The 56384-nt window shown below is 36.0% G+C and overlaps 4 protein-coding genes and 1 long non-coding RNA gene across 12 annotated transcripts; 3 read left to right on the top strand and 2 right to left on the bottom strand.

Annotated features, from left to right (window-relative positions):
• Positions 1–1036: 1036 nt before the first annotated feature.
• LOC147402172 (uncharacterized) lies at positions 1037–11719 on the top strand. Of its 2 annotated transcripts, none has more exons than XM_086443706.1 (7): positions 1037–1226; positions 4025–4547; positions 5060–5248; positions 5326–7576; positions 9103–9218; positions 9446–9558; positions 11390–11719. In XM_086443706.1, exons 2-7 carry the CDS (start codon positions 4322–4324, stop codon positions 11495–11497), a joined length of 3003 nt encoding a protein of 1000 aa, XP_086299832.1. In that variant the 5' UTR covers positions 1037–1226; positions 4025–4321; the 3' UTR covers positions 11498–11719. The 2 variants fall into 2 exon arrangements, with proteins under 2 accessions (XP_086299832.1, XP_086299831.1); XM_086443705.1 differs by having other exon boundaries at positions 5057–5248.
• On the bottom strand, positions 5058–12583 carry LOC147402171 (uncharacterized). 2 transcript variants are annotated; one of them, XR_015178847.1, is made up of 3 exons: positions 12228–12583; positions 11372–12110; positions 5058–10053 (listed from the first exon to the last, which is right to left on the bottom strand). It is a non-coding gene; the product is annotated as an uncharacterized LOC147402171 (long non-coding RNA). The 2 variants fall into 2 exon arrangements; XR_015178846.1 differs by having other exon boundaries at positions 5058–12110.
• Positions 12584–15208: 2625 nt separating this feature from the next.
• On the top strand, positions 15209–22215 carry LOC147402170 (P-loop containing nucleoside triphosphate hydrolases superfamily protein). Of its 2 annotated transcripts, none has more exons than XM_086443716.1 (8): positions 15209–15606; positions 15728–15951; positions 16194–16255; positions 17614–17835; positions 18711–18837; positions 20516–20844; positions 20948–21092; positions 21804–22215. In XM_086443716.1, exons 1-8 carry the CDS (start codon positions 15291–15293, stop codon positions 22053–22055), a joined length of 1677 nt encoding a protein of 558 aa, XP_086299842.1. In that variant the 5' UTR covers positions 15209–15290; the 3' UTR covers positions 22056–22215. The 2 variants fall into 2 exon arrangements, with proteins under 2 accessions (XP_086299842.1, XP_086299843.1); XM_086443717.1 differs by having other exon boundaries at positions 15464–15602.
• Positions 22216–23319: 1104 nt separating this feature from the next.
• Positions 23320–49743, top strand: LOC147402169 (Polynucleotide adenylyltransferase family protein). Of its 5 annotated transcripts, XM_086443714.1 has the most exons (16): positions 23320–23574; positions 24291–24447; positions 26184–26314; positions 27879–27996; positions 35143–35195; positions 35763–35812; positions 35911–36009; positions 36173–36282; positions 36436–36563; positions 37467–37533; positions 37809–37892; positions 40036–40098; positions 40270–40411; positions 48255–48422; positions 48868–48965; positions 49036–49743. In XM_086443714.1, the coding sequence occupies exons 2-16, from the start codon at positions 24295–24297 to the stop codon at positions 49138–49140; spliced, it is 1569 nt and encodes a 522-aa protein (XP_086299840.1). In that variant the 5' UTR covers positions 23320–23574; positions 24291–24294; the 3' UTR covers positions 49141–49743. The 5 variants fall into 5 exon arrangements, 4 of the variants coding, with proteins under 4 accessions (XP_086299840.1, XP_086299839.1, XP_086299838.1 ...); XM_086443713.1 differs by lacking the exon at positions 23320–23574 and having other exon boundaries at positions 23840–24447; positions 36173–36231; XM_086443712.1 differs by lacking the exon at positions 23320–23574 and having other exon boundaries at positions 23850–24447.
• A 616-nt stretch (positions 49744–50359) lies between these two features.
• Positions 50360–52641, bottom strand: LOC147402168 (uncharacterized). Its single transcript, XM_086443711.1, has one exon. The coding sequence runs from the start codon at positions 52607–52609 to the stop codon at positions 50786–50788; it is 1824 nt and encodes a 607-aa protein (XP_086299837.1). The 5' UTR covers positions 52610–52641; the 3' UTR covers positions 50360–50785.
• Between the last annotated feature and the right edge of the window lie 3743 nt (positions 52642–56384).

The raw sequence follows: 56384 nt of genomic DNA, 5'->3' as shown, positions 1-56384 counted from the left end.
CTTAAATTTTAAAATCAAATCCAAATGGAGAAAAAAAGATGTAAAAGTTCTTAAAACATTGTAATTTACATCTTGTGGCATTAGAAGAAATTATCTGATTTTGGGAAGAAGTAAAAAAAAATTCTTTTTAACATTTCCTTTTTGGGTCTGACCGATTTGACCCACTGATCGAAGGGCCCACCCGAGAAATTGTACTGATTTTTAAAACATGATTCAGAACTGTGCATCCGCCCCCCTTTGAAGCAAGTGAATAAGAGTCAAAGCTGGAATCTTACGCTCCAAACAAACAATATTTTTTTGGGATCTGTAGACCCAATTTTGATTTTAAGTGAAGCAGTTAAATAACAAGAATGTGGGATAAAAATTAAAGAAAAAACCAACCACTTGTTTAAATGCCACGAGAGCTAAAGAAAAATTCCGACTAGTCTTTCTTAGTTAGTAAGGATTTCACCCTCAGTAAGTGTTCTTAGACTGAACTCGTGGCATACAAAAACATGATCCCAAAATAAAATTTTATGAACTTAAAAAAAAAAAAAATACATAATAAAATTATTTTTCACTTATAAGTTTAGGAGATGTGTAAAAGTTCTGGAGTCCTAATTTATAAAATATTTTTCGATTTTTTACATTTTATTTTTTATCAGAATTTTTCTAAGCAACTTAGAAGGCTGTTGTGTTGGATTGCTTTTAGTAACTTACAAATCTTTACTAAATTAGTTAGGAAAGTTTTTCTTTAAACAATGGGGAAGTTGAATACCGATGTATAAAAAAAGAAATCTCAAGTTGGAATCTTTGATAGAAATCACCAATCATGGTTTGATGTGTACAGGTCCACTCAGAGGTGGGCCAAATATGCCAGGGATAATGATTTAAGCAAGTGTGACACGTGGTAATATAAGATGTATTGTATTCGTTATGTAGATAAGTCGGAATATATGAATCTGAACCGATATATTTGTGGGAATAAATTATCCACGTGGCATATTCTGAGCCTCTAAATGTAACGCTAGAAATGTTGGAAAATTGTTACTGTACAGCTTGCAATTGGCACTCACCCAACTCAGTTCTGACATCTCTCTCTCATGAGAGCACTTTCTCTACAGGATTGGATGTGTGGATCATTTTTTTTTTTCAGTTTATAATGTTCTCTGTTGAAAAGAGGGAGCTGACCCTGTTAAAGCTTGAACTTCAAACACGATATTTTCGTGGATTTGAGGACTTAAGAGGTATTTAAGAATTCAAAAATAAAGTTTTTCTTCAATGGGTGTCTTTTATTTTTAATGGGTTTTGCTTTGAAACTCCATTTTCTTTATCAATTTTTAGGTTTGCCTATTTGTTTAGTTGGATTCCAGTTTTTTTTCAATGGGTGTCTTTTATTTTTAATGGGTTTTGCTTTGAAACTCCATTTTCTTTATAAATTTCCTGGTTTGCCTATTTGTTTGGAAAAACACACACACAGAAACACCTTCACAGTTTAGCTGGTAAACCTTGCTATTGGACTGAAATGATGTTCTTCCTGCAATTATTATTATTTTTTTTTTTGGGTTTTTAGTTTTTTATTATAATTTTTGTTGGTGCAATTTATTTGGCTTGCTAAGTGATAAGTATGTTTCCTTGACCAGTTTTGATGGGAAAACTTTAGGAAACAACAAAATTTTGGATTCGTTGTAGAATTTTAGAACCTATTATGTATGTGGTTCCATTATTTAGATATTTTTGAATTGTGGTATCTGGTAAAATATGCTAATTGGAATCCTGATTAGGATTTCTGAATTAGGTTAAGGTAGATTTAGTTCTATTGGATTCTTGTGCCTATTTTTAGACCTGTTGTTAGTGGAGCGGTCTCAAAAGAATTGTGCACACTTTTTTATATATGTTAGAGAATAGGAAGCATTGTATTAAGGTGCATGAGATGCACTGTATCATTGCTAGTGTATCTCATCACAAATGGAAGGTTGTGATGGGGGATGATATAGTTAGAATATATCAATCAGGATATTCTAAAATATTTATATTAGGCTAGTTTTCATATATCTTGGTTGATGTAATATTTATATATACTCTGTAGGGGTTTATAAAATATTCATCCAAGAATTATCAATAAATTCAGATTTCTTCATGGTATCAGAGCTCTAGCTCCATTGAGCACCTCAATGGTGCCATCGCTGAACCTAAATCTTTTTTTTTCTTTCTTCTATTCTATTACTACTTTAGTTTTATTCAATAAAAATCACACCTTCCTTTATATTTTTATGGATCTCCCTAGTCCATTCACTTACATCTCATGATCTCTATTTTCTTTTTATCTTAAACCTCTCCCATGAGAGTTCTTTTGTAAGCCACATGATCCTACTTCGTATGCTTCAGAGAAGAATCACGACATATCTTATCTAGTGGGCCACTAGCTCCGACAGATTCAAAAAATGAGCGGGATTTGACACTAATGGACTTCATAGAAAGACGGTGATCACCAACAAGAACGATTGGATTTTTGGCCATGAATGAACATTTTACTTTCTGAGATCAATAACAACCATAACCAGTTGCATATTCCTTCTTCAAAGGGCCATGCAATTGAGGGAGGGTGTTAGAGAATAAGAAATATTATATTAAAGTGCATGAGATACAATGTATCATTGCTAGTGTTTCTCATTACAAATGGAAGGTTGTGATGGGGGATGACATATTTAGAATATATCAATCAAGATATTCAAGAATATTTATTTATATTTAGAATATATCAATTAAGATATTCTAGAATATTTATATTAGGCTAGTTTCCACATATCTTGGTTGATGTAATGTTTATACATGCCCTGTAGGGGTTTATAAAATATTCATCCAAGAATTATCAATAAATTCAGATTCCTTCATTATATATATAAATACAATATTTTATAAGAAACACAAATCAAACATACGAAGAACGTCGACCCCACTTGGGGTCGGAAACTACATACAGTAAACTAAAATTATCCTAGAACCATCTAAAAATAAAATCCTCGAAGAAAATTCCTTGAATGCAATATAGATAATGATAGGATTTAACTGCCAGAATAATTCCATGCTCATTCAATTCCTTCCCATAAGAAAACTTCATGTTCCTCTAACTTTAAACGAAGAGAAGTCGACGATGGTTATTTTGAAAAGTAAGGTGATTCACCATTTAAAAATTATGTCCAAAGCAACATACCAAGCAAAAAAGGCCACTTTTGATGGGCATTTCGATCCCCAAATGATGGCGTTTGGAAAGGGAGGAGCAATGAAAACTATAAAATGGGGTGTCCACCTCAACTCTTCCTCTAAACTCTTGACTCTTCTGCCCTAGAGGATAAAGGGGTATTGTAATTGAGATAACGTAGACTAGCAAAGAGTTCCGCTACCAAATCCACTTCACAATCACTATGGCTTCTGTTGATCCCTAGGTTCCCTGAAAGATCTTCTTCAGACCCAACCATGAAACTTGGATTGGGCTAGTCTTTTTATTCGATAGTAGGAACAAATTTGGGAATCGAGACTTTAACAGGCCTTCCCCACGCCAAAGATCCTCCCAAAAATGAAACCTACTGTTCCTCCAAACATTAAAGCCTATGCCTTTGATAAAAGCTTCGGACTTGTCCTAGATACCAAACCAAATTTCACACCCATAGCCAAGTCTATCAGACCCAAACTTCTCACTAATAACATTTTACCAAAATATGGATTCTTCCTCTACAAACCTACATAATCTTATCCCGGAAGGGTTGTATACATTTGCTTTGACTCTTATGTAACCAAGTCTCCTGTTCTTTCTATAACCACCACATTACCTTTTCTATCATCCTACAAAAATTTTTTATATACAAACCTTGGGGAGCTTTGACAATGCTCAGATGCTTGTAAAATCAGTTGTGGTGTCAGAGATATTTCAGTTCTTAATTTAGCTTCAAATTTATACTATTTTCTTATGCTTTTTGCAATTACACCCCAAATAATTCTGACCACATTTAGTTGAAGAAAAGTTTGTTGGCTATGTTGTTTGCAGGAAAAGCGTGCATACTGAGAGGCATGGAGTGAACTACTCCGGACTTTGTTGGATTTCAGTAGTCCCAAGTGAACAAAGAGGAGACAGTGATAGAATTTGGACTTTCTCTGGATTCTGCCTATCAATGCAATCAAAAGAGAGTCAATAATGATTATGGTGCAGGTGCAAATGCAGGTTCCAGGGGAGAAGTGATATGTGTGATCACCAACACAATATCCAAACTACTTTGGTCTTCACATAAAAGTTTGATTTTTAAATGTTCTGACGGATCCTAGCTGAGAAAAAGTTCACCCTTTTATGTGGTATATGGGATCAAGCTGTATGGAGCTTTCACCACCACAAAGCACGACAGCCCGGGGAACTAATGATGGTGGACTTGTGGTTGAAGAAAATTTGAATTCAATGCAAATGGAACCCCATTTAGATTGTAAAGCTTCTACAAGTGGTAACTTGGTCAGGTCTCCCAGTAGAGATATTGACATCATGCCAATGTGCCACACAATGAGTCATAAACACAATGAAGGTATCATTCTTTTTGTGGATGTCAACTTTTCAACAGCATGAAATTGCACCCTCAATACATTGAACTATCAGTTCCATCTTTTAGGTTCGTGGGCGTATCTTGTTTTGGTGTTTTTTTTCTCTTCAATTCCTTTTCTCTTTAGGGAAATATGTTGAGTGTATATTTTCATCCACTCTTGGGTGTGTCGTATTCCAGATATGCCCCGTGACCCTCTTATATTCATAGTTCTCCCCCTCTCCAAAAGATCGGTCTTTGGAGTAGTTGGTTGGTTAACATGGTATCATACTACTATGTTCGTATAGGTCATGTGTTCGATTTTTTCCACCCTTACGGGTGAGAGGGAGTGTTGAGTGTACATTTTCCTCCACTCTCGGGTGTGTCATACCCCATTTAAGCCTCGTGACCTTCCTATATTCATAGTTCTACCCCTCTCCAACAGTTTGGTCTTTTGGAGTAGTTGGTTGGTTAACAAAATATATGAAATGTTGATCCTACAACTCTTGGTTTAGCAGGACCAAGTGGAGACATGGAAGAGTTGACCAATAAAATAGAAGTATCAGTTGTAGTTATTAATCAGGATGCTGATCGTAAAGACGATAAAGAAAAGGTCGTGTATGGTCCTACTGACACTCAGAAAACCAATATTTCCGGGACTAGAAGAGACATTATTCCATTTTCCCCCGAGAAAGCTTCTACTCCAGGTATCTATGTGACTGCAATTTTTTCATGTTTTACTTGTTATTGGATATCTCATATAAAGTGCATTGATTCCCTACAGGTCCTGACAATGGGAGAACTGCCGAGTCTTCATCTATAAAAATGAAGGAACCCAAACTTGGTTCGGCACTTGAACAACCAGGATATGCAGCAGACTTAATTAATGAAGGCACGGCAGGTGTGTTGGCTACCAAAGTTTCTATAATCAAACAATGTAAACTTCCTGCTACTCCAACTTGTGTTTTAACACACCATGTTAGCAAGTATGAGGGATTAGCTTCGGTTATTGAAAAACAATGCAAAAGTAAAATGATGACAACAGGTTTTACCGACTCCCCTCAGATGGAAAAACCGGAGTCTACTTCCGAAAATGATCTACAGCCTCTGAAGGGTATATTTGCTTGTGTTGAGGTGGTGGCATCACAACCCCATCAGACTGAAGGGTTACTCCCCAAGGATGATGTTGCTTCAGCTGAAGCTTCACCAAATTACAGCGGAATCCCTTTGCGTCAAAGAAAAGGTAAAGGAAAGGCTTTGTTCGATGCTGACATTGACGGGAAAAATTTGAAAGATGAAGATGACAGCCATGAGAGCGTTGAAAGTTGTAATAGTGCGGGATTGTTTTTACCAGGAAAGAGACCATGGAGCTTTGAACAGGAACTTTTTGTTGGGAATAAAGAGATGAAGAAACAAATTGAAGAAAGTCCGCGTTCCGCATCTTCTCGTAAACAGGATAGTTCCTTTATGAATTGGATATCAAACATGGTGAAGGGATTGGGTAAAACCAATATGGATGAGACAACACCTTCTTTAGCTCTTACTACGAGACCTTCTAATGAACATGGAAGTCATGATCAGCATTTCACGTTTCATGGAAGAAAACAAGAGTCTGGATGCACAAATACGGGTTTCGAGACTATTTTTAAGACCTTGTACTGTCCAAGTAGTAGTGTGCAAGAGAAGAAAATTATTGGTCTTGACAACGAACTTGGAGAAGCCTCAGAAGATCTTGAGCTGGTTAATAAGACATGTAAAGAAGTTGTTATTCCAAATGCGAAGACCAGCACTACCGAGAATAACAACTCATGCAACATAGCATATGGTCTTGAAAAAGGTGGACTAGTCTCGTCCAATTCATCTTTTCGGAATGATTCTGCCTCTCCATCTGAAGGGAAAGAAGCTTGTCAACTTGGTTCCATTGATCCTAATAAGTCGTTGAATTCTATTACCAACAGAAGTGGTCTTCTTGGGAACTTATGGATAAATAGGTTCTCTCCAATAGTTTCTGGCCACGTGAAAAGTTCATCTCAATGCAACAAGAATGCTGATGCAGCTGTTGAGGGTTACGCTGATTGCAGTAAACCTCATTCTCACTCTCAGAATTGTGTAGTTTCTGTTAAGGACCAGAATACTTTTGAGTATGGTCGGGAGCCGGAGCCTTGTGCCGAACACCAAATCGTTGTTGCAAGTAAAAAGATGCAGACGTGTGTAGCTGACACTACTCAATCCTTTGGTTCTAAAAGAGCCGCGGGATATACTGACCAGAAGTTCAAGACTAAGTTAAATCCCATCCAACCTGCCCGAAGATTCAAAAGTTCCGAAGCCATGGTTTCTGTTTTTGCAAAGAGATTGGATGCCCTCAGACACATCATACCCACAGAAGTAGCTGGTAATTCAAGTCATGTCACCACAATCTGTTTATTTTGTGGCGTCAGAGGTCACAAGTTACGAGATTGCCCTGAGATTACTGAGTCTGAGATTGAGGATCTTGTGAAAAATGTCTATTTATATGATGGAGCGATGGAATTGTCTTGCTTGTGTATTCGATGTTTCAAGCTCAATCATTGGGCCATTGCATGTCCCAATGTGCACTTTAGAAAACGAAGTCACTTAAACGATAGTTCTTCAATGGTTAATTTCAGGAATTTTCGTAAAATCCTGCCTGTTCAAGATAATGATGAAAGAAATCCGACAGAAAATAAGGATTGTGGATACCAAGTTGCACTTATTGGTACAAACGTTGATGAAAAATCGAGTGGCACGATGATTCTTGATGCAAGGGTTTCAGATTTGAAGCCAGCCAAGAAGAATCTTTTAGGCAATCACTTTTGTGAAGGAACCTCAGTGAAGAATACTTCAAGAGAATTTACGCTAAACATGAAGCGGACTGACTCAAGTTCCACAGAAATTGAGTCAAAAGAAAATCAGCTCACATCATTTTGTAACTTCGTAAATAAGCAGATTCCAGCTGTACCAAGAGGAACCTTTGAAGCAATAAGGAGGCTTCGTCTGTCTCGCACAGATATTCTCAAGTAAGAAAAGCTTATTTTTTGCCTCCATTGCAGAGTAATTATATGTTCTGAATGGTTCCTTTGATATTACTTGTGGCCTAGACATACGTATACTTTCCACACCTTGTTTTTGTTAGATTGTATACATATACTAGAATACCAGTACAAGGTTGAAATCATAATGAGTTAGCACTAAGTAAGGGTTTTGCTTGACAATAGAACCTCTCTATTTTGCATGTTTTACTTGACCATTAGATGGCATGATTGCAAACTTAAGTGTTTGAGATCTTATATGAAATTGTGGCTTCAAATGCCTTCAGTTATAGAACTCCTTTGGAGTTACCTTCTATGATATTTATACATTCCACATACACCTGCACTAAATACAACACCATCCATTGACATTTTTTTGTAAAAAAAATCTTTGTTAAGTAAGCTTTAAGGAAATCTATTCTATCTTTAGCATGACTTAGACTGATAAATGCCGTGGACACTCTCTAGGACTAAGTTATGCAAGTTTGTTGTTTGTCTTAGTCAATATGTCATTTTTGAAGATCACTTGTGGAGGTTTCATTCAGGAATGGTGTAGAAAGGACACATCTGATAGTTTTCATCGTGATATTAAATTAGCCGAACTTTTGGCAAATTTTGTTGATTTATGACCTAGCAAAATGAAGTTTACCTATAATATTATGGTGAACTTCACTATTCATGAAATAAATTTACAGCAAGGTTAGCAAAATAAAATAATAAATAATAAATTGGGGGAAGCCCAAATTTCATTTACAGATCTATAGATTGAAGTTTCATTTACACAAGATTTATTTGTTATCTTTCGGTATTTTTAGGTAATATAAACAAAAAATTTGGAGAAGCCCCGACAGTCTTCTGTCTTTTCACCATAGTTCACTGGTAATTTGGCCATGAATAATCAAAATATAACTTAATTTTATTTGTCTAAATGATATTATCTGTATCATTTAACAATGAATTGTAAATTTTACCACTTAAATTATCAATTTTTCAAATACTTGCGCCAATTTGTGTACAGCTCTATTCATCTTACACATGATATTCCAAATGGTTTGTTTTGTCATACAAGAAGTTATGAAAGTTGTTATCGTGTTTGTTCTGTTATTTCCTACAACGACATTGTTGTTTTCCCAACATTTGGCAATTCTCTTTAGTTGGTGAATTAGATGTATTATATATTAATAATAATGGAAGCGATGGTCAATACAACGATCAATGAATTAGCCTTCTGGCTTACATAACGATTCCCATATGAATACTAGACCTTTGAAGAAAACACCCCTGAATTCTTCAAACAACTTACGACAAGAAGGTAGAAGACCGCAAATTCTAAGAATAAGTTCTTTAAGTTGTTTAGGACCTCAAAATACTGATATAGTGCTTCTACTGAAATGGTGTAAAAGAAAATATCCTTGGAGGAAAAGAATCTTTATGCATCCGTTCAAACACTATAATCCCATTCTTCCTATTGCATGTTATCTGTAGTAATCAATATTTGTGTTTTATGGACTCAGATGGAAGCAATCCTCGTTTTCACTCTTTTGCCTCGAGGGTTTTTTTCTACGTCTGCGGATTTGTAAGCAAGAAGAAAGATTAGGGGGAACAGGTTACTATGTGGCCTGCATTAATGGTAAGGCTGGCATTATTAAGTCTATATTAGATTATCTTTTTAATTAACTTGTTTTATAATTAGCAATCCCGAGTTGTAACCTCAAATTCTACCTTTTTTTTTAGCTTTAGAAATTTATTGTAAAACAGCCAAATATGAAGGGAATTACTGGGAGGCAGATCATCGATGTCCAAATCTTGGTTTGATTGACCTTATATTTCTAATATTTGCATTCATTTGATTTATAGGGGCTTCGAGAGAAAGATCATCTGGAAGTTCCATAATTCCTCTGTGTGTGGATGTTGGGGGTTTCAAATGCTCAGTTGAAAGTCGTTTTGTCTCTAACCGTGATTTCATTGAGGTAAAATTCCTGATCTCAATCTATGACTTGTGAAAAATTGAAGCAAGAAAGAGAACATAAAATCATACACAAAACACAAGGATTTATGCGGTTTGGCAGTGTGCCTACATCCACGGATCAAATAAAAATTCCAATCACTATTTTATTTCGAGTTTTACAGCCCTAGAGATCTCTAGCAAAAACTAGAGCTGAGAAAACATCTCTCTTTTACACAATATTTAGATGTTTCATGAATACTTTTGGGAAGTTAAACCAGGATAAGGGACAGGCAATGGATCATCAGAAGAAAAGAAAAGTGTATGCATGGTAAAATAAACGCCAATATCATCATGTCATATCCATGCATTCTTCAATTTCATCAACCCATAAAAAGCCTATAATCTTGGAATTACCATATTAATGTAACTTCATCATCATCATCATCATTATCATTTATGCCTTGAAATATTGAGGTCGGCCTGTGTGAGAAGTAGGCTTGCATTGCCGGCCTAAACCCTGGATAGAGAAGGATTGTATCAGGTTAACAGCAGGTGCAAAATAGTACCAAACCTTAACATTTGTATTATTCTTCTAGTAGACTCTTTGTTTATGTAACATTTTGCCATCTCATTGACTTGGGAGAATCTGTGCATTGGTCCCACCAGCCATCCACCCATCTAGAACCACTAGCCATCCTTACGACCACATTTAGACCCAAAATGCCTTTTGAATTTTACAAAGACCTTCTTAGTGTACTTTTGGTACACCAAAGACACCCCTAATAGGATATAATTTCCTTCGGAATTTCCACGATTTTCTAAAATTTCTCGAAGAACATCGATGAGGCACTGTCTCTCTCTCTCTCTCTCCCCCCCCCCTTTTTAACTTTCTTTAAATTCCTGTTCATTTTGTGAAATTTCAACAATTTATTTCCATCAAATTCACTATTCATTTCTTACCAGAAAGTGTTGTCTGCACATTTGTCAAACTACCTTACACTTTCCTGTGTTACCAATTTTCCACTCCTTATGCTTAAAAAACACCCAAGAATGCCTTATCCCAAATATTTGGGGTAGGCTGAACGAATCTTCTTCCTCCATTCCACTTTGTCCAAAGCCAAGTCTTGTATTATGAAACACCCAACCCATGTCCTTTTAAAACAAACTCTTAGTTACCTAGCTTATACAATAGTGTGACCAAGTCATATATAATGTAGGTTTAAAGCAAGAAGGGAAATTAAAAAAAAATAAAAGGGGGGGGGGGGGGAGAAACTATGGGAAAAAATGGACATATATATATATATATATATATATATAGAGAGAGAGAGAGAGAGAGAGAGAGATTTATATTAACTAGATGGTGAAAGTGAGTTTTGAAGTTAGGTCATGATATCAACACTTAATCTTTAACCAAGAAATAGGGAGGAAATGCCTTTTTTGTGTGCACCTTTTAAGCCTTTTAATCAGCCTACCAAAACTTTGAACCTTTTTCTTTGGTCGGCTCACTCTATTTTCCCACCACTATTCGAAAAACTAGTTTGAAACAGCTAGTGAACGCTCAGCTTGGTTACTACCACTTTCAACTTTGATACTCCGAACGCTCATACCATTCGATCTTATACACTCCTTCACTCACCTAACAAACCTATCATTTGATGGGTTCAGTGTTTATCATCACAGATAATGGCAAATTATATTCTACTGCATGAGGCATCAATGAGAGAGATTGGATTTTAAACAAAATGTACCTGAGGTCACATCGTACAATGAAATTATATTATTTGGGATATGCAGTTTGTAATACTAATTTATACACAATTCTTCGTACTTAATACCTGCTTGGTGCTTTACAGGATGAGCTTATGGCATGGTGGTGTGCAACCTTAATAGGTGGTGGCAAACTTCCATCCGAAGAACACCTGAAAATGAAACTTGGAGAGAGGAGGAGTTTCGGATTTTAGCATATAAGAGGTTTATCATCACCTTTATTTGTTCACTATAGTTGTGTATGACCCATAGTTTGAATCTTTTGCAAAGTGTAATATAGAGAGTTGTGAGGAAAAAAAATCTATTTTTGTTGATTGTACATAAATGGTGGTTTTATACCATCTTATAAGTGGTGATTATATAAAACTCACACTTAATTCTGTAAATGAGTGAAAGAACAGTTGCAGATGTTCCAATGATGTGACGGGTGTGAATCAGTTTTGCACCATCATCGCATCTGAGTTTCTTGTTCAAACTTCGAACTAGAGCTCTTAAATCACTTTAGTTTTAATGGCCACGTTTTGTTGGCCTTGGCTGCCTACTTGAATTCCTTGTATCTTCAATCCTACATCAATTTCTACATATTTATTATTGTTCATCATTATCTATGTTTATCCCAAATATTGTGGTCAGTAACTTTTTTCCTAATTTTTTCCATTCACCTCCATATCTTGAGCCACATTTTGGGTTCAAGGCGTGTGTCTTGATTTCGGATTTCTTGCCCTTCATTTGTGCTTAGGTTTTAAAACTTGTTTTCATGTGTCGTCTTGTCCATGGCCGATACTGAGTTGTCTTGAATGAGTCATCCTGTTCAGCAATGAGACAATGATTTTTAAACCACTAAAAAAATCTGGAAAAATCTGATTTTCTAGAAACATGAGTTGTAATAAGAACTTAAATGGATGAGAGAAAGAGAGACATTACCTTATTTGGAGGAGGAAGATACCTTCTACAATTTCATCTTGATTTAGAGGAGGAAGAAGAAGTTTTTTACCAAATTCATTTGTACTTTTGGTTGATTTAGTTGACAAGAGAAAAAAAAAAAATCAATTTGGGAATGAAAGGATAGAATTAAGACATGAAAATAGAAGAGCATTTGAGCCGGGACTTGCCCTTGGGAATGAGAGATCCGCGAAGGAAAATCCCTAGTGACTTGGTTAGATGAAATTGAAGGAGAAGGCTTGTTTTCTTGCTCATCTCAGAAGTCTTGGACGAGATTTTTGATGTCTCATCTGTTCGGCTTGCAAGATGCTGCCAAATCCTAATACTTTTATCCCTCCGTTCCGTTGTTGGAATAAAAATTAAGGATCTTTCACTAAGGTTAAGGATGGGGATGTTTACATTATTTTTACTAATCTATAAGAAAAGACTAAGGTCAAAGGACATATCGTCAGTTTGAAATATATTGGTATCTCAAATATTCACCAAAACCTGAAGGGGTATGATGCAAGGACCAGTCTCCATGTCTCTAAGATTGTTAAAGTCTAAGATGGATATTTAAGGTTAATTTAGATCTAATCTACCCTACATGTTCTGTGAATATTTTAGATATCCCTATGTTTTTAAATTATTGACTTCCACTGAGTCTTTGTTTTATATATAAAAACGACTTCATCTTCAACCTATGATAAAAATAATAATAAAATCTTTGATTTTTCATCTAAAAAATCAGTTAATTTCAAACTCCTTGGTGGTAAATTTATTTTAATCTATTAAATCTCATTTTCAAAATCATGTATTTCTTACTTGAAACCCTTGATTTTTCATCCAAACTTCCACTATTTAATCGCAAGGTTCAAAGATTTAAGTAATTATGATCTTAAGGTTGAAGATGAGTGTAATTTTTTTTTCTTTGTTTCTTTTTTATTGAAATTTGAAGTAGATAGAATCTACCAATCCTTGTGAAATTAATCATTACTAGTACAGATTGGTGTGTTATAAGTAAAAGTTAGTACATTAATAGAAATTTATTTTATTTTACATTTTAAGAAATTATATTACTTGTTGAAGATGAGGGTATTTAGGTCATGCTCCATCATATAGAAGTGAAGAGTAAATTCAAGTATGGATCTAGGATTTTGGATTCTGATAAGGATCCAATCCATTAGGGTTTGGATCGAATATCTTATCGTATGATCAACCAATCATATACAATATCCAATCTAGACCGCAGATACATAGGCTGTCAGTGGATAGGATCAGATGCAAAATCCGATCGGGTAAATTCAAGTATGGATCTAGGATTTTGGATTCTAATAAGGATCCAATCCAATAGGGTTTGGATCCAATATCTTATTGTATGATCAACCAATCATGTACACTATCCAATCTAGACCGTAGATACAGTCAACTATGGTTGCTGTGATTGTTTCTTAATGCATGTATAATCTAGAGCCGTTGGTCCACTCTTATCAGTTATGGCGACGACCATTTTGATATTCTATACTTTTTTGTCATCACGCTTGCAACTTGCACGCACTTGATCCAATATCCAACCTTATTATTTTTTATTTGGATTTTTTTAGTGTACACTGACATTAAACTCAGTGTCCAACGATTATGTAAGATCATAAAAATAGTATAGTTCTCAATTAATTTTTTTTAAATTGAGAGAATGAGATAATGAAAATTGATTTTCAAAAGCTCAAAATCTCCTTTTGTTGGTTTTGTTTCTAGGTTTGCAACGTAAAATATTATAAATTTATATTTGCAAAAATATCACATTGACACATGAAACATCGCAATTGAAAATCATGTCGAAATTGACATACAAATTAGGGTGGAAATTAGCTTTCCTTTCAAAAAAAATCAAATGGGGTGTTTAGTTTTTTTTTATAAATATAAATTTCATTAAAGAAGAAGATGATGTGAGGTGATTGAGGAAGCCCCCATACATCCAAACAAGAAAAATAATAAGAACAGAAAACAAAACCGTATAAAACAATTAAAAAACACAGATATTGTTTTCAAGAGAGAAAAAGCTCGATCGGCATGATATTAAGGATCTCCGATGTTGTCCCAATTAAAAATAAAATCTTGAAAGTGCACTTCCTCAAATTTCTTGCTCATCTTACACCAAAGAAAAAGTAACCCCAAAATCTCTAAGATCACTTTGTGATATACAATTATTATTTGGATTTAAATTATGAAAGCTAAGTCCAAATCTAAGAGTAAAAATATTACATTAGTCTAATAAATAATATTTCTATTTTTCTAAACTGTTTTTTAATTCTAATTCAGTAGGGGCGGAGTCAGGATTTTACCCCACATGAGGGTAACTAAGAGTGAAATTTTTTTTGTGAAGACAAATGAAAATGAAAAAAAATAATTGTGAGGGCCATAGCCTACATTATAAATCCCCCCAAAATACACATGGCACAATTAATAGGTCCCTTGACATTTTCATATCCAAAGAAATTGAAAACTATAGATTATTATTCATAGAATAAAACAAAGTGCCACAATTTCTTTAGTAACATGGTAAGATTTTAAGTTTTATTAAGGGTCATTGCGTTCAAATGGATTACAAAATTAGTAATCCAGCATTACACATCGCTAAATTTCATAAAAAAATTATGATAAAAAAATTTAAAAAATAATTTCTTTTAAACTTGATCCAAGATTTTGAACGTGAACAGCTACAAAACTTCCACCAAACTCCCTAGCATAAAATTAAATTCAACGTTGAGAAATAAGTTTTTTTGGAGATTTTTTTTCAAAGTTGATAGAATTTTTTCCTCTACAGCCCTAAAGCATCCGATCATGTTTTTGTCTCCCAAAAGGTGAGCCAGAGGATCCCTAGTAAAGGTAAAATCCTTACTAGCCTAGTAAGGTTAGTCGGACTCAACCAAAACAAATCATTAGAAAGCATTGACGAATCAAATAAAAGCCCTCTCTGTCTCTCTCTCACTCTTCTAATCTTCCATTTTTTCCTTCTATGGTAAACAAGTCACAGAGAAAAGCAAGTCTACAACAATATTATTAAGTATGGTCATCCTCCTCTTATTGACCTTTCTTTTGGCTATATTATTCTTCTTCTCTCCACTCAAACTTCTTCTCATTCTATTCTTCCCCTCTCAACTCTCTTCTCCTTCTCCTCCTGATCCTACAACCAAATCCATCCTCCTTCAGATTTTCTTCGCCTCTTCGATCGGATTCATTGTCACAATTGCGATGCTCTATCATCAATATCAAAATCGAAAGCCTCTCATGATGAAAGACATTAAGATCATTCCATTGTTACATTTAACGGATTCTAATCATAATCGTATCGATAAGCTCGAACGCTTCTCTCACTATGTAGGTAATCACATCCATGATCGATCCTTCTTTTTCTTTTTTTTAAAATCTTATTCTTCATTCGCATTATTTATAAATTTTTCTAATTTATGATTTTATAATTTTTATTTTTTTTGGGGGTGTAGCTAGGCAATTTGGATTTGGAGATACAAATGAGTGTTCTCAGATGTGCAAATTAGCTGAAGATTATTTAAGGAAATCAAAAGGGTGCGAAGACAATATTTACGCGTTCTTCGCGAAGGATCCAGATGCGGATCCATTATACATTAGGCTTGTGGAGGAATTTGATCGATGCATACTTGGTTATTTTGCATTCCATTGGAGCCAAGCTACTCTTATGATCAATCAGGTAATAGTTAAGATCAAAAAAGAAAAAAAATTTCAAAATGTGGATAGGTTTTGATAAAGTTGATTATGATTGATAAGAAAAAAAAAAAAAAAACAAAAGTTGATAATAAAATAGAATTTATTCTCAATAAGATATTGTTGGAATCTATGACAAATAATGAAATATAAGTGAATTATTGCCGACAAAGTCATTTGGGATAAATATATATAGATGATGATGATCTCTAGAATTTTTTATTGCAGGTTCTGAGTGTTGATTCGGAGCCGAAAAGAAAGCTTAAAAACATAGTCATGGCTGCTACTAGGTGGGTTTTTATTTTTTATTTTTTATATAATTTATTACTTTTTGACTTTAAAAAAAAATTATATTTATATAATAATAATATAAATAATATAGAATATGACTTGTTAATGATAAAATTTCTACCCACCATAGACAGGATGATTTTGACATACCACCCCCCACCACACGTTTACTTTAGTGAATTTGACATTGTTTACATGTACCTTGAACACGGTCTTCTCTCTTAGATTAATGAAAAATGACCAAAAGGTTCTTATCTTCAATTTATAACCAAAACCACTTCTTAGAGGTGTTTGTACCCATATTGTACTTTAGAGCAGATTCTCATCTCATCCCCACCCTTTAGTTGAGACTAAACCCACGGTCACATGCACCATCCACTTGAAAAGTCCTACGTGCAATTGATTGAGTCGAGAGTCAACCAGACCCCAAAAGGTGGTCCCTAGGAATTCATAGCTTCATGGGATTTCGAACACTTGACCTACCTTTCCCGAGGAGCTTATCAAGGCTCGACTTGTCACTAGGCCAATGCCTTGAGGTTACTGCTCTAGCCATTTAGATACCCAAAATTACATATCAAAAATCAAACTCATTAGCAAATTATAATGATGGTACGAACCACCATAAATTATATAGTGTATATAAATCATCAAAGAGAGATTGCATTGCCACACCAATCTTTTTATAACACACTAAGCAATAAAATAATATACAAGGATTTTTTTTCCTAGGAAAACAAGGGGGTTATAGGTCAGCATGAAAGTGCATTCAACATGCCTTACCAATTTAGCCAAGTTCACACCTTCAAAAAATTATATAAAACTTGACTAGGACAGGGGTCTACTAACTTTGATCCCTTTTTTTTTCTAACATGACTCTTTGCCTTTGTTGTTGGGAAATTTACGTGGGATCCGTATGTGCATGAGATCATAAGTACTAGTTCCATTTCAAAGGGTGTGGGGATACTTGACGAAATTAAAAAGTTAATAATAATAAAATAAACAAGCACACTAATTTGACATAAATCAACCTTTAATTTCTTTCAAGATTGTTCTCACCCTCTTTGACTTGGAAGATTTTTTCTCATTTAAGTAGAAAATAAAAAAAATAAGAGTTTAACCCGAGAAGAAGAATTATAAATAGGTCATCGTGTGTTTATTCCTTTGTTAGGTTAGATGTGTAATTATATATATAAAGATTCTATTGCCACACCAACTTTTGCTAACACCAAAAGTTGGTGTGGCAATAAAAACTTTCAAAAAAATATTTGGTGTGATAATATAAACTTTCTATATTAATCAAGCAGATTTTTTATGGTTTGAAATTGAGAACAATTTTGCTGGGGTTTAATTTTGGTAGGAAACAGAGATTTGAAAGGGTGACAAAGGACTTAAAGGTGGCAAGAGTGTTCTCTACACTATTGGAGGAGATGAAAGCCATCAGACCCTTGTCTAATGATGATTCACAATGTACGGATGTGATGGTGCCAGCTGCCCACAGCAAAAGGAGTCCCGTACTCCTTCTCATGGGTGGTGGAATGGGTGCAGGAAAGAGCACTGTACTCAAGGATATACTCCGAGAGTAAGATCATCACCTTCTCCATTTAGTTCAACCTACTTTTTAACTCGATTTTAAAAAAAAAAAACTCCTTTTGAGCGCGCATATTTCCCCACCAATTTTATTTTGAGTCCGGTTAGCCTAATTAAGTAAGGATTTCACTCTTTCTAAAGGTCTTTGGCTCAGCTTGTGACATCAAAAAAACATGATCAGGCACTTTAGGGTTAGAGTGGACAAAATTTTATAAATTTCAAAAAAAAATAAAATTCAAAAAAATTAATTTTCACCGTTGTATTTTAATTTTAAAATTTTTGAGTTAGGTAGCAGTTCGGTAACTATCCATTTTCAAAATCATGGATCAAGTCAAAAATAAAACATTAAAACTATTTAAAAAATAATAATATTGGATTTGAATTTTACGCTAAAATGGAGAGGGTTGTGGTGTTGAATTGATAATTTGATAATCCATTTGGTAAAATCTTTACTTAGTTGGTAAGTAAAATGTTTCTCTTTTATCTTATAACAATCTAATTTCATACAATTAGATGTGACTAGAGTTAGTCTTTCTAATATATGTTACGGTTTTCTAAAAACTCCTCTACACACGCCTCTTTTGTCCTATCATAGAATCGTAAATCATTTGCTTCGGGATATGCATAATCATAATAATTTTCTTATGTGTCCCAAGGCAAATGATCTATGTTCTTGTGATGAGGGAGTGTTTTATAGTCAATTAGTGCAATCAAGTGTCTCATAACTTCTTAAACCATATTCATCGGGCTTTGTGTGGAGTTTTGCACAAAGCCCAAAGTATATTTTGTGTGGGACCAGCTTATAGTTTGACTCCTGAGAACAGGAAATCAAAATTTGATGTTTTGTTTGAAAATGAATGAAAACAGATCATTTTGGTCAGAAGCGGAAGGGAAAGCGGTGATTGTTGAGGCAGATGCGTTCAAAGAGACTGACGTCATTTATAGAGCTCTTAGTTCTCGTGGCCATCACGACATGCTCCAAACTGCTGAACTGGTCTCTCTCTCTCTCCCTCTCTCCTTCACATGCACGCCAACACATAAACACGTGCTGACTTGAAAGTACAAAATAGTCACACGTGTCAACTGATTGCAGTCGTCCAACGATCCACGAGTCTTAGGTTGCAGTGGTCGTAAACAAAAGGGTTTTGTTAGGGCACACGTTATAAGAATGTGAGGGCATTTTCGGTACACAATTCAATTTCGTGTATTTATTGAACTTTTTCACCCGTGCCCTTAGGCCACATGTTAACAAGACCCTTGACAAAAAATGGAAACTTTTGAGATCCACCTGGTTTTGGAAATTACAATGATTTTATGACGCCCCCAAGACAAAGCCTTGACGTGGTATGTGTTAGCATCATAGGTTCTTTCGGGATCCACAATTGCACATATTCATGGAGATGTACAATTGTGTAGCTCAATGAAAAAATCTATGATTTTAACCTATGCCATATTAGAGGGGGGTCTTAGAAAATCATGATTCTTTTGAAAAATTAGACATACCCCAGATTTTGAAATTGTTTACATTAATAAGATTTGATTTTATATGAATAATATAAGTGATAATGAGATTTTTAATATTGAAAAGTATTAATAAGATTGTAATTACATGATATATAAATGTTAGATAATGTAATTGCCTAACTTCATAAATAGCCTAACAATAAGATCTAGTTTAGGTTGCCTAAGTGGTAAGGGCGAGCATGTGAAGTGTGGATTAGGTGCACGTCACGGATTCGATTTTCTTCTTAGGTTTTTCTCATGATTTAATTGGAGGACCATGACGGTGGATTGTTGTGGTAGTCCTCTTTGAGATTAGTTGCGGTGAGCGTAAACTGGCCCGGACACTCGGTTAGCAAAATATATATATATATATATATATATATATATATATATATGATCTAGTTTTTACTACTGTAATGAGAGAAAGTTGCACATAAGAGATTGGACACCCAAAATTTAAAATCTCACAAATGTCCCTAATTTTAAATTTAATTCATAAAAAACTATCAATCCCTAAAATAGCATTAGTTATTTTACAAACCTTCGTATTTTATATTAAAATTTAAATTACAAAAAGACATTGAAATATATATTGCATTTGCACATACTATCTACTTAGTCCTAAATAACATGATTTGTTGTTTCTTCATACATTTTAATTACATGATAGATAGGTTTCCGACAACAATCAAGGATTGTTTTCCAATAGTCACTTATGGAAGACCAAAATCAATGGGTATGTCAATAATTCAATAATCAATGTATCTTTTATGCCTCCTGATAAAATGACTGACCAGGTGGTATACTCAATCGTCTCAATGATGTGGACAAGTTTGGAAACCATAGATCTTTCCACCTCGGGATACATGGATCCCCGAGATACACTTTTTTTTAATGGGGAAGTGCAATCATGTATCCCAAGGCGGAAAGATCTACAGCTCCGAACTTGTCACGTCAGTGAGTCGACTGAGTATGCCACCTGACGAGTCATTTTATCAGGACTCATCTTTTATTGTCAATGGAACACAGTAGAGGTACCTCAAAATTATTCAAAAACTTCTGATGTTTATGATAATCAATAGCTTTATCATTAAATCTTAGACTTCTTAACTACTGTTATGTCATTCTTTGAAAATAATTAACAACCCATCAAATTTTTCCCAAAACAGGTCCACCAATCATCTACAGATGCAGCTTCATCACTACTAGTGACTGCGTTGAATGAAGGACGAGACGTGATCATGGATGGCACACTCTCATGGGAACCCTTTGTTGAACAAACCATAATCATGGCTAGGAATGTTCATCGTCATCGGTACCGCATGGGGATCGGATACAAGGTCGCCGAGGACGGAACCATAATTGAAAACTATTGGGAACAAGTAGAAGAAGAAGAAGATCATAGACATGAACAAAAGTCTATGAAGAGAAAACCATACAGAATAGAATTGGTTGGAGTTGTTTGTGATCCTTATTTAGCTGTTGTTAGAGGCATCAGGTATATTAGTTCAGATTTTCAAACTTACTATTAAGTTGATTTTTATTTATTATTATTATTATATAATATTGATGGCTAATGGGGGGTATTTTGGGAATAACAGGAGAGCTATACTGATGAGAAGAGCTGTGAGGGTGAATTCACAGTTGAAATCACACAAGAGATTTGCAAATGCATTTCCCAGATATTGCCAACTAGTTGATAATGCCAGGTTATATTGCACCAATGACACAACTGGTCCACCTAAGGTAAAACCTTCTCTTATCCAACCCGACCCGACCCATTTCATGCAATATTGTCAACCAGGTCTATTAATTTTGGCCCAAAAAAAAGTGCTTGGGCCCAGGAAGAGTTGCTACTTGCTAGGGCTGTCTATGGATCAGATCACACCAGAAATCCAATCCAATATCTAGGATCTAGAACATGAATTTTGGGTGTTCTAATAAGAATCCAGTTTATTTATTTTTTCGGATTGGTTTTGGAGCAACCATGTCCCAATCCAATAAAAGACCAATTTGGATAGTTTGTGACAAATAAAAATTATTATATAGTTATATTTTATATATACATTTAATATGAATATGATTAAATTTGGTCCAATCCAAACCTGATCCAATGGTCATTAGATCAGATTTGGATCCAAATATGAAAATCCAATAAGGCCCCAACCCAGAAAAGGATCTGATCCAATACATTATTGCATCAGGATCGAAGTTCAATCCATATCAGGTCTGTTCGAAATCAACCCTGATCTGATTCCCTTACAACAACAAAAAAAAAAAAAACCGAACCAATCCGAATCGGATCCATTGACAGTCCTAGTAGGCCCAACAATTTATTTATTTATTTTTTATTTTTTTGAGATTAGTGTTCGGCACCCATTCACACGGACTCACAAACTTGGTTGACAGTAAATTATAAATAAATATTTGCTGATATAATAAGTATTGGTGATGAAGTTGATAGGATGGAAAGATGGAGACAACAATCTTCTGGTTGATCCAGAACAGATAAACTGTTTGAACACAGTAAGCTTGTTGAATGAGGATGCAGACTCCATATATGAACTTTATCAGCATCGCGACCCTGCACATGAGGTCGGGTCAGTTTGGAACGACATCGTGTCATCACCTGCAAGGGCACAAGTCCAGCATGAACTAAAAATTGCCATCCAGAAAATCGAAACTCCAGCCATAATAATATGTCAATAACACAAGGGGTCCAATTTTAGTTTGTACTAGTTAAATTTTACCAACAGACCAATCCACTTTGATTGTGTTTGAATTTGATGAGATTGGTTGTGAAATTAATCACTTATAAAGCAAATTGTAGATTATTATGTCAATATAGAAATTTCAGAAGTTTTACAAATAGCATATATATTAAGCAATGTAGGTGAAATATTATGGTTAATCGAGTAATATAGTTTCTCTAGTAATTCAAATAGAGAGCTTATATTGCTACAACGAACTTTTTTATAGCACATTGGCATATTTTCTCTGTCAAATCCTTCGTCGCACATGTTGGGAGAATCATAACCCGTAAATTCTTCACATTCCATCAGTTTGAGACCAATTTAATTTCATGCAAGTGATATTTTAAAGTGATGGAGTGCAACTGATACTAGGTGATGTGCAACCAGTTGATCCTATTTTTTAATGACAATCAAACAACTAAATTAAGAATTTCTGTTATTTTTCAAATAACATTTTAATTAACATGCATACCATTTTATGGAAATATGAATTCTTGCAAAATCTTTTCCTCCCAAAGAAATTATTTTCTAAGCAACCAAACACCCTTTTAGTTCAAAATTTCTAAAAATTAATATGTATTTTTATATATAAAAATAAAAATTATTAATATACTTAGAAGGTGCCATTATCATAGTCACCCTTCAACATTTATTCATTATCTTTACTATTATAACAAGAGAAGGCGGAGTAGAAGTATTTCTCCACCAAAATTCAAATTCGAAAAATTTCACAATCTTAACATTTAAATTTAATATAATCACGGTCATTTTGGTCAAAAACTAATATAATTGTATGATCAAACTCCTAAAATCACGTTGATTAGTTTTAAAAATTATAAAAATGTCTTTTTTACCATGTCACCTACAAAATCACCTTTTTATTATTATGTTATATTACAAATAAGCCCCTAGATACAAGTGTATTTGCAAATGCCACCTTCTAGTGTTAAATGAATAAGAGTTAATAATTACGAAACCTAATCAATACCATTACTTTCGATCATGTCAAAATTCAAATTCGTATATGTTTTTAACATCCAATAGCATTTCAGATATGGATTGGGATATTCATCTATTCGATTCAACAAAATCTGATTCAAAATTTATAATAATAATAATAATATAATATAATATAAAAATATAGTTTTCCTATTTTTTTTTTACTTTTAAGAGAGAATAGATAGATTCAAAATTATCTTTCTCTTTCAAACTCTTCACCTTTTTTCCCCTTATTAGGGTTTGCAAACTAGGAGGTCTGGCAAGGATTATCTTCGTCGACGACGAACAATTATTTTCTCCTTCCTCCCGATATTTGATTTGTTATGTTTGAGGTTGAAGATCAATAATTTAGAAAAGACATTCAAAGCTACTTTATAAGGCTTGCAAACTAGGAAGTGTGGTGAGGATCATCTTCGTCGTCGACAATTATTTTCTCCTCCCTCCCTATATCTAATTCCTTCTATCTGAGGTTGAAGGTGAATGCCCTCTATCTTTGATTCATTCCCTATAGGATTTAAGACGAACCCTCTTTATTTTTGATTAATATTTTTTGGAGTTAAAGATGAATCCTCTATGAAAAATCCACATATTCATGTCAAGTCTCTCTCTTTCTATCTCTGATTCATTCTCTTTATGGTTTTTCAAAAAAAAAAAAAAGAAAAAAAAAAGAAGAGATTGAATATTAGGATTTTCTTGATTTAAGTTGAGAATTAATGATTTTGAAGAATAAAGAAATTGAAGTTTGAATATAGAAAAATTTCAAGATATATATTTATTTTTGGATGCAGTGACCTATTTCGAATTCGAATTGGATAGTATCAAATATCTAATAAGTTAATTGGATTCGAATATTAAATGTGTATATTCATCAAATTTCCAATTCCAATTCGGATATTAAATACTTTTTTTCGATTCGGATTCAAATCTCTCTCCATCCGATTCGATAGGTATCCGTCGACATACCCACACTGTAGTAGAAAACTAAAAATGAGACGAGAAGTGACTCGGACTAACCAATTACGCTAAGGTTGTCCGTAAAATTAATGGCATTTGCCTTGAAAGCTCACCGCCTTTTAACGTTCCAAAACAATGTTACACAAGCGTCCCTAAGACTTCACCCTCTCCGAACAATCAAATCTCTCAACTTCCGTCCCAAATCAAACTTAGGGTTTCTCAGGGGTTTTCGTTGCAGAAACATGGCGTCTTCAACAACAACAAGTGTTCAGGTGAAGGAGAAGATCGATCTCTCCGAGAAAGAAAGACAAATTTTCGAACGATTAGTCCTAGTTCTTCGCCACTTCAATCTCCAAACTCAGCTCCGAGTTGCAGGTGGTTGGGTTCGCGATAAAGTAAGAACTTTTCCTTACTTCCTTTTCTTTTCATTGTCAGTGAAATTTCGATCGAGCTTATTTACTAGTTCTGCTTCGATCATTTTTTCTGTTGTTAATAAGGAAATTTATCAAATAGAACAAAAAATTAGTTACAGGAGCGGATCAGTATTTTATTTTTCTTCAATTAACAAAAAAATTCAAAGAAACTAAGTGAAAGATATAGAATTCGCATCCGAAAGAATTGACTCTACCCATGGGAACACCAAGTCATTCCAAGTGTGTCCTGTTGAGCGCCCACATTGCCGAAGACCAATTATACAACAATATGTTAATTGTCAAAGATGCCATCATTCCTTCATTTCCAAATAGACCAAGAAAATTGAAGGGATAAACCTTCAAAGATAGTTCCTTGTAGGATACAAAGCATTGGCATATCAACTCTTGAAGACTCCCTTGGGCTTAGAGCCTAATGGCTCAGTTGGTTTGACATATTGCAAAGCAACTTTGAGGTTGTGGGTTCAAGTGCAGCTTACCCATCAAAAAATGTTAAACACTTTCCTTATTAACATAGTAAGATTTTACTCCTTACTAAGGTTTGTTTTTCTCAAATGGATTACCACCTCAGCAATCCAACACCACATCCCTCTAAATTTCATTGAAAAACTAAGATTTGCCACCAAAAAAAAAAAAAAAAATCAAAATTTTTTTTTCTTTTGAGCTTGATCCAAGGTTTTGAAAATGGATGGCTACCTAACTTCCACCTACCTCTTAAACTTAAACTCATATTCAATGGTGAAAAAAAAAAATTTGGAATATTTTTTTTTCTTTCAAAGTTTCATAGAATTTTTTCTTCCACTACCTTGAAGTATCAGATCATATTTTTGGATGCCACAAGGTGAGCCAAGGACCCTTAGTAAGGTGAAATCCTTGCTAACTAAGTAAGGCTAGTTGGACTCTGAAAAAAAGAAAAAGAAAAGAAGGAAAATACTCTTGAAGACTCCCTTTGTGACATAAGCCAAGATATCCTTAATGGCATAAATTGATGGGAAATCCGAGCATAAAATTGAGTTTTCGTTCCAACGATTTTGAAATTGATGGATGATATGAAGTCATCTTAATTGGATGATCGATACTACAAATATTGAAATATCTTCTCCATTAACCCAAATATCCCAGCTATTTGGGTTAGCAACATAGACCCCATTTTCTGTTAGAACAATCCATCATTGACTTGCTGTGTTTTTTATCATCAAAAGATTTTGGATCATTATATTCTGTTGTCTTGCTATTTATAGATGGTTGGATTTGTTTTTGTAGAGAGAGCTTCTATTAACACACCAGCTTTTACTTATGCCATACCAATCTATATGTTTATAGATATTTATTACACAATTGTAAGTAAAAGTTAGTGTGCCAATATAATTTCTATTTTGTAAATATTATTAGTATTCAACTGTTTGATCTTTGTTTTCTTTAAGTTTTAGCATACAAGAAGGTTGGCAATAAAGCAACCTACTTCTATTTTGGTTTGAGAACTTCGGTAGTGGACTATGTTATATGCATGGCTTCATTGAATCTATTATGATGCCGAATTTTCCGAGTCTTATAACGGACCTGGACACGGTTTTATGGATCTTGTTTGTTTGTTGTACCCATTCATTGGCTTTTGCAAATTTCAAATGTTTTGAGGTGGTAGTTAAGATTTTGTTTGCTTGGGATGCCCCTGATGTTGAATTTCTTTTTTTTTTTTCCAGCTTCTAGGCAAAGAATGTTATGATATTGATATTGCACTAGATGACATGTTGGGTCGAGAATTCTGTGAAAAAGTCAATGATTATTTGTCGTATACAGGGGAGGAAAAACAAGGAATTGGTGTCATCCAATGGTAGGTATTTACCAGCCACCTCTGAGTAATTTAGGGAACTAATTAATAATTGAAACAATGTCTACCAGTTGCTTTGTAATACATTAATTTACCTTAAAAGAATCTCCATACTGTTTTTCGTCTGTGGAAAAATAAATAATAAATGTTTCTTTGTTAGCATGTTTGGCACCTTTCATAATTGGCTGAATGAATTTTACTTTCTTATAGTTGTGTAGTTGTTTGTACTTCCCTTTTTTAGGTGCTATTTTTAACATATTATGCTTCTATCTGATCAAACTCAGGTTTTGACAATTGTACCTCCCTATTCAACTCATAATGATACTCCAACTTAGGCAAAAACCCCTGTAGACAGTATTTCTGCAGAAATACTCGAAAGTTCTCTCTTGATTTTGAAGCCTAAAAGGAAAACATTGGTTTTCTAACTCAAAACAATATGCATAACATTGCATCTTAGGTTTCCTTAGCTAATTTCTCCTAGTATTACCTTTGCAAATCAAGTGGGGAATTGGCATATCATATCCTTATTCATTGCAAATTCTCAAGAGAGGTGGGTTTCATTTCCTCTCCTTGTTTCGAACCTCCTCAATCCTTGTTTTATTTCAAAGTTGACATCTGAAAGGCATCTCGCTTAAGAAAAGAATCCTATGGACTCTAACCCCTTTTGCTATGTGTTGGGCTATCTGATTGGTGCGGAATAGTAGGATCTTTAAAGGGAGGGATCACTCTCTGCATGAAGTTCTCATTGGAGCAAGATTTAGAAGGAGTCTTTTTCGAAGATTTTTTGTTCATTGGGATTCTTTATATGAATCCTGAAGCTTTTGTTGTTGTTTTATTTTTGTTATGTTATTATCTTGTTTTAATTTTTTGAGGTTTCGATCCTTGCAGGGTCACAATGCCTTGGCTACCCTCAATCTGCTTTTATCTTCTTCTTTTTTTCCCTTCTCTGTTAATAAATTCTGCTTTGTACCTTTCAAATTTAAAGGTAAAAACTAATTTCAACCATCCATCTATTTTTGTTTTTGGTAGGTAATCATCCATGTAAAATAAGTTAAAGCTAACTCTAATAGTGACCAAATTTGATGTAAATGGCGTTCTTAATACTGGGGCTAAACTTTACGCAGTTTTGTGGTGTAAAATGTTTGTCTTACAGAAAGTCCTTGGTATAACTGTGGCATTTGAATGTCTTGAACCCTTTTGCTTGGATTCTGTTTGTTGCAGCTTTAGTTGATTTAAACCTTCGGCCTACCCAATACCCTATCTTTGTTCTAAAGACTTTTAATTTGAACGGCCTACCACTTAGGTTTCATCACCAATCTTCTTGTGATGGAACACACCAACTCATATGTTTGAAACATCACGCTCGACTTCATGTTTACTGGAATTTAATCTGTTTTCATAATCTTAAATTGTTAGTTTGGTATATTATAACATGAACTTTAGCGGCATCAAGACGTGACAACCTTTCAATCTTGTCAGGCCCCTATAAGTATTATGGCAGACTATGTAGAATGCATACCTGTACTGGTTTTTTTGTTGACACTTCCATTGATTTCTAATTTTTCAGCAATCCTGACCAATCCAAACACTTGGAAACAGCAAGGATGCGCCTATTTGATGTATGGATTGATTTTGTAAACCTGAGAAGTGAAAACTATAGTGATAACAGCCGCATTCCGACAATGGTATACATTTGCCTCTGTAAGAGAAGAATTTTGCCTACTGGTTAATTTATATTTAGTTCCCTGTGACATATTCCTGTAAGTCTGTAATGATGTTTATGCCGAAATCTTTTAATTATAGAAGTTATTTGCAACCTTTTCATGTCCATTTAATTTGGCTTGTATGCATCGATGACGTAGCACTCCATAGGTGCCTCTCCACTTTAACCATCAAGCTATGAACTCCATCCCTATATATAATTGAATATTTCTAGACCATGAATTTTTACTGGATATTCCTCTCCATTTTTTCTTTTTTGATAGATAAAGATAAAATCATTCAAGAGAAAAAAAATGGAGGTCGAGTAGACCATCCGAAAGAAAACATTACAAACCTAACAAAGGGCAGCCACAGCCAAAAAAACTGGAAAAAAAAAAAAAAAAAAAAAAAAAAAAACGCTGGAGGTACCCCATACTTACATTGCACACCCTCTCCCATCTAACAAGGAAATCTTCGAAAAAAATGCCCTTAAATTCCTTAAACCTTTTACATCAAAAGAATAACAAAGCTAACACCTCCAAAACTAACTTGTGCTCATCCCTACCTTATTAGCAAACACCTGATTGGTCATTTCCTTCCAAATCAGCCAGCACAATGCAAACGGAAATAAATCCCATAACAACCGCTTTGCCTTTGTAAGATACTTACCCCACTCCATCCAACTATCCATCAATATTTTCACCGAGTTAGGCAAGCAACCCACCACCCCAAACAAATTTAGATAATGGCTTCAAATCTTGTAATCATAACGGCAATGTAAGAACAAATGATTTGTTGATTCCCTGTCTACTTGACAAAGACTACAACAATTTGTTAAGTAGAAACCTCTATTTCTCAACAAATCGATGGTCGAGCGTAGCGAGCCACATAAACACCGAAACCTTTGAAGGGATGTTTGTTCTCCAAACCACAGGACATGGAAAGCTAAGATCACCAACTTAGGCTCCCAAAAAATAAAAAGACCGCACCGTAAAATTTTCTTCTTTAGATCCATCCCACATTCGTCTGTCTTCCATATTTAGATCAAGTTGTGTTGCTTCTACACATTTTGCAAAATTCGTCAAATTGTCAAACTCCCAATCATTAAAAGAACGTCTGAACCCATAGTCCCAACTAATCCTTTCCCCCTCTCTAAGAATAAAAGAAGAGATGAATTCTCCTTTTTTGGAGGAAAGCTTGTATAACTTCGAGAATGAAAGGTTCAAAGCCCGATCTCCAAACAACCAATCCTTCCAAAATCTCACTCTATCCCCCTTCCTTGCTTTAAATTTAACCTTCTTTTGAAACATCGGAAGTGTCCTCATAATGTCTTTTCATACTCCACACCCGTATGCTTCTTTTACGTCGCCACTTTCCCACCCACTATTAGGAGACCCAAACTTGTCCCTTATTACCCCTCTCCATAAGCTATCACTCTCATTCCCAAATCTCCATAATCACTTGCCTAGAAGAACCGAGTTCATAGAGCCAAAGTTTTTTATGCCTAGACCTCCATATCTCTTTGGCATGCATACTTTCTTCCAATACACAAGGTGCAATTTCCTGCTACCATTTATGTCATGCCAACAGAAGTTCCTACATAATTTATCAAGCTTATGCTCCACAAATTTCGGTAAGGAAAAAAGAGAGAAAATAGTCAGGGATTGCTAATAACGTGCTTTTGATCAAAGTCAACTTGTCGCCTTTGGAGAGATGCCTCGCTTTCCACATACTTAATTTCTTCCCAATCTTTTCTAAAACCGGATCCTAAATTTCCTTACTATTACACCCCCAACCCAAGGGAAGGCTTAAATAAGTAGAGGTAAACTTCCAACTTGAAATTCGATGGAAGCCACCAACATCTCAACCCCTATCGAAATCCCCACACTGAAAATCGTACTCTTCCTGAAATTAATCGGAACTCGATAAAGGCTCAAAGCAGTCTAGAATACCACTTATAAAGTGCACCTATCTTGGAGAGTTATCTAGAAAAATAAGTGTCATCTGCAAATTGAAGATGCGAAATGGAGATACCTCCCAAACCAACCTAGAAATTTTCCCAAGCTCCGAAGCTTTGGAAAGCATGCGACCCAAAGCCTCCACAATGATAATGAAGAGAAAAGGCGATAGTAGATCACCTTGACGAAGTCCCCTCGAACTCCGAAAAAAGCCGGAGGGGGACCCATTCACTAAAATCAAGAACGTGGACGTCGTGATGCATTTCATAATTCCAAATAACCCATCTATTACCGAACTCCATCCTTCTCATCAAGTACTTGAAGAAAATTCCAATTCACGTGATCATACCTTTTGAAGATCCACTTTGCAAACTAAACCGGGTAACTTCGTCTTTCTTTTGTAATTGATACATTTGCTAGCTATAAGAACCCATCTAATATTTGTCTACCATGCACAAAGGCTCCTCGAATCGCTTCAATGATGGTGGGAATCACTTTTCTAAGTCTCGCGGCGAGCATCTTAGAAATGATCTTGTAAACCGAACTCACTAGACTAATTGGTCTTAAATCCGATATTTCCTCCATACCCGATTTCTTCGGAATAAGAGCCACAAACGTGCAATTTGACCCAATATCTAGGACCCCTTCTTCATAGAAGTCTGCCAAAATTGCAATCAAATCCCCATTTACAACCTCCCAATTGTTTTTGAAGAAAGCCATTGGAAACCCATCCAGACCCAGTGCCTTGTCATCATCCGTACCCAAGACAGTTAGTCACCAACACTTCTTCTTCATCAAACGAACGTTCCAACCACCTCTTGTTCTCACTAGAGATAGAGTCAAAAGATAGATTATTTAAATGATGTCTATCAATATATTGCTCAGTATACAACTTTTTGTAGTAATTCACTATGCCTTTCGCCACCTCCTCTTCCCCCTTTCCACTCTCCTTCAAACTTAAGATGAGTAATCAAATTTGTCCGACTATGATAATTTGCCATTTTGTGAAAAAATTTAATATTGCCATCTCCTTCCTTCAACCACTTAATTCTTGACTTTTGCCTCCAACTAATCTCTTCCAACTCTGTCTCCTTTTGAAATTTCGCTTTAAGATTTACCTGTCTACACCTCTCCTCCTTATTTAAACCACTAGCTTCTTCCTTTTGATCAATGAGCTCCAACTCTTTAAGTAACTCCTTATTAACATTTAAGTTGCTAAACGTAACCGCATTCCAACATTTTAGTTTTTCTTTGACCCACTTCAACTTCAATCTGAACACTAAACCAGGTCTACCCTCAAATTGTTGTTCATTCCACCAAGATGCTATTAAGTCCTTGAAATTAGGATGAAACAACATGTTCTCAAACCTAAAAGGGATTGGACAATGCCTAGTTACTCCCGCTGTCAAAAAGATCGGGGCATGGTCCGATACCGGGTTCGAAGCTTTCTCTTGAACCACTCTGCCGAAATTGTCCTCCCAGCAAGGAGTTACTAAAAATCTGTCTAGTCTGCTTAATACTATGTTTACTTGTTGATTAGACCATGTGAAACCTCCTCTGCATAATGGAAGATCTACTAATTCATTCTGACCATCAAAAGACTCAAAAAATCTCATTCTCGAAGTAATCCTAGCTTCCCCACTCTTTTCGAAAGAGAAACAAATGACATTAAAATCCCCTCCCAAGTACCATGGTCGATCCCAACGAGCTCTAGCATCATTCAACTCATTCCAAAAATGCAATCTTTCTGCGTCGAGATTCGGACCATACACCTCTGTAAACGCCCACTTGAAATCCTCGCCAACTAAATTACACAACACAAATACAGAAAAAGCACCTATAAGATCGTCCTCAACTTCTAGAACCGATTTATTCCGCATGACTAACACCCCACCCGAAGCACCCCAAGAAGGCAACAAAGGCCATCCAATCTAATTCGCACCCCAAATCTCGCTAATATCAACCCTAAGACAGAATTAAGTTTATTTTCTTATAAACAGACCAAATGAGGCTTATTAATTCGAATAAAAGCCTTGATAGAAGCTCTCTCCAAACTGCTGTTCAGCCCCCGAACATTCTAAGATAGGATTTTTATCGACATTAAGAACCTGTCTGTTTATGCCCGTCTGGCTCCAAATTTAGATTTAATCGGAAAATTAACCTGATCTCTGAAGGTCTTGTCCTTTAAAGTTAGCTTCTTCTATAATTTCTTCCCATTCTTCCCAAATAGTATTGAGAATTTTGATGCTTTTTCTTTTGGGACATTCATTGGCATAATGGCCAATTTCTTTGCACAACCAGCACTTGCAACTTTTCGTATTTTTCTTGGTGCTGCTGCTACTCCCTGAACTACTCTTAGTTTCAGAGTTCTTTGTTCTGTTCTTAAAGTACCTTTTTCTCTTGTTAGGATCAAATTTTGGATGTATAGTAGATTTTTTAAATCTATACTTGTTCCTTCTTCCTTTAGGATTTCCGTATTCTTTTTTGGAATACTTCTTTTTTGATTTCCTTCTGTTTTTCTCTTCACAACCCCACTAGGTAGCCATATCCTGTAAATGAAAACAGAGATTATCATTCCCTTTGGCTGCCTTTCTAGCTTGCCTAGCCAAATGGTTTTTGATACACACTTATCTGAGTATGTCTCTAATTCTTCCAATTCATCCTCCTAGGGTATCTATTCCTAGAGGACTTTCCTCTATGTCTTTTCTGACATACTGGTTCCAAGGTGGTGGTAACTTTTCTATGAAAAGTTCTCTGTATTTCATGTATTCTTTGAAATCTACTTTAAAGTAGTATTTTTCGAATTCATTTGCATATGAATCAAAATATTTGAGTTTGCATATGACTCTAATTTATGATGGTCGCCCAAAAATTGCTCAAAAATAGGTTTTGCAAAATCTTCTGCATTGTTTGATTCTAAGAGCATTAGTTGACGATGGATTTGTATAAACAGCTGTTTGCTTATATCCCATCCAGAAATCCTTCACCACACCTTTTAGTGAGTGGTCGAAAAAACTAAAAGTTTGGGATCTTGTCATATCCCGTCTTATCTGAACAACTATGTTCATGGCTGCTGCCCAACTTTGGATTCCTTGTCCTCTGTCGGCAACATTATCCAAATCTAGCCAAGTTCCTGCAGGATGAATTGCATCTGCTACGAACTGTTTTGGTTCATAGATTTTGGTGTTCCATTGACCTGTTTTACCAGTTGGTAATTTTCCTGTTCTAGGTCCAATGGGTTCTTCACTTCTGACTACAGTTGTAGTATTCGTGATATTTTGCTGTACTATCTGAGGTACAGGACCTGCTCTAGTTACTTGAGACATAGCAGTATCACCTGAATCTTCCAACACATTGAAGTGTTCTTCAATTTCAATTTCCTCATTTCTGTTATAGAGAATTCTTTTTCATTTTCTGGAGGTAATTCATTCATTTTTCTACATATGTAATCCAGTCTTTTTGGATTGCTGGTTTTGTAGAATTCTTCTTGTAATTCTTCTAAGGTCTTTGTCTTTAGAGCCATAATTTCTTCAACTTCCTTGTTTTCCCAAGGGTTTCTGTCCTCCGAGAAGAATTTAAAAACTTTCATCATTTTGATGTTTTCTTCTGGATCTTCATCTTCGCAGGTTTCCACTGCATTCTCCTTCTTCAAAGAATTTCTTGTTTCCAAATCAAAGACTGATTGCCTCCTCTATGATCTTCATAGATTGAAGTAATTTCCTTAGATTCTTCAATTTTCTTCTTTCCCTTGAATTTCTACTCTTTTGGAAATTCTATCTCTGTCTGTCCAGGGAATAACCTTTGGCCTGTATGTGTGATTCCTAGGATGAGATTGTAACAATGTTGAAATTCCCTGTTTTTGTTTAATTTTTGTTTGGGGTTCAACACTTGTTTTCATTAGCTTGTAATATATTGAATATTCGATAGCTAATGCATTTACTCTGGCCTTTAGTCCAGTTCATTCTGTCTGAACCATTAATCTTAATGAATGCGCTGCATCGTTGAGATGGACTGTGCAAGTTGGTAAACAATTGAAGTAAGCTATTTTTGAATTTAAGTTGGCTTGGACTGCTCCTAATAAGCTTGTTTCGAAGTTTTCCATTCTATTGTTGCGAAGTATGCAGACTACAGAGGCATTCAATTCTGCTCTTGCAAGAAGTTTGAATCCTATCTGAACTGCACCTATGTGCATATATTTAAATCCTCCTCTAAGGGCTTTAGTAACACAACTCTGGTTTATGAGTAATAGGTTGTTTTGACCTTTACTAGCAGGGATGGTGATTTCTATTCTTTTAAACCTATGCTTGGTGTTAGGGCTAAAGGTGCCTATACTACTAGATCTGTTTGAACTCAAATTTAGGTATTCTCTGATTCCTAATTCTTTCTTCTATTTCAGTGAGTTCGAATTCTTCTAAATTCTGTATATTCATAGTATCTACAGAATCTCTAATACTGAACATCTTTATGTTTTCTGGCTTCTTAGCCTCATCAGGATTTATCTTTTTAACCCATCTGGTTAACTTCTTGTCTGTTATTTCACCATATGTTCTGGTGATCCTTTCTCTAGGGACAACAATTTTGGTAGCAATATCTGCTGCCATTTTTTCTTCATGAACCTGTAAATTTAGGTTAGATGATTCTGGTTTGTTTAAGATCTGTTGTAGATCTTTTCTCATAGATGAAATCTGTTCATCTAGTCTTTCTATCCTAGCACCTAGATTTTTTAGGGCTGCTATTTGATAGTTATTCTGCTGTAGAATATCCTTTGTAGTTTCTGTCATGTTGGGTGACACTAACTTAAATCCTTCAGCTTGAGCATCAACTCTTGTTGCTGCTTCACGAGTTTCCCTTTCAAATGACATTGTTCATACGTTCAATCAGAGGAGCTATTCTAGTCTGGATTTCCAAAATCTGCTTTACCAATTGTTCTACTGACTGGGCTAATTGCTCCGTCCTAATTTCGGCAGGTTTTGGGTGATCTGGGTCAAACTCTAGTGATCTGAGCTAATACCTCTGTTACCTCTGGCTTGGGATACCCTCACTTCAAAATTCTTCCTTTCGATACAAGTATACTTGGTCTTACTTCATTTGGAAAAGTTATGCATGACTTCTTTTGCCAACATAGTTTAATTTGGTTTTATATTGTTATGTTGTGTATTTAATGTTTTGCAGAAATTTGGCACAGCAGAAGAGGATGCATATCGGAGGGATTTGACCATCAACAGGTAGTTGTCTGTTTTTGTATTTAAGTATTAGGCTGCTTTTATTTTTTAGACGATTTCTCTTGAGTTGCCGAAAATTCACATGTGATGTTTATTAATGACTATCGACATCTACTGTAATTCCTAATTCCTAGTTCACATGTAATGATCTGTCAATCGCAACCTTGGTAGAGGTTGCAGTATGAACATGACTCATCATTTTTTTTCATAGCATCCGTAGAACTTGAGAGAATATAATATGGTATCTTGGGTTCTTTTTCTTGAATCTGTGTTTGGAAGTGTGCTGTTTATGACTGAAAATGTTCGATGGGAAAATTAGAACAAGATTTTCATTTAAAATTTCAGAATTCATTTATATGCACGACATGGTAATTTCTACAATTCACAAATTGCTTCAGAATCATTTCTCAAATAATAGTTTGCTAATTATTTTTGAGTCATGTGCCCTATTACGCAGATCCACATCATCTTGAAATGCCTCAACTACAAATATCCCTGTACTCAAACTTATTACAATCATTTCATGGCTCCAAATTTTATGATTAAATTGTATTTCTGTTTCTTTGACAGCTTGTTCTACAATATCAACACCGATTCAATTGAAGATTTTACTAAAAGAGGTTAGAGTTGGTGGAGTTCCACTACACAATGTGTCTATTTACTTCCATTGCAAGAGTTACTTATCCATTGTGTCTGTACACATCATTCTTTTATTCAGGTATAAATGATCTGAAAGCTGGAAAGATAGTGACTCCTTTACCTCCAATGGAGACTTTTTTGGATGATCCCTTACGAGTTCTTCGAGCTATTCGTTTTGGTACTGCTATGTTATGTTTACATTAGTGCATATTTACATTCTAAGGATATACGTATACACATATATATTACATGCGTTCTGATTTTTTATTTGAAATTTGTTTTCATGCATATTTGGGCTTGTGTTGGTAATCCCTAGTAATCCTGATTTTAAATCCTCTTAGGTGCAAGGTTCAGTTTTGTATTAGATGAAGAGTTAAAAGAAGCTGCTGCTAGTGATAAGGTGAAAGGTGCTATTGAAGATAAAATTAGTCGAGAGCGCGTTGGTCATGAAGTATATTTACTCTCTAGACGTGTTTGATATGGACAGATGGCGCCAAATTACATATTTTATTTAATTTAACTCATTTTCATGATGATAGTTAGCTCTGCTTCAGTATGGTGTAATCGGGTATTAACTGTTTCTTCTCCCGATGCTTCTTTGTAGATCGATCTCATGATCTCCGGCAATCAACCAGTTAAAGCAATGTCCTACATTTGTGATTTGCAGTTATTTTGGGTTGTCTTCAGTCTTCCTCATAATTCTGAGCCTTCAATTTTAGAAAGATATGACAGGTCGCTTTCTCTATTTATATAATATAAGCTTGACGATTCTTTATAATTGATGAACTTAATCAACTAATATGTGATTTTAGAGTTAAAATACTTTCACTGTTATAATTTATTCTAAAGTTCATTTGATTACTGACATAATAATATCACATTGTAAACCTTTGGTGCTCTTTGCATGAGAAGTGGAATTTTCAGAGTTGTTGGACCAAGCACAAGCTTCTCTGCAGCTGATAGGATTGTTCAAATCCCTGTTATGATTGATGTTCTGTATAGGGGACTAAACACAAGCTTCATGATAGGCTGATTTTTGGGTCTTATCGGACTGCTGCAACATGCTTTAAATTGGAATATTGGACTGAAAGTATGCCTAGACCATGGGTGTAAGAAAACTCTAGATTTCACATGAAGCTCGGGCCTGACTATGAGGCCTGGAGGCCCAATAAAATCTTAAGTTCAGCCTCTTTCTTGTGTGTACAACCCGTGTCAATATGTTTGGTGGCTGGTCAGTAATGCATTATCTGAAAGTGGTAGAATGCTTTGGGGGTTTTCTTTCCCTCGTTATCTTTTGGGTGATGCGGAGATAAATGAATTACTGTGCTGCTCTTTTTCTGTATAATGTGCTGCTAAGAAAAATTTTGTTTTTTTTCTTTGTCAAAATGATCATCTTTTTATAATGATTTGCTAATCATTATTTTTAATAAATAAATGCATTTCATTAAATGTGGTCGAGGTGTCCAAATTCTTGGCTAACTATCAAATTGAAGTAATATTGAATTGTACTTATTTATTATTTTTTTGAATATTTCTGTAATTATATTATAAGATTTGTTTTTCTTTATAGTCAAAGCTTCTTTTTTGGTATTTATTTTGACTTTATTTCTTACTTTTAACCTCACTGTTGACCAGGCTTTGCACTGTTTACATGGATGCGGCATGGAACCTTTTACAGCTAATTGGATACACAACCTTCAATGTGAGTTATGCGAAGTATAAAACTTTGATCTTTTGATAATTTAGGCTATATCTTGTGAAAAGTGGATTTAAAATATTTCTTATTGACTTTTGTATTGTAATTATAATTGTACAAGTCCCAATCTCTTTAATTTATCCTTTTCATTTTTCTTCTTTCCTTAGTAGCTTGTATGCATTACTAATTCCTTTTTTCATGATGCAACTTCAAATGTTTTACTCTGTAGTTGGTTACTTATCTCTAGGTTTGAGTTATTACTTGTTTCATGTGAATTTTAGGATGAACAGAGAAGGCTTTACTTGTATGGTGCATTGTTCCTTCCACTTAGAAAATCTGTGTATACAGATAGCAAGTCCAAAAAGGTAATAATGCTCAATTCTTTTTTCATATTTTAGTTATTTTAATATTTGATTGCTAGCTTACATATAAATTAATCATCTTTGTTTTTTTCCTTCTTATAATTGATACAACCTGTATGCTCCACTCTGCACATTTTTTTTCCCTGGACAACAACTAATATCTTGAGGTGTGCTTTTTTGCACTTGATGCATCTCAACCACATTAGAAGGGAAATTTTATAAGATGGTGATAGGATCGGTTTATGGAGCATTGATAGATTAAGCTTAAGAGAGATGTTAGGTGGATGACTGTAAAGACTAAGAAAGATAAAATTAGAACTGAATACAAGTAGCTCCAGTATGTGATAAAGCGAGGGAAAATCTTTCAAAATGGTTGTGACGTGCAATGAAGATCAATAATAGCCCTAGTTATACAGGACATGCAATTTGAAGATTCTGATAGGGTGAAATCCAAAAAATAAAGCCATGAATTAAGGCAGTGAGAGGGGATATGAGCCACTGATCAAGATTCGTTTAGCTGATCCCAAATTTTTTGTGATAAGGTTTTGGTGATGACAATCGTTAACATCTTGCCAAGAGAAGAAGCACACAGTGGTAATCAAATCCCACACTGCGTTTAATTTTTCATGAATGCTACAAATATTTCACGTAGATTTGAAAATAAATGGCCTCCTAAAATTGTTCTCCTCACTAACATATTCCAGTTTTTGGACCCAACCATATCACCAATTCTTGCAACTACATTTTCGTACCTTCATGTGTTGATCAACAAGGCATTCTTGGATATATTTGGTGACATCTTGAATCTTCATCATAGATTTCTGATGAACAATGTACTTCTGATGAAAAATTGAAATTCTAGTATATAAATTACATTATTTTCTTGAAATTTTCTAAAATTTTGAAGTGTAGAATAACCAACCTCATTATGTCCTGAGAAACCCTTCCAAACCCCATTATTTCTTAAGGGGGTTGATTCTAACATGTGTTCAGGAAAAATAATCATATTTGAGGTTCAGGTGTTGATATCTAAGAGTGCATCAATTCCAGATTTTGATTAAAGATCCTTGGAGCAATGTACGAAGTGGAGATGAAAAAAGCTTAGTGTTATATCAACTAGGGCTTCTTTAATACTTAAAAAAAAAAAAAAAAAACTAGGGCTTTTTTAATGAAGAAGATGGATGAGATCTTGTGTATATATGGCTTCCCTTTAGGTGTTTGTTATTGGTTCTCATTTTGGCTTGTCTGGGAGTTCGAGAGTGTCAATACAGGGGTGATCCCTTATCACCTTTCTTGTATGCCATCTTGGCAGAGGTCTTCAGAAGATTGATAATGAAAAAGAGGAATATGGTAGCTTTGAAGGTTTTAAGGACGGGGATCTTTGCTTTTCGCATATGTTGTTTGCTGAAAACACTAATATTTTCATGTTCAGTAAGACACCTGAGGTATGTTATAAGGTGTTTTTTTTTTTTTTTTTAACAATGTCGGGGCTGGGAAAAAAATGAATCCTCTAGAAGTTTTTGGAGTAGGTTCGTGCTTTGGCAACTTAGTGGAGTTGGTTAGTCCTTTGGGTTTCAAATCTGTAAGCCTTCAAGATCTTAATTGACTTTCTCTGGGGTGCTCCCTGCATGTTGAAGACTACGTGGCCCAAGTGAAAAAGATATTGCAGAATACTGTTTGTAGAACTCTGCTGTGGTTTACTAGATTGCTAAGCCACTATTTTATTAGTTCAAGGAGATGTTTTTGTTATCGTTTCTTCATACCCATTTTTCTATGTTCAATCAGCATCATAGAAGTTTACACTATGTTTGGATAGAACTTCTTGACGACTTCTGCTCCTGTGGGGAGCTAGCAAATGTTTGGATAGAGTTTCTTGATGACTTCTGCTCTTGCGCAGAGAGGTTTTTACTTTTCCGTGAGAAACTCCAAAAACCTTCTCTTGCGCGGAGTGGTTGTATACACACAGGGCTAGCTTCTGCATCTCCTTGTTATTTGGTTTTATCAGATAATTGGCTGATTATGCTTTTGGGGTTGATGAGTATATATGATCTCGATCCTTGTCTCTTTTGCTGTATTCCTATGTTTTTCCCAGAATTTCATTGTATCCTACAGTTCAAAATTGAGCTTGAGTTAATCTGTATTACAGATTCCCATTACAAATTACATCTTTCGGAATTCTCTTAAGCTCAAAGCTAGTGATGCAGAAACGGTCAGTCAAATTCTTTTCCTTTCTGTTCTGTAGTTTGCACCTTTCACATTTTGTCAGAGTATTCCATGCCCTCGTATTTAGTGAACCATATTCTATCTCTATTATGAGAAATCTTAAATAGTAGTTGGGAAGCAGTTAATCTTTTTTTCTTTTTGTGTATGTTTTTTCTAGGTTGTAAACTTACACAAGGCATCAGAAAGTTTCATATCCTTGATTTCTTTCATAACATCTAATGGTGATATAAAAAATATTGAAGATTCTGGAAGGGAAAGTATTGATGTACCGTTTTCTTCAAGACAACGGATACTTGCAGGTTCAAAATTCTTTTATACCTAATCTTCTTTGAACTTTGATCAGTTTCCTTTAGCCAATAGACTTGCTTTTAAGTAATTTTATTGATACGTGTGGAAGTGGTGACGTGTGTCCCGTGGGATTAGTTGGGTGCTCTAAGAGGCCTCGAAACCCAAGGTGTCTATAACTATAATTCAAGTACCGACCTTTTAATTGATTACCTCATCTCCATCTAACCTATATATATGTACCATTTTGGCAATTGAAATGTTATCAATGGCTACCATGAATTGACTTGCCAAAGTTCTGCATCTCATAGACTCACAATCAATTTGTACTGAATGACTATCATTTGAATACATACCCAGAAGGTGGGAAACTTTTGAGGATAGAATCATAAATTCACAATATTTGTTCGAATGGTCTTAATTTCCTTAAATCTTTTACCTTCCTTTATAAGCCATGTATTGCTTTATGAGGCAAATCAGTATCGCACAAATGCATGTTCATTTCACCAGCTGATTCTGTATGTGCAGTCTGCACCAACTGGCTGAGCTAGTAGCCTAGTTGTAGGGTCCCATCATTGCAAACGCCCAAAATCATTTGGAGAAGAGGAAGGTGTGGTTATAGCTCCCCTTAGGTTTGTTAAAGGTTTTCACTTTGCTCTTGAAAAATATGTTTCATTCCTTATTTGGTGCTCTCCTTTCTACAACTCACTGATTTTACCTTACACCCAAACTCGCATAACTTGTCATTGCTAATTTTATTTTTTCCAGTTTTTCTACACATATATCTTGACATCCACATTTTTCTGCACTGGTTTTATGAATATGTTTGTTGATTGCCAATCTTTAGCTCCACAAAGCATGATCGATCTTGTTACTGGCTTGTAAATTTTTTATTTTAATTTGATCGGAATTCTTGGGTCCCATGGCACTCTGGATAGATCTGAAGATAATGTGAGAGACTGATCAGAAAAATCTTGGCATCCAGCATTGGAGATCATTCAATACTTCAAGTATCATTTACTATGCTCATAACAGGGATTTTTCACAATCATGGAGAATCTGAGTTTACTTTAGCCATTCTGTAGCGAAATGTTGTCAATGATCTCCTTCAAACCAAGATATCATCTGCATTGACACAATAGATAAGATAGAGTTTATATGAATGTTAGATAGGTGTTTATTGTGTCCATTTTGGGACCTCCATAGCTGTCTGTGACTCTTTGCTTCAGTGGTCTCCTTCCCATCATATGTAGAAAAGGTCTACATAGAGTCATGGAAGCACGCTTGAGGGCTCGTGGCTCTGTGAACAGCGTGTTAACGGTGGAACGTAAGGTTTTTGAATTAAAGGAAATCTGGGTGGAACGGAGAAGAGGACTAGAGATTAAGGAGAGGGGCAGAAGGTTTGAATCGAACCTCCAGCTGCTAGAGGAAGAAGTATTATGGGTATCCAAACAACTTGACTTAGCGCGAACATCATCGAAAAATTTCAGGGCCAAGTATTCGAAGGAGAAAAGAATTTTCCTAATCCAGGGAGAGCAGAATTCATATGGTAGATTTCTAAAGCTGCAGCAGTTTTTATGAAGGTGTACCCGAGACAATCAATTTTAATGGGCAATAGTTCCTTCAGTCTACGCCCATGGTTTGCAGACTGCAACTCCTTAAATCCAGTATGGAAGGAAGGTGGAACCTGGGTGTGCATCAGTGGGTTACCTTTTCACCTTTGGAACAATTTCGTTTTCAAAAGGATTGGAGCTCAGTTGGGCGGACTTTTAGAGGTGGATCCGAATACCCTTCGTCGTGCGAGATTAAATACAGCTAGGCTAAGGGTAGGCTGCTCTCCATGGAAAATGCCTCGTGGTTTGTATATATGGGTGGATGGGTTTCGATTTATGATAGGGGTCGAGGTGGCAGGAGAAGAGATAGAAAGGGAGGTTTCTATAGAGGAGACGAGAAAAGGAGAAGAAACCGTGCTTAGTACTTCAGCAGATAGAGGTATTCAAGTGGATGAAGAGTGTTTTCAGACAGTGGAAAAGGAAGATCAAGTGGAGAAGACACTACCTGGTGATATCAAGTTGGCTCGGGAAATATCGAAACCGAAGAGAGGTTGCGTGCGGACCAAGCCAAAGAGTTTTCGTAAATTCAAAACTCGTATTTGCTCAGGAAAATATGTCAGAGGCATTAAAAGCCAGAAATCACGTAGTTGGGTTTTGAAACACAATCGTACAGTAAAGCTATTAACCAAGATAGCTACTAATCTGACCTATACTAGATGGCTGCGTAGTAATGGTATGGTGGAGCCTAACAGGCCCAAGATGGCTGGGTTGGGAAGTAGAGATCCAGGGGCTGTTAGTGGTGCTGTTGGGCCCGTTATAGCTGGGGAGACAGAGGCCCATTATGTGAATGAAGTGGGGCTGGACAATGAAGGCCCATTGAGAGTAATCCTGGATTTATTAGAATCAGACACAGGTAAGTTGTCAACTGCTAAGGATAGGGGTGCTAAGGCCCGATATGGCCCAAATAAAAAAAGGGCTGGATTGAAGTTGAAGCAGGCCCGTAGAGCTTTCAGTTGGACTTCTACTCTTACAGGAAGTTCTCTAGGGAGGCTGGTAACAGAAAGTGCTCGAACGTCTTCTTTAATCAAGAACACAACAGAATCGGGGAATACCAGCCGCGACACCAGCTGCGTTATGGAGGTTCGGATGGGTATTGAGGTAGAAAATACCATGACCGAAGTAGGTAAGGAATTTGGACTGGATGGGAAGGAGGATAGATGTGTCGATCAGATACTTTCCTGCGAAAAGGACCTGGATTTGGAGGAGCAGACGGAGAGTTGCTTCGATCCAATTCTTAGTGAAGTATGGGTAGACCTGGGCAGTAACACTTCCAATCAAAGGATGCCTTGTGAACCACGAGTGGCCCCTACAGGAGACTCTCTAAGGGATGAAGAACAGGCTGAGAAGAACCCAGAAGCTATTAGAAAGTTTAAAGACAGAAACAAACAATGCAAGCACCATCTCATCCCATTAACTAGAATTTGGGACAGATTTCGAATAGATGTTTGGCGACACCCTGGTAGAGCTTTAGTTCCCAACTCTCCAAGCAGCAGTTACAGAGAGATTATTAACTTGGGAACTTGTTCGGTAAGAAACATCTTGGGCCCACCCTATCTTCCTCAGGTACTCTCCTTTCTTGCTGGTGAGTATTCCCAATTTAGAGTTCTTTTTGGTTCTGCTTTAGTTTCCTTGCTTTCCCCTTTGGATGTCTCGTTGTGTGTTCCTTGCAGTGTTTCTTCTTGGTACAGGTATCGTTTTCCTACGGCCTCCTCCGATTCCCTCCACTCCTTCAAGCTTGTTGAAGAGGGGGAAGGAAGTAGGGAGAATAGGGAAGATGCCAGTCAGTTAGCCCTTGTATCATTACGTCCTACCCAGAAACCAGGGGAGGTGGTACTTGATAATCGAACAGAGGTGTATAATGATGGAAATTGGGTTGTCAGAGACATGAGTGAGTCGCATACAGAAACACGAGAGGAAGGGATAGCTAGGACAGAATTAGAAACTGTGGAATGGTTAGTTAGTAATGCTCTTAACTTGGCAGAGGATTTCGGCTTAGTTCCAGAAGAAGGAGACAATGAGTTCTCCTTGATTTTGAGAGTTGCTGTTGGGGATTCGAGAGAGAGAATTTTTTTGGAGGAGGAACTTAATCGTATCAATAAAGGGATTGGAATAGAAGAGAAGAAGGAACAAGTGGAATCTGTAAGTCTTCAGGAAATTCGAAGTTATAGGGATGGTATGAATAACGAGCTGGTGGTGGTCGCTCCCTTGGAGATGACGAGGAGCTTACTCGGACCACGAGTGGAAAAGGACTTGGTTAGGGTGGAAAAGAGGTAGCTTGCCTTCGATCTTTTTGGGTCTTGTTTGTTCTCAATGTCGCTAAGAATTTTGTCTTGGAATGTGAGAGGGTTGGGGGATAAGAGAAAAAGGGCAGCGGTGAAAGCGTTTATTAGAAGTAGAAATCCTCTTATAGTTGCGCTTCAAGAATCTAAATTAGCCAAGTGTGATGAGAAGATCATTAAAGAAATTTGGGGGAATAACATAGATTGGATTGCCCTTCCTGCTATAGGTTCTGCCGGTGGGATTTTGTTGATGTGGAACAAAGATTGGATCCAAGTGGCAGACAACTTGGTAGGGGCGTTCTCTGTTTCTATCTTATGTAAGAATAAGGATGAAGATTTTCAATGGGTGTTCTCTGGGATCTATGGACCGACCATCAATAGAGAAAGAGCCCAATTTTGGGAAGAGATTGAAAATATAGCAGGTTACTGGGATAAGCCTTGGGTGTTGGGTGGGGATTTCAATGTTACCAGGTTCACCCATGAGAAGAATAGGGGGTCGAATATTTCGAAGGGCATGAGAAATTTTAACGAGTTTATTGGTAGACACTGCTTGATGGATTTTCCTCTCTTGGGCAGACGTTTCACGTGGTCCAATAATCAAGGCAATTTAAGGATGTCTAGGATAGATAGGTTTTTGGTCGATAATGAGTGGGAGGAAAAGTATCATAATATTATTCATTCGGCTAGTGCCAGCCCAGTTTCCGATCACACCCCTATCTTTTTAGAAGCAGGTTATCCTAGAAAACACCCCCTTCCATTCAGATTTGAAAACATGTGGCTTCTTCAACCTAACTTCGTAGACTGGTCAGGACCTGGTGGAGCGAGTGCCCTTCTGTAGGACATCCAGGTTGTGTGTTTAAGAATAAGCTTAGGTTCTTGAAAGATAAGTTGAAGGTGTGGAATAAAGAGGTCCTGGGAAGAGTGGATGTGAAAATTAAGGAGATCATGATGCAAATCGAGACTTTGGACAAAAAAGAGGAAGAAGGGACCTTGAATGCGGAAGAAAGAGGAAAAAGAATGGAGTTGAAATTGGAATTTCAAAGAACGGCGCTTATGGAAGAGATTAGTTGGAGACAAAAATCAAGGATCAAATGGTTAAAAGAAGGGGATAACAACACAAAATTCTTTCACAAAGTTGCCAACTTCCATAGAAGAAGTAATCAGCTTGAAAAGCTCTCCATTAATGATACCATGGTAGTAGGAGAAGATGAGATTAGGGAAGAAGTGGTGGGCTACTACAAAGATGTGTATAAGGAAAAGGAACCTTTAAGACCTCGACCGGACAACCTAGTATTCACCTCGTTAAATGTGGAAGATAGGGAGTGGTTGGAAAGACAAATTGGGGAGGAGGAGGTTAGATCGGTTCTCTTTTCGATGAGTGGGGACAAGGCTCCGGGACCTGATGGATTTACTATGAAATTCTTCAAACACTGTTGGGATATCGTTATGAGTGACTTCATGAAAGTGGTTAAAGAGTTGCAGGAGAAGAATTGCCTCGATTATAGCCTTAACAACACATTTGTGGCCTTGATACCCAAGAGAGTCGGGGCGGATAAGTTAGGTGAATTTAGACCCATTAGCCTAGTAAGCTCAGTGTACAAAATTATTTCCAAAGTACTAGCATCGCGCTTGAAAGTAGTCTTACCTAAGCTTATCAAAGATGAACAAGGGGCCTTCATTAAAGGTAGACAAATTCTCGATGGAGTTTTGATGGCCAATGAATGTCTCGACTCAAGGATTAAGGATAAAAATAAAGGGATGATTGGGAAAATAGACCTTCAAAAGGCTTATGATCATGTAAGTTGGGACTTTCTAGAATATATGATGGGGAGAATGGGCTTTGGAGTTAAGTGGATCAGTTGGATCATGAAATGTGTTACAACGGTGTCTTTTTCGATTCTTGTCAATGGGAGTCCAGCTGGATTTTTTAGGGGGTCGAGAGGATTGAGGCAAGGGGACCCGCTTTCTCCGTTCTTGTTCCTTATTGTAGCAGAAGCTTTAGGTAGGCTGTTTAGGAGAGCAGTTGATCTAGGAAAGCTATCAGGATTTAGGGTAAATAATGGTCCATGGATTTCTCACCTTCAATTTGCAGACGATACACTAGTTTTCCTCGATCATTCGAGAGATCAGGTGAGGGTGTTACGAGTTTTATTGAGTTGTTTTGAGGCTATTTCTGGGTTACATATTAATTTGCAGAAGAGTAAGCTTTTTGGGGTTGGGGAGGTCAATGATATTCATTTGATGGCCACGACCTTGGGTTGTGGGCACGATTTTTTACCCACGTCTTATTTGGGATTACCGTTAGGAGCACCCTACAATAGTATCAAAATTTGGGATGGGGTGATCGAGAGATTGGAAAAAAGATTAAGCATGTGGAAGGCCAAATATCTGTCTAAAGGAGGGAAAGTAACTTTGATTAAAAGTACCTTGACGAGTATTCCGGTTTACTTTCTCTCCTTGTTCACGCTTCCAAGATCAGTCGAAAATAGATTGGAAAGACTTATGAGAAACTTTTTGTGGAATGACAAGAATGGGAAGAGGAGATATCACCTGGTTAGATGGAAGGTTATTTGCTTACCCAGGAAGTATGGGGGATTAGGGATTAGAGGTCTTAGATTGGCTAATAGAGCGCTTCTAGGAAAATGGCTTTGGAGGTTTGGTGAGGAGAGGGAGAGTCTGTGGAGGAGAGTCATTATGGCAAAGTACGGAGATAGGAGGTTAGGTTGGTTTAGTGGTGAGGCTAAAGGTTCCTACGGGTGTAGTGTGTGGAAGGGGATTCTCAATGTTGGTGAGGAGTTCGAAAAATGGATTAGATTTAAAGCGGGGAAGGGGGACAAGGTGAGATTTTGGGAGGATAGTTGGTGCGGTACTTCGCCTCTAGCAGTTCAATTTCCGTCATTGTATGCCTGTTCTCTGAAAAAGAACCAGTTAATACAACAGTGTTTGATTCACAACGATTCTAGTTCTTCTTGGGATTTGGGGTTCAGGAGAAACTTTAATGATTGGGAGCTAACAGAATTGGCATCTTTCCTAGATTTCCTGCATTCAACTCATCTCAACGAAAGTGAACAGGACAGGTGGGAATGGTCGAGGGCTAAGGATTCGAGATTCTCTGTTAGTTCCTTTTACAAGTGTCTTACCCCCCTTGCCGAGAGATCCGTCTTGGGATCCATCATTTGGTCTAAGTCAGTTCCTTCTAAAATATCTTTTTTTGTTTGGTTGGCCTCCCTCGGGAGGATTCTTACGTTGGATAATTTGATTGTTCGGGGGTGGATCATTCCAAATTGTTGTCCACTTTGTTTGAGGGATGGAGAATCTGTAGATCATCTTTTAATTCATTGTTCCTTTTCTCACAATATCTGGTCAAATTTCCTTGATCTGTTCCGGATTCATTGGGTCTTTCCTTGTAAGTTTTCCTCGTTATTAGTAGAGTGGGCCAACAATGCTTTCTCATCCAGAAAAAGATTCCTTTGGACTATACTTCCCTCGGCTATTGCTTGGGGGGTGTGGAATGAGAGAAATAACAGGGTGTTCAACAATAAGATGAGAAGTCCACACGACAGTTTTTTGGAGATTTTGGGGTATTTGTATCTTTGGTCTAAACAGAACATCGACTTTGGGGGAACTTCTTTTGATGACTTTGTTTTTAGATGGAACTCTTTATGTAACTCTTGAAGTTTTATCTTTTTCTTTTCTTTTTTTGTTTTGTTGCTCTTTGTGAGGCCTCCTCAGCCTCCTTGTACTCTTTTCCTCTATATCAATAGATTATACTTATCAAAAAAAAAAAGAAAAGGTCTACATGAGCAAGGCGCCTCTAGCTAGAAAAACCTTTTTTTATTTTTTTTCTTTATTGATAGAATCTATATACTTGACTGCACAAATGTATCTATATTAGTGTATGATAACGTCTACAGTTGCATATTTATCTTTAGCTGTCTTATGACTAACACTTTAAACTTACACAGGATTACTTTTACGGGAAATCAAAGGTTTTTGGCGAGTTGCCTTGCTGATTTCCATGTTGATATACTCAACCAATTTGGACCATACTGAAGCTTTTCCAGACCCACATTTTGAACTGGACAAGAGCAGAGAGTTGTATAAAAGAGTTGAAAATAACATTATCGAACTAGGTTTGACCACTGTCATCTTTTTCTATTTTGTTGTATTTATGACTTGCCACCTTAATTCAGACAAACCATTGTAGAATTCTATTTGTTAGAGCACATATATTCATGCAGTAGTGATACATGGAGGCTGTCTAAGCAATGGAACTTTTGGCTTAATATCATTGTTTGGCTCAATATTTGTAGTGGATTGAGGGTCATGCATGCCATGTTTAAGGAATACATATAAAATGGAGGATAGGTTATATTCCTTGTTACTCCCTATTTGTATTATACTTCGTGGGGACACAAAAATAATTTCATCGAAAAACTAGTTCATTCTGACATGCTTGATGTTGGTTGGTGAAGGAGATTTATTTGTTCTTTTGTTATAATCTAATTTATTACTAATCCTGATATCTAACACCATAAAATACTTTGCTGATGAGAAAAAAATGTTTACGGAATGCAGGTCTGGACAATGTGTGGGAAATGAAACCATTGGTAAATGGGAAGGATATCATGAGCATTTTGCAGCTCAAGACTGGAGGGCCCCAAGTCAGGGAATGGGTAAGAAATTCTCCTCTGCACTATGAACCAATACAAAATCTCAAAAGTTAATCGATTTACTTCTTGGCAGCAACAAAGATTGCTTGAATGGCAGCTTGCCCATCCCTTTGGCACTGCAGAGGAATGCCTTGATTGGATGAAGCAGAATCATTCAAAACGTGCAAAGGTGGAGTAATTAATCGCTGAACTCATAAGTTCCCTATTAAAGGGGCTAAGGTAGGAAGGGAAGCCAACAAGAGCCAAGTATGGTAATTTTAAAACTACTTAGGAATTGGATCGCGTCTTCTGATCACCCTGACAGCCTAATGGCGCCTTGTTGTATAGTATTCTTTCAATTTCATGAAGATAGAGTTGGAGTGAATTCAAAGAGATCATGCTAGAATTACTTAACCTACAAGAGAAGTGAGTGCCAAATAGGATACAATCTAATGGGGCCATCAAATCTTAAAGAGTAGATTTTAGTTTTTATTTAGATTTCTGTTTTAGGATTTTATTTTCATGTTTTTTAGGCTTATTTTGATGTTTTATTGGCCTATGGTCTTAGTATAATATTTAGGGGCAGTTTAGTAACTTTAATATATCTTTTATTTAAGTTTATTAGGGTTGAAGAATTACGAGGGAGAAAGTTACGAAAATAAGGTTAATTTATTTAGTATTTTAGTTTGATTGGGATTCTTGATTTAATTTTTTATATATATATATATATATATATAAATTGTATTAGATTTTTTTAAATAATGAAAAGTGAAGAATATGATGAATAAAAAGAAAGTTGGAGTTTGATCTTCCCGACAATGGGTGTGGTGTGAGGCCATTTTGAAGTGAGTGTAATATAATATTCTTTTCTTTTAATTTTTATTTTTCTTTTTTATTCTTTTCTTATTATTATTATTCTTTTACTTCTTTGTTCTTGATTTTTGAAATTCCTTTATTTGAGTATTGATTCTTGAAACCTACAAATCTCAATCAATAATCATTTATTTTTTCTCTTAATCTTTAACCCTTTTCATCTATCCTACTAAAATTGTCGTAATTGTGAGATAAAAAACATTTTACTTTTGAGTTTACCTATCTTAATCAAAATTGTAAATCCAATCTCAAATCCTTAATCATCATCAAAAATCCTAAATCAAATTCTCTAAAACCCTCATCGTTTTCTTATGTTTCCTTATTGTCCTACATCACAATCATTCTAATTGCATAGGAATTAGGAAGAGAAGATTGCTAACATTTGAATGGCCACTGAATTGGGAAGCCCCATGCCTATAGACTACTAGATATATTATTGATGGTTAGGATGATCTATCTAACACATTCATTGATGAAGGAAACTTTTGGATTGATCTGGTTACCCAACTGTCAGGCTTTGTCAGAAGCTTCAGCTTGTGGAAGAATTACGTGAAATTGTGATGGGTTCATGCAATTTTTTCAAATGATAAATAGATTTGTTATTCATACAAGAGTAGCAAGGTTGCCTTAATTTGTAAGCAACAAGGACAAGGACAAGAACAACAATCGGTAGCGGAATCTGCATTAAGAAGTGAAAATATGGAAGTTGAGTGACTTTAATAGTTTAGTAATAACAAGATTTTGAAGCAAAAGCATCCCATTAAGTAGAAAATTCACCCAATTGGGATAAACAGAACACAGGTTCATGGACATGACTTCTCCACGCATGAAAATTCTGTCACTAAACATTGTTCTCGAGGAGGTAGCATATTGTATTCATGTTCTTGCAAGGCTTTTCTTTTCATATTGGTTTCGAATAGGATATAACCGAGAGGGATTGAGTGTTGACTCCACAATCTGTTAATATTTCCTCATGTCCTTGGTGCCAACTTCCGAAGAATATCAAGACATTCATGATCTGGTTCATCCGCAGAAAGCAAATCCAATATCATAGATGTCAGTTTTGCATCCGCTGAAAATCCCTTCTCTCTCATTTCCTTTAGAAGCTGCATTGCCCTACTAATCTCATTTGTTTGGATAAATCCCCAAACCATTGCATTGAATGTGGATCCGTCTGGTGGGTAACCCTTCTCTTTCATTTGTGAAAACAATACGCACGCTTCTTCTAGCATTCTTTCTTTACAAAGGCCATTTATGATTATATTGTACGTTATGGTGTTAGGCGCCAATCTTTTGCTAGAAATTTTGTCAAAAAGTTCCTTGGCATCTTTCAACTTACCAGCTTTACACATACCATCAATAAGGATGCTATAAGTTATAATATCTGGTCTAATAGTGCTGTTCTCCATCACATGAAGTAGTTTTACAGCTTCATCAAGACAATAGTTTTTGCACAGCCCATCCAATAATACATTGTATGAGATGACATCCAGACTTTGGCCATGACTTCGCATCTCCTTAAAGAGTTCTTGCGCAACCACAACTCTCCCCTCCAGACACAATCCACCAATAAGAGTATTATAAGAGACGATCGTTGGCTTTAATCCTTTATGGCACATTTCTTCAAAAACTCGTAAGGCCTCACTGATTTTCCTACTCTTGCACAATCCATTAATCAATACACTATAGGAAACAACGTCAGGCACATGGCCCCTACTCACCATAGAGTTAAAGACTTTAACGGCCTCAACTACTTGGCCTCTCAAACAGTACCCATCCATCACTGAAGTATATGTAATTATATTAGGGTCCTCACCTCTTTGAATCATTACTTCTAATAATTCATGTGCTTCACTAACCATCCCATCTTTACAAAGAGCATCAACAATAATATTAAATGTCCTCACATTAGGTGCGATACCACGATCCACCATATCGTCAAGTAAGCTTGTAGCTTCTTTCCATCGGCCTAAATTGCATAGGCCTTGAATTAAACAATTGTAAGTAACGACATTCGGTAAAATTCTTTTATTGATCATTTCCGAGAACAATTTAAGACCCTTATCAATTAATCTGTCCTTGCACAAACTATCGATGATTGTGCTATAACAGATTAAATTTGGCTTACAACTCTCCTTCTCCTCCATCTTCCTGAGCAAATCAATAGCAGCATTTGTGTTTCCTGCTTTACAAAGCGCATTTATTATCAACCCATATGTAATTACATCTGGTCGACATTGCTTATCTGTCATTTTATCGAACAACTCCTCCGCTTGAGCGATTTTATCTTCCATGTAGAGTCCCTTAATCAGAGTATTAAAGGAAACAATATTCATTTTGTAGCCATGTTTGAGGATGCTTGGTATTACGGAGAAACCTAAATCTACAACATTCAAATGACAGTAACAATTGATCAAGGTGCCAAGAGTAACGATGTCTGGTGTGATTGGTGTCGAAATCAACATCTGTTTGTAGAGAGAAATCACAGTGGAATAGTGCTGCATTCGGGCAATCGCCCCTAAGAGTTGATTAAAAGGGAAAATGGATGGCAAGGGTTGCATATGAAGCACATTATCAAACAGAGAGAGTGCATCTTCAAGCTTAACAAACCCATATTTACACCGATTTCTTACAAATTTCTCAAACTGGGTGATATCAGATAAATCAAGATTAGATTTGTGGCTAATTTTAGTGTTACCATTAGCAATCCCTAGGGTTGAAAGATAAGCAACAGAAAGGTGAGAGAAACTACCATTTTTATGAGTAAAAAGATAAGCAACAGTTCTAAGTGCCATTTGTTACCTAAAATGCTGAGAAACCTCTGTTCCTTTTGTCCATCATTTTCATATAAGAGGAGTTTGAGTGAATGCTTTTGAAACTCGGACGAGTCTAACTAGACTCGGATGAATTGAACTGAATTGAATGTAAAACTCGTCCGAGTCAGGTGATCTGAGTTAAAATAGATTGGATTTTAAGGATCTGATCCAAAGTCACGGATCATTGTGTTTGAGAAACACTCTCCTTACTAACTATGTAAGATGTCCAATCTTACTACAGCCTTAAGAACTTTATGGGAAAATTTAAGTAAAAGTTAAAAAAAAAAATCCAAAAAATAATTTTTTATGTGCTTGATCTATGGTTTTGAAAAAGAATAGCTACTAAACTCCAAGGGAGCTCTCATATTTAAAATTAAAATTTAATGGTGAGAAATAATATTTTTTAAATTCTTTTTCCATTGTTTTAAAAAAAAAAAATCTAGAATTTTGTCTTCTCCCTGTGAAATCAAATCATGTTTTTGGATGTTACAACGTGAGTTAAATATTAAATTCTAGTTTGTCTATTATAAATATTTAAAATTTAAAATTGATTATTTCATATAAAAACATCAAAATTAATTGACTCGGTTAAGATTTTCAAAAACTATTAAACAAGTCACATCTTGGATCTTAGATGAGAGCCAACCTGATTAGCTATCCACATTAAAACCATGATTCCAAACTGTGTAGTGCATTTACTTGATTCTGTGAGGTCTAATTTGGTAGAAAATCGTATAATTAGAATAGTCGTGCATCATTGACTTTGTTTGACATCATGCTGATGTGACAGTACATAGAGAATCATAGATTTCTTTCCTCAAGATACAAGGAAAGCAATCGATGATTATTTGCAAACTGCCACATCAGCACAGTATTGAACGCATTGTCGGATGAAGTTAGTTTAGCATTTTCCCAAGAAACATAGTTGTTGATGATCCATGACTTGAGAGCATTGGTTTAAGAACCTTACTTTTGGATCGGATCCTTGAAAAAACCAAAGTTTAATTTAACTTATTCACTCTCAATTCAGTTCAACTCGTCCGAGTTTCAAAAGCATTAACTCAAACTCCTCTCATAACTCATACGATGGTGAACAAAAGGAAGAGATATTCAACATTTAGGTAACAAAATGTCGCTTAGAACTATTGGTGCTCACAAAAATGGTAGTTTCTCTCACCTTTTTGTTACTTGCCTATCAACCCTAGGGATTGCTAATGGTAAAACTAAGATTAGCCACAAATCTAATCTTGATTGCTCTGATATAACCCAGTTCGAGAATTTTGTTAGAAATCGGTGTAAATCTGGGTTTGTTAACATTGAAGATGCCCTCTCTCTGTTTGATAATATGCTTCAGGTGCGACCATTGGCACCCATTTTCCGTTTTAATCAACTCTTAGGGGCAATTGCCAGAATGAAACACTATTCCACTGTGATTTCTCTCTACAAACAGATGTTGATTTTGACACGAATACACCAGCCATCATTACTATTAGTACCTTGATAAATTGCTATTGTCATTTGAATATTGTTGATTTCGGTTTCTCCATAATACCAAGCATTCTGAAACATGGTTACAAAATGGATACTATAACCTTCCTTTACCACTCTGATTAAGGGACTCTACTTGGAAGATAAAATCGCTCAAGCGGGGGAGTTGCTCAACAAAATGATAAAGAGCACTGTTGACCTGATGTAATTACATACGGGACGATAATAAATGGGGCTTTGCAAACTGGGGAACACAAATGCTGCTGTTAATTTTGCTAAGGAAGATGGAGGAGAATGGGAGTTGTAAGCCGAGTTTACCCATTTATAACACGATCATCGATAGTGTCTGCAAGGACAGATAGATTAACGAGGGTCTTAAATTGTTCTCGGAAATGATCTGTAAAAGAATTTCACTGAATGTCGTTACTTACAGTTGTTTAATTCAAGGGCTATGCAATTTAGGCTGATGGAAAGAAGCTACGAGCTTTCTCGATGATATGGTGGATAGTGGTATCTGTCCTGATGTGATAACTGTTAGCATTCTTGTTGATGCTCTTTGCAAAGAAGGGATGGCTAGTGAAGCACATGAACTATTAGAAGTAATGATTCAAAAAGGCGACGAACGTAATGCAATTACATACAATACATTGATGCATGGGTACTATTTGAGAGGCCAAGTAGTTGAGGCGGTTAAAGTCATCGAATCAATGGTGAGTAGGGGCCAATTGCTCACCATTCTCTCCTATAGTCATTGATTAATGGATTTTGCAAGAGTAGGAAAATAAGTGAGGCCTTGCGACTTTTTGAAGAAATGTGTCATAAAGGATTAAAGCCAACGATCATCACTTATAATACTCTTATTGGTGGATTGTGTTTGGAGGGGGGAGTTGGGGCTGCGCAAGCACTCTTTAAGGAGATGCAAGCTAAGGGCCAAAGTCTGGATGTCATCTCATACAATGCACTGTTGTATGGGCTGTGCAATAATTATTGTCTTGATGTCGAGCAATCCTTCTTGGGGTCCATTATTTGGTCCAACTCAGTTCTCTCTAAAATCTCCTTTTTTGTTTGGTTAGCTTTCCTTGGAAAAATTCTTACGATGGACCATTTGATTGCTCGGGGTTGGATCACACCTAATTGTTGTCCCCTTTGCTTGAAGGATGGGGAGTCTGTCGACCATATTTTAAGTCACTGCTCATTTTCTCATCATATTTGGTCAACGTTCCTTGGTCTATTCCATATTCAGTGGGTCTTTTCACATAAGTTCTCCTCGTTGGTAAAAAGGTAAGCCAGTAATACTTTCTCTTCCAGAAAAAGATTCTTTTTGGCTATTCTTCCCTCGACTATTGCTTGGGGGGTGTGGAGCGAGAGAAATAACTGGGTGTTCAATAGTAAGATGAGAAGATCTCACGACGACTTCTTAGAGATCTTGGGCTTGTTGTACCTTTGGTCGAAATAGAACATAGAGTTCAAAGGGACTACTTTCGATGACTTTATTTTTAGATGGAACTCTTTATATAATCATTGATGCTTTAACTTTTCTTTGTTTTTTTGTTATTTGAAAGGTTTCCTCGACCTCTTTGTACTTCGTTCTCTCTCTTTCGCAATATATTATACTTATAAAAAAAAAAAATTATTGTCTTGATGAAGCTTTAAAACTACTTAATGTGATGGAGAGTAGCACAATTAGAACATATATTAAGACTTACGACATTCCCATTGATGTTATGTGTAAAGCTGGTAAGCTCGAAGATGCCAAGGATCTTTTTGGCAAAATTTCTTGCGAAAGGTTGGAGCCCGACACTACAATGTATCATATAATGATAAATGGCCTTTGTAAAGAAGGAATGATGGAAGAAGCTTATGCATTTTATTCGCAAATGGAAAAGAGGGTTACCCGCCACACGAATCCATATTCAATACCATGGTTCGGGGATTTCTCCAAAAGAATGAGATTAGTAGGGCAGTGCAGCTTCTAAACGAAATGAGAGAGAAGGGATTTTCAACGGATGCGAAACTCACATCTATGATAGTGGATTTGATTTCTGCGGACAAGCCAGATCATGAATGTTTGGACATGCTTCAGAACTTGCTGCCAAGAACATGGGGAAATGTTTTGATTGTGGAGTTAACACTCAGTACATTTTAAGTTATGGAAGTGTTTGTTGTTTGTTGCACCTTTCAGCTATGTTCTATTTGAAACAAATACAAGATGCAGAGCATTGTAGGAACATGATGAACCTGAACTCATTAACTAAAGTGAATCCAA

Source organism: Akebia trifoliata, chromosome 5 (genome assembly GCF_017979445.1).
Source record: "Akebia trifoliata isolate Shusen 1 chromosome 5, ASM1797944v1, whole genome shotgun sequence".
In the NCBI taxonomy this organism is placed as follows: Eukaryota; Viridiplantae; Streptophyta; class Magnoliopsida; order Ranunculales; family Lardizabalaceae; genus Akebia; species Akebia trifoliata.
This window is presented reverse-complemented; position numbering and strand designations above follow the sequence as displayed.

What these genes read in the sequence shown, in the direction of transcription:
- LOC147402168 (XM_086443711.1), bottom strand. Translation starts at nt 52,609, where the DNA reads ATGGCACTTAGAACTGTTGCTTATCTTTTTACTCATAAAAATGGTAGT.
- LOC147402172 (XM_086443705.1), top strand. Translation starts at nt 4,322, where the DNA reads ATGTGGTATATGGGATCAAGCTGTATGGAGCTTTCACCACCACAAAGC. An exon ending in CTATGTGGCCTGCATTAATG is followed by an intron (nt 9,219 to 9,445) that starts GTAAGGCTGGCA and finishes TTTGATTTATAG; the next exon opens with GGGCTTCGAGAGAAAGATCA. An exon ending in CTAACCGTGATTTCATTGAG is followed by an intron (nt 9,559 to 11,389) that starts GTAAAATTCCTG and finishes GGTGCTTTACAG; the next exon opens with GATGAGCTTATGGCATGGTG.
- LOC147402169 (XM_086443712.1), top strand. Translation starts at nt 24,142, where the DNA reads ATGGCATTTGCCTTGAAAGCTCACCGCCTTTTAACGTTCCAAAACAAT. An exon ending in GAGAGCGCGTTGGTCATGAA is followed by an intron (nt 36,283 to 36,435) that starts GTATATTTACTC and finishes GCTTCTTTGTAG; the next exon opens with ATCGATCTCATGATCTCCGG. An exon ending in TTGGATACACAACCTTCAAT is followed by an intron (nt 37,534 to 37,808) that starts GTGAGTTATGCG and finishes TGTGAATTTTAG; the next exon opens with GATGAACAGAGAAGGCTTTA.
- LOC147402170 (XM_086443716.1), top strand. Translation starts at nt 15,291, where the DNA reads ATGGTCATCCTCCTCTTATTGACCTTTCTTTTGGCTATATTATTCTTC. An exon ending in ACGCTTCTCTCACTATGTAG is followed by an intron (nt 15,607 to 15,727) that starts GTAATCACATCC and finishes TTGGGGGTGTAG; the next exon opens with CTAGGCAATTTGGATTTGGA. An exon ending in GCTGTTGTTAGAGGCATCAG is followed by an intron (nt 20,845 to 20,947) that starts GTATATTAGTTC and finishes TGGGAATAACAG; the next exon opens with GAGAGCTATACTGATGAGAA.